The 50,800-nt window shown below is 35.9% G+C and overlaps 4 protein-coding genes and 3 non-coding genes across 13 annotated transcripts; 4 read left to right on the top strand and 3 right to left on the bottom strand.

Annotated features, from left to right (window-relative positions):
* Window positions 1-316: 316 nt before the first annotated feature.
* On the bottom strand, window positions 317-8,673 carry LOC132307402 (AUGMIN subunit 2-like). Of its 2 annotated transcripts, XM_059805142.1 has the most exons (6): window positions 8,439-8,666; window positions 5,956-6,081; window positions 4,910-5,014; window positions 2,977-3,045; window positions 1,595-1,708; window positions 317-940 (listed from the first exon to the last, which is right to left on the bottom strand). In XM_059805142.1, exons 1-6 carry the CDS (start codon window positions 8,559-8,561, stop codon window positions 587-589), a joined length of 891 nt encoding a protein of 296 aa, XP_059661125.1. In that variant the 5' UTR covers window positions 8,562-8,666; the 3' UTR covers window positions 317-586. The 2 variants fall into 2 exon arrangements, with proteins under 2 accessions (XP_059661125.1, XP_059661126.1); XM_059805143.1 differs by lacking the exon at window positions 4,910-5,014 and having other exon boundaries at window positions 8,439-8,673.
* A 1,382-nt stretch (window positions 8,674-10,055) lies between these two features.
* On the top strand, window positions 10,056-10,228 carry LOC132310924 (small nucleolar RNA Z112). The gene has a single exon (XR_009482755.1). It is a non-coding gene; the product is annotated as a small nucleolar RNA Z112 (small nucleolar RNA).
* An 83-nt stretch (window positions 10,229-10,311) lies between these two features.
* On the top strand, window positions 10,312-10,461 carry LOC132310953 (small nucleolar RNA snoR2/U65). Its single transcript, XR_009482781.1, has one exon. It is a non-coding gene; the product is annotated as a small nucleolar RNA snoR2/U65 (small nucleolar RNA).
* Window positions 10,462-10,603: 142 nt separating this feature from the next.
* On the top strand, window positions 10,604-10,689 carry LOC132310942 (small nucleolar RNA snoR77Y). The gene has a single exon (XR_009482773.1). It is a non-coding gene; the product is annotated as a small nucleolar RNA snoR77Y (small nucleolar RNA).
* Window positions 10,690-11,721: 1,032 nt separating this feature from the next.
* On the bottom strand, window positions 11,722-18,449 carry LOC132307401 (probable plastidic glucose transporter 1). 3 transcript variants are annotated; one of them, XM_059805139.1, is made up of 13 exons: window positions 18,152-18,449; window positions 17,899-18,019; window positions 17,378-17,578; window positions 16,594-16,693; window positions 15,658-15,770; window positions 14,664-14,757; window positions 14,409-14,576; window positions 14,050-14,074; window positions 13,685-13,831; window positions 13,512-13,585; window positions 12,997-13,085; window positions 12,311-12,425; window positions 11,722-12,179 (listed from the first exon to the last, which is right to left on the bottom strand). In XM_059805139.1, the coding sequence occupies exons 1-13, from the start codon at window positions 18,345-18,347 to the stop codon at window positions 11,982-11,984; spliced, it is 1,641 nt and encodes a 546-aa protein (XP_059661122.1). In that variant the 5' UTR covers window positions 18,348-18,449; the 3' UTR covers window positions 11,722-11,981. The 3 variants fall into 3 exon arrangements, with proteins under 3 accessions (XP_059661122.1, XP_059661123.1, XP_059661124.1); XM_059805140.1 differs by lacking the exon at window positions 14,050-14,074 and having other exon boundaries at window positions 14,420-14,576; XM_059805141.1 differs by lacking the exon at window positions 18,152-18,449 and having other exon boundaries at window positions 17,378-17,588; window positions 17,899-17,959.
* A 7,664-nt stretch (window positions 18,450-26,113) lies between these two features.
* Window positions 26,114-29,831, top strand: LOC132307399 (protein NRT1/ PTR FAMILY 6.4). Its single transcript, XM_059805134.1, has 5 exons — window positions 26,114-26,215; window positions 26,323-26,446; window positions 26,529-26,746; window positions 27,573-28,114; window positions 28,687-29,831. The coding sequence occupies exons 1-5, from the start codon at window positions 26,129-26,131 to the stop codon at window positions 29,567-29,569; spliced, it is 1,854 nt and encodes a 617-aa protein (XP_059661117.1). The 5' UTR covers window positions 26,114-26,128; the 3' UTR covers window positions 29,570-29,831.
* Window positions 29,832-30,220: 389 nt separating this feature from the next.
* On the bottom strand, window positions 30,221-35,337 carry LOC132307400 (uncharacterized). 4 transcript variants are annotated; one of them, XM_059805137.1, is made up of 5 exons: window positions 35,203-35,323; window positions 33,772-33,888; window positions 31,723-31,934; window positions 31,439-31,592; window positions 30,221-30,467 (listed from the first exon to the last, which is right to left on the bottom strand). In XM_059805137.1, the coding sequence occupies exons 3-4, from the start codon at window positions 31,912-31,914 to the stop codon at window positions 31,449-31,451; spliced, it is 336 nt and encodes a 111-aa protein (XP_059661120.1). In that variant the 5' UTR covers window positions 31,915-31,934; window positions 33,772-33,888; window positions 35,203-35,323; the 3' UTR covers window positions 30,221-30,467; window positions 31,439-31,448. The 4 variants fall into 4 exon arrangements, with proteins under 4 accessions (XP_059661120.1, XP_059661118.1, XP_059661119.1 ...); XM_059805135.1 differs by having other exon boundaries at window positions 33,772-33,861; XM_059805136.1 differs by lacking the exon at window positions 33,772-33,888 and having other exon boundaries at window positions 35,203-35,337.
* Window positions 35,338-50,800: the final 15,463 nt, after the last annotated feature.

The raw sequence follows: 50,800 nt of genomic DNA, 5'->3' as shown, positions 1-50,800 counted from the left end.
TCTTATCATAAGCTTCAAGAAGGTGCACAAATTGATCAAAAAAGAAGAAAAGTAATCATCATGATGTTATAAAGGAAATATTCCCCTAAACCAAGATATATGCATAAAAAATTTCACACTAATAGTTGGAATTTGTCAAAGTCACACTAATCTCACCATTGACCAGATGCCACGTCAGTCAATCTGTTAATGTCAAAGTAGTAACTTTATTTTTTTCTTTTCCTGGTGGGTAAAATATAAATGTCAGCGTAGGTTACCGTAAAATCACTTCATTGACGCATAATTCCTAAGCCATTCAAAGCTTACTGCACAGAAATTGAACAAAGAAGTGAGCCTGCTATTAACAACCCATCAAAAGGATACACTGCAGCATATAAGAATGAGATACCAAATCGTGTCGCTCCAAACATTTCAAAAAGAAAAAAATATTACTGAACAAACTGATGTGTTTGTTCAATGAAAAGATTTTCCCCAACGATTCACGACTACAAACCATTATCAGGTTACACTGAAGATATTGCATTGACATAGAATTGAAAGAAAAAGAAAGAAAACCCGAGTGACAATGGTTCGCGACTAAAAACCACTACTTTTTGAGTGGAGGAGGCCAAGACAACCTCCTGTGGGTCATATCAATCTGATGAGAGTCCCCTACTTCACTATTTACATCTTCTTCTTGCTGTTCCATTTCTTGCCTTCGGAGGTTTCTGATGGCTAAATCATCAAAACTTGATTTATTTCTCCAAGGAGGTGGAGTCATGTATTCAGAATCCCCTACCATTCTTTGAGAAGGATTCTCGGCAGGAGTTGCAGGCAAGGAGGAAGAAGAATGAGCTACTCTCAAATTTTGGAGTGTAGAAAATGATTCTCTCATTGCAGACATTGCCTCAAAAAATCGGGTACAGGAGGCTAAGGCGACAGGAATTGGACGCAGCATTTCCTACATGTAACAGATCCTCGCTCAGTTTTAAATATAAGATCATAATATAAATATACAGTCACCAAGATGGCAAGGAATCCATCCCATTCTCTTTCTCGTGGCATTCCAAATGAAATTGTTTTACAGCTTTCAAAACTTCTTGGAAATTTTATGATGTAATAACCTTTTATTTATTGAGTGAATAACAGAAACCACAAGATAGAGGAAATCTGAAAAGAAAAAAAAAAAAAAAAAAAAAAAAAACCACTGTTTTCATCCAGATATTGATGCCGCCACAAAGAAAGGTTCATTACAACAGAGGAGAAGAGTGATATTTTCAGAAACCTCACAAGGCACGAAAATATTTAACCTTCAATTTCTTTGAACAGTGTTTTAAAAAATATATATAAATATTATCTTCATAAGGTTTCCAGGTACTACCTAATTCTATATCAGAAAAAACAATTTCATACTGAGTCATAATCCTATCAGTGTGAGTTTAGTGGACACTGAGAAGTAAAACAAATTCATACTTTGTCAATTTAGTGGACACTGAACAGGGCAACAGACCTAAAAGTAAGCAGAAAAAATGCTCTAAGAGCTTTGGAGGAGAATATTATGGTATATGGATTCTAAACTTATCACAAGAAGATATCAGCATTCCTATAAACATACCCCCCACACTGAAGGCGGTTCCTTGAAGTTGACACTCCATTGAAAATCTGCAACAGAAGTTGTCAAGGCACCATAATCACTTGCAGCCTTCATCAGCAGTTCAGAAAATTGTTTCTGTATATAAACTCAAGAAGGAGAGGTCACATCTATTAGGAATGTAATATTTTCAAATGATAAAAGTATCAAAATAACAAGTAAATTTTCTGCAGCATGTCTTAACTTTCAACTAAATTCAAATATTTTGACAATTAGCTTCAATATTGAAGTTTAATCTACAATTTCGAAATTTAAAACCAACAAATTTTATGGCCTCATTTTAAGTCCAGTCTACATGTTCAGAGTGAAATTATCAACTTTAGTTCTATAACTTATTTCTTTCTTCTTCTACTTTTTTCATAGTGAAAAATTGGGAAGTGGGAAGATGTTTTATTTTCAAAAAATAGAAGTGGAAAGATGTTATTTGGTAGGTGGCAATACAGGAAGATCACACATTCATAAAAATTATTTGAAAATTAGTGACTAGTGGACAAAGCTGAAACTGTAAGATTTTGCTCAATTAAAGCCTTTACGATAGAATTCACCTTATTAAATGGAATGACATGCCATTGACATTCTGTACAATCTTCAAGAAGTTATGAAATATATACGAAACCAGGTATATGCAGGAGCAGCGGGTTCTCAAATCTGAACAACCACTGTAATAATTGGGGCAAATAAGAAAAATAAAACAAAATTTTTATTTCTACAGTTTTCCTATAGTTTTGTGAATGAATCTGAACTTAGATTCACCGAAGGGTTTTTTTTTGTTTGTTTGTGAGAAACTAGCCAAATGCATTTTTACCAAAAAAAGAAAAAATATAAACTTTTTCATGCATTGATGTAATAATAGGATAATATCATCTTTGTTATCTATAAGAGCAAACCAACCTTTACTGATGACTGATCCAGATCATGGACTGTACCTTCTATTCACGCCCTGATCATAGGATCAAACCCCATCCAAAAAAGCTAGACTACCAGTTTTTCATTATCTAGTATTTCACATTGTCTTTTATTGGGACCTAAAAATTCAATGCCAAAACCAAGATTAAAACAACACCTCAAAAAGCAGCCTAATGATATTATGTGAATGAGAACATATCTCAGGAACATTACTATTCTAATATCTGATTGAATCAAAAAATTCTACCTTAAAAGAACCTATTCTTTCCAAGAAAATAATAATAATATAATAAATGTGCCAAGCATGGATGACTCAAATGAGTTAAATTTTGGAGCTGAAACTAATATTACCACGTATATAGATTTGTATTACATAGTAAAATAATAACCAAAAAAAAAAAAAAAAAATGACAAACTATAAATTCTGTTATGTAAACAACCTGATATTCAGCTTCCACAGGAATGCAATCTAATGAATATGGTTGCTGAAGCCGAGCTATGATGCGGTCCTGTTTTCACAGATCGAACATCATGGAGTAAGTATGTTACACAGAGTGACTAAGTCATTTTAATTGTGTTACCAGAAAGAATGACGAGTAAAGAAAAAATCAAGTTAGTTCATTTAGAAGCAGGTGGAAGTTTGACATGGCAGTTAAAGAGTTCGTCTTAGAGGTTTCAACTTGCAAGAGTAGTCATGTTATAATGTTGAATCTCCCAAGGACTTGATTAACACCTTGGCTAGTTCCTTATGAATAGTCCTCAAAATTAAGTAATTCACTGTGCGCGCACGCGCGCATGGGGACTGGAGGGTTTAAGTCCTTCCTAATAGTTATTATTTGAGTTGAATAGGAGTCTTTTCTTTAAGTTGCAATCCAGCTGATAAGTGACTCATTAGCAGCTTTCCATATTGATGTAATTAAGGTCTACTTTGTTACAAGATTGAGTGGGATAGTTTTGAAGGCTTATGTGTGCCTTCAGGATTTCTAGCATCTGTAAAAGTAACCATCTCTGTAAAACAATATCAAATTCGAATAAATGGTTATATATATGTGTCTTCTATAAGTTTGGTGTGCACGTCAGACAAGCACTGTGGACTAGGCTGCCTTCCTCTCTATTTTTTTCTATCATCTTTCTAGTTTGCTGAAATAATTTTTCCTACAATGTCGCCCACAACTAGGAAAAACTGAACCAAAAGCTCCATATACAGTTTTTCACAAACCCTAACCCTATGCCAGTATGCCCCAAATTTAATGTTTCATCCACCGCTTTTTTTTCTCGTGATTTAGTCCTGAAAACTAAAGAATCTATACTGTACTGCATCAGTAGAAAATAAGAGAAAAGAAATCCTAATCTTTTCAGCGCACAAATTATTAAATTGAATTCTTAACTGACTGTTTGTATTGCAATTTGGCCAAATTTTGTTTTATAATCATGGGATTTTCCAGTAATGGTTTTTTTTCATAATTGCCACTTTTAGGCCTTTCACGGGACAAAAAATTCTATCCGTAAACTAGAGAGACGAGTTGATACTTCTAGAGTTGAGATGAGATACTTGCTTGAAGGAAATTAGTCAGCACAACTATTCAGTGAATGGTAAATCAGTTCCAAGCCTAACTGATCTACACCCTCCTGTTCTTCCTTTGAATAACTTGTTTATTAAATTAAAGAGAAAGACTTGAGTTCTGAAATGTATGCTGAACGAACCGCTAGAGGTAATTGTAATAACTCCAGCGGTTATGCTTGATCCAGTGGTTAAGACAAGGTCAGAAGTCTATTGATTGGAGAAGAGCAAAAAACTCATTATTCATCAACTCTGAAAAAACTTGTATCGCAAGATCATATGATTAGGAATTAATAATTTAAACTTCTTCGTGCTCATGATCAAAGCCAAAAAAAATTCTTGAGTAGGGTCAATCAGAATTAACATTCCTTTTTTATTATATGAAAAAAATTATAAGATCAACTTTACACAACTCTCTAGTAAGGAAATACAGAGTAATTGTAAAGGCTAGCAGAACTGTTAAAGATATTGTGCCAACATTAACTAATATAACTAATCTAGAACTGAATATGATATAATAAAGGATCCCCACAAACTCGACCAATTGACAAATCTGCATCGTGACCAAGTCTCCTAGTTAATTATTTTTTATTCTTGGATCCAAGGGGGCAAAGCAGGGTTAGTGTGCTAATGTGTCAAATGAGGTATTTTCGATGCGTGTGAATAAGAAATGAAACATAAAAATTTAAGATGAAAGCATGGAATTCCAACCTGAGTAAATGAAATTTGTCAAATCATTTTTAAAAAATGAAATTTGCTCAAGTAAAGATCAAGAATGCAGTGACGGACAAAGTCAAAACCTAATAAATTACCTTGTTTTGGATAACATCTTTCAATATAGCAGTAATTCTTGCCAAAGTCTCAATCTTCTTTTCCATTTCACTCACATGAGTCAGATGTGCTACATTTCTATCCTCCTAAAATGTCCACACATGCAAATCAGCTAAACAAGTACCATATAAAAAAAGTTCAATTGATCTAACACAATATTTGATCCTGTGAGAACTTCCAAATAAGTTTTAAAGCTCAATTGAAGAGACAAAAATAACTAATTGATATCTACATAAGGTGCATCCAACATATATCACATTGTAATTTGCTTTCAGCAGTTGTAAAATTGACTTTAAATTGGGGCAGCCTAGTGCACAAGGCTCCCGCCATTGCAAGGTCTAGGGACGGTAAGATGTATGCAGTCTTACCTCAGCACATGGAGAGGCTATTTTCTGTTTTGAACTAGTAAAGCAACCTTACCGTTGCGCTGTGACCCGGCCTCAAAATTGACTCTCAATTATACAGTAAAATTACACCATATAGCAAAGAAAGTATGAAAGACGGATAAGAGGATATTTTAGGGGAACAAAAATTAAAAGTAAGAAGCACGTATTAAAACATAATATCAACGAAAAATATCTAAGGTTCACACTGCATTGACCATAAAGATATCAAGAATGGACTACACTTGTGCAGACGGCACATAGATGGAATGAGAATGGATACGAAAGGATGGAATCCATCTTAAAGATTTTCCACATTAAAAGTTTATGTTAAACCAAATCAGGGGAATGCTCCTGAAACTGAAAACTTGACCAGCTACTTCAGCACACAAGGATATCCTCACGCACACACAACCACAAGCACATGCACATGCACATACATATGTTTGACTGTTTGTAAAAGAGATCATGGAGCATTCCAGACCTAGAAAGCATGCTATATATACTTCTCTGAAAGCATCTCCTTGCAAAAATAGTGGATCAGATTACTTCAGCAGTACACAGAAGGCAGGCAAAGGAATGAAACAGCATAGAAGTATGAATGAATTAAAAGATGCAAGAGAATTAGATCTTGATTGCTTCACCTTTCGACCTTGAAGTTCCACTTGCAAATCTGCTATTTTTCTTTGTACAGTGGTAAGTTCTCTTAACACCTTTATCAATTCATCACCCTTTTCACCAGTACTGGCAACTAAGTTTTGGAAGTCTTCCTGCACAAAAGAAATGAGCTCAACTAAAAGTTTCCAAAGGCGCACATTATAATTCACTAAAAAATAAAGCAACTGCCTCATTAACTTGAATACTTAACATATTAACCTATTAAGGGGGAAAAAAACCACAAGATTCACAGATAATGGCAAACTAAAAAATCTCAACAAAGAAAAGTGAATAAATGATTATTTCAAAGAAACTATTCAGTATTTAGACATCTTGACTATTCCAAACATAAGTAACAGTTCACACATCTCAAGTATTCATTCAATATAAATAATGATATACCCACGCACTCTGCAAAATGGTAAAGGAGCTAGGTATAAAGAAGGCCCAAGCTTCCCAGAGACAGGTTGTGAGCCATCATCTGAGATAAGATTCTCTTCCTCCAACTAGGTCACTCTTTGACACACCTATGTTGATTAATTAATTCTTCCATTAAAAAAAAAAAAAAATCCAGATAAAGTGCAAAGAAGGGTATGTGTAACTGTGTGTACATCAACATAAAATAAAAAGAAAAAAAAGAACAAAAATATACCGCAAATAGTCCATGCCTATACTCCCATCTCTTAAAAAATTTCTACAAAATAATCCAAATAAATGAAAAGAACGACTCACCGAATTCCAAAAACAAAGGGAGCTCAAAATGATTTATTCAAGCCCAGCATCAACCTTTCCTATCCTTCAAAAGGTTTGCCGATTCCGCTGTCCAAAATACATCAAAGGAGATATGAAGGTGCCACTACCTGCACCTCCCCCTCTCTCCAGCAAGGACAACCCACCATTACACCCAAGGATTAGGTAACACCAAATGATTCCCGAATAAGTAAAACAAATGGACCACAAACCCTCGCCATTACACAATGTCTCAACACTCTCAACAACCGATCCACTATTTCCTCCATGTCATATTTTCATTACACATATTCAACTCAACTAAGCCTTGTCACAGCTATTTGTAGTCCACTACATGAATCATGCTTTACCATTCCTTCTATTAAGGGTCACAATTTTAGTCAAACTAGATGTTACAATGTCTCTTCGAACACCATTTGGGAAGAAATTTTTTGTTTTGTCACACACAAATCAATAGTTATAGTCTTCTTCAATGGTGCATGCAGTCCACCCAAAAGAAAAAGAAAAAACAACCTTGAGGAGCATTTTTGTTCACGAAATAGCCATTTAAGGGAAATTAAAGGTACCTAAACCACTTTATATGGATAAAGTGCCTAACCCTAGTGAAGTTTGAGGCATTACCAATCCCTATCCTTTTGTCTTGGAAAATGAATATTATAAAATGAAAAAAAAAAAAATCCAACACCTCTAGAGTCTAGCTTATTTGATAGAATCTCACATGATAGGTGCTTCACCCACTTCAAAACCTCTCTCCAGCACCACAATAGCTAATTATGCTCTAACACACTACTTTGAATGTTCAATGTGAGAAGAAGAGAAGATAAAATTGAAAGCAAAATGAGGTAAACAGAACATAATAGAAAGTTCAAAATTTTTTAACTGTGTGGTTATATATAGCATAAGTTGTAAGCAAGGAATAAAAGATTGAGGAGTCTGGATCCTTTGCAATACAGCACAAGTGCTTTAAGCATTGGACGGTGGCTCGCACACATGAGCCGTGTAGGGATGCTTGTGCTGTACTGCATCGAATCCCACCTCAAGATTGAGATAGTGGTTATCTATATCCCCATTAACGTACTTGTACTTAATGCTGAAATATTCTACTTCTCTCTAGTCACTCCATATCATTCCATTTTGAGTTGGTAGTTTTCTTTCTATCATTACTCTGTTTACCATCACTTTAAATAGATACTATCTACAACATAATGTCGCAATTGAACATTTCAATCTTCAACTGTAACAAGCGGACAATCTAGTGACCTATCAATACATACAAGTTAAAACTGGTTGGGAAAGAAAAAAGACATTTTGCATCAACTGTTAAGACCTCGAATTTTCATCAACCTGCTTTTTGGTGCATTATAATCAAGCCAACATGACAAATTAATATTACATAGAAAAAAAGAAGTCTAATTTTCCCAATCCTGCATTTGGTTATTGTTGAGAACCACTGAATTATTATATCGAAATTTCATTTGTTGAAATAATTTTTTATTTTATTTAAAATTGAAGAACACAATCAACATGAGAATTGACAAAGAACAAGATCAAACGGACAAAAAACAGCAGCAAATTAGGGACGAGGCAAAATTTCAAAGTAATACGGAGATTCATGAAACGATGGTAGTGGGATGAAAACAAGAAAACCACACACGTTTATATATATATATATATATATAGAGAGAGAGAGAGAGAGAGAGAGAGAGAGAGAAGAGGTCACCTGGGAAGGTGGAGGGGGGACTGAAAAGCCAAGATCAGCAGCGATGGAGAGGGCATCGGACATCCCTCCCAGGCGTCTCACCGATCTCTTTCCAACCCAACTCGTATCGTTTGCCGTCGCCATTTTCTATTCTACGCTCCACCAATATTCCAGATTCATGAGACGATAGTTGTGGGACGGCAGTCTCAAATTCAAATCTCCATTTCTTTCCCTTTTTTTTTTTCTTTTTTTTTTTTTTTTTAATGTTTTAAATTTTTTTTTTATAACGAAAGAAATGCTGTGATTAAGACGTAAGGCCCTCGCAAATTCACAATGAACGGAAAACAAAAAATATTTTCTATACTACAATTATACAACAGTTCTCATAACTACTCGTTATGATAAAAAATTTAATGCGCCCATAAAACTCACTAGATCCATTCGATATAATCATATATGGAGTAATCAAAAACAATTTTTTTAAAAAAATTAATCATATATGGAGTATAAGTTAGCACTCAAATGAATGATGAATCACATACATATTTCAAATTTTTTTTTTTTTTTTTTAATCAGCTTGGGGGTATTCGGTTACTGCCCCAATTAACTTCAACGATCCAGAAAGGAGCATCCCACATCGAATCCGATAAGTTGTAAAAGCATATTTTAAAGAATGTTTTTAATCCATAAGAGTAGAACCTTTGAACTGATACTCTAGGAGAGACTATGATAAAGTAATCTTGGGACGGAACGAAACTCTTAAAATTCATATTTCACAAATTGCTATCTTTTTTCTTTAACAAGAAACACACAATTCACAGGCTCAACTCCTCTCTTTTAGAATAAATATATTATATATTATCCCATCGGGGTAGATCTATTGGACTAATGTTCAATTGGTGATAAGTTATATAATTAGTTTATGACAGTGATAACATATTATTTTCGGTAGGGAAATTTTTTTCTATTGGCTGATACTGTCCATTGTCATTGACTCATTTGCCCCTCCCTGAGTCCCATGGGCCTGACCCATGATTAGGTTGTTTCTAATTAAACCGGACCGATTCAAACAACATTGTAATTGTTCAAATTAATGATTTAGAATGGATGTTTGAACCTTTGCAGCTCCTCTCGATTGTAACGTGGTATAAAAAATTTCAGTATGCTTGAATTCAACTTCAACACATTTTTGTAAATTTCAACATTTGTTGGAATCACATATCAAATTTTTTTAAAAAAATATACAGAATAGTAAAATTTCTTTTCAACGTTTTTTTTATTTAATTTCAACGTAATTAAATTATGTTTTATGGCATCAGACAAATGAATTGAGACGCAAATTTAAATGTATTAAAAAATATTACACAGATCTAATGGGCCTATACTTCAAACGCACTGGGCTATTCATGGGTTCATTTATACAAAATCCTCTGCAATCTGCGGCCCAACTCCAAACAGCTGTTGCCGATAAGATAAGGTTGAAGGAACTAGGGTTACGATTCGACTCTCTCTATATAAAGTCGCCATGGTCAACATTCCTTTTGTCTGTCATGGTTTATTCGGGATCTAGGGTTAGGGTTTTAGTGTCAGACTTAGGTGTTTGTTTGGAATGAGTAGTTTATTTGTATGTAATTTGGGTTTTCAGAAACCTCCAAATGGATAGGAAGTGCCGTATGACACTCCAAACAGCAGAGGAGCACAGCGCTCACTTTTCCCATCCACCATCGCTCAGCCTTAGGGTTTCTTCGATTGGTCGGGAAGGTTAGTCCGGTGTTACACTGTGTGTGATTTTAAACAGGTCTCTGAGGATATGTATTTTTAGTCCAGTATATTATTGTATGCATCTATATAGTCTGTGTGTGTGTGTATATATATATATATTTATAATTCAAAAGGTTCGATGCCACGTCGCCGATAGCCGATGAGCATTGATCGGCGATGCTATGATCGGACCAAAATCAATAATTTGTTTCGCATTTTGATAGGAATCTGTGGACCGTTCAAAAACAGTTCGTCCATGGAGCCGGTTTATGTGATTACATTTTTTTTTTTTTTGTTGCTGTATGCATGTATGCTTATTTTATTTATTTATTTGATTCTCTGATTATAAGGCGCGAGTTATATTCTAATATACTGATGGTAATATGGGACAGTAAAAAAAAAAAAAAAATGGTTAATTTAGGGTGAAGCCAATGATGATTATGTTCTATAAAAGTTGGAATTACCGTCTGAATTACAGATTTGATGTCACATAGACTATCTGAGGCTTCTTAATTACATATATTATGTTTGTATTGCATAATATTCTTAATGAAATCGGGAAGAAAAATGATTGATATAAGTTATATTATTGATGGACGCTATTTATATTGGAGTCCCTATAACTTGTAGATATATACTTTATGGTCATGGACATGAGAATGGTAATTCGTTGTGGGCACGTTAAAAGGTTAAGATTTTAATTTACAAAATAAAAGTTAAAAACTGAAACTTTTCCTCCATTTAGACGGATGATTCATTCTCCTCTTTGGTCCTAATTGTTTTTTGTTCTGAAATTTTCCGAGAGCTTCCCTTGGCCCCACAATAAGTAGTTAAAGTCACCACTGACTCCGCCCCCACAATGTAACCAACTTACAATAGCTAAGGATGTTCCATACAGCAGTTGAAAGCAATTAAAGTGATCAATGATAACATCCCAATTGAGATGAGAAGATTTCAGATCCAAAGGAAAAAAAAAAAAAAAAAAAAATTTTCTAAATAAGTACCTTGACAGATTTACGACTTTGCACCACATAAGAGTGCTCACAATATGTGAACTAGAAAAATAAAAATAAAAACAAAAACGGGTCTTTGTTACATTTAAAATTTTCTAATATTTTCATACCAAAGCATTGAAGGTAGAAAAAAATAAGAACAACTTTTTGTGTTCTAATAACGGTTATTTTCCACAACATTACCGTTAAAATAAGTGAATATTTAGAGAGACTTTGTCACCTTTGTAAAGAACAACTGTTAATGATAATTTAAGACCAAGAATTTGTGACTGGATCCGAAGTACTGTTTCCTTGTCCATTACGGATTCTGTTGTTTATTTAAATTACTAAAATGACTTCATAAGTTTGACACCCAACAAATACCGACTTAACTACTAACCAACAATGACATTTTCACTCTGATCTATACCGATAGAGGGCACAAACTATAAAGTAACATTGAGGTGGCAAAAGAATTGAGACACAAGAGTTCAAGAAAACTTGTCCTTCCTCTCTTCCTAATTTTTTTTTTTAAAAAAAACACACCAATGGCAGTGGAAATGGACAAACAGAAAAGTTTAATAGTACAAAATTGATGGTATTCTAACAAAGAAAAAGAAAATTAAGGAACCAAAAAAAAAAAAAAAAACTTAATTTACAGTATTAAAGTTCTTCTAGCATAGCCATAGGAAACAAAATGGACACAATTAATCCATAACTATGCTTGAAGGTATTCATGAGTCAAAACTTTAGACAAACCACTACCCTTAAAACACATTGAGCCATCTTGTGCAAGTACCTTTTCAAGCGATCACTTATCTTTAAGTTGTAAATTGGGATTCAAGGACATCTCAATTTCTTCAAGAGACCGCCCTTTGGTTTCAACTATAAAGTAATAAGAAAATGTTGCCGCCAACAAGGATACAGCGCCAAAGCTTGCATAAACTGGAGCAACACCAAATTTCTGCACCAGTTCCAGGAAGAATAGACCCACCAAAAAATTGCAAACCTAGAATGGTTGCATCAAGAGACAAGTTTATTTACATCTTATGAGCTTATAGTATTAAAAACATTTGACAATATGCAATAATATCCTTTTTTTTTTTCTAAGTATTTAAGAGACTGGTTTGCTGTATGTACCCAATGAACTGAGAAACTGAAGCCCATGATCTTCCCGCGTGTCCTGCTGCTGCTAAGCTCTGGTATAATAAGACCAGTTACAGGACCAGCTCCAATAGCAAAGGAAAATATGTACCTATGAGAACATACATAGTGAAAGAGAGAATCCAATAATATTCCTTCATTGTGTATCCAACAATCAAATGAATGGACAAGAAGGAAGCATTAGGATATCATACCTATATAAAATCTAACATTTCATTGCTAATGCAATCCTTAAATTAATCACACAAATGCAAGCATGAAACAGAAGAATTGGAATAAATTACATTACAAATAATAAAAATTCAAATAAACCTATGAAGGCAAACAAAAATTTTCTTTGAAACGTGGCTACATTTTCACAAGGGATGGAAACCAGGACAAATGAGTGGACATACAGGGCGGGGGGAAGTGTCTCCCAAAAATATTGTCAAATCCTGAAATGGAATTTAATGGATCCATGCTATTTCCAGTATACCTAACATATGACAATGCTACAAATTAAATAATTTAATAATTATGTCTTACAAACACATCTCATTCAATAATAATCCTTGTAACTTGAGAGGGAATCTGGAAACACATGGTGCAGGAGCCAATTTAAATAACATCTTAGATGTATTAATAAGTTCAAATCTGAATGCTGTAGAGTGAAGAAAGCATACAGGAGAGTTCCCAGTACTGATAAGTTGTGGCTGAAATCTTCATTTATTGGTGAGCTGATACCATAAACAATTAAAAACATCGATACTGCCTGCACAAAGTCAGAATTTGTGGCTTAGTTCATAAGTTATGATATCAAGAAAATATATTGTCTTGATGCAGTGACGGACAGTATCAGAATGACAAAATTCATCCCACCATCTGCTTCCCTCAGATGAATTATTATTTCTTTGCATTCTTCTCAATCGTGTGTGTGCAAGGTTATATGTTTCAGTGTTTCTCCTCTCTTATACTTCTCCTTTAAAGTGAGTGTATGGTGATATATGCTATAGCATCCCTCCAATAACTTATTCTACTAAATAAGGAATTCAATCTCTCATCAACAACAGACACAGCACTTAACAAAAAAGAAAAAAAGGGGTTAAAAAAAAAAGAAAGAAAGAAAAAGAGCATCCAACTAACTCACCACTTGCACCCCCCCCCCCCCCAAAAAAAAAAAAAAAAAAAAAAGCCTCACCATTCCTACGTAACTTCCAATTAGAAGCTTCTGCCTCCCTTGCTTATCCATTAAGTACAAAGCACAAAGCGCGCCTGCAGATGACTACCAACAGATGAGAGACTGCTTCTAGGCAAGAATCATATTTCTATTCTCTTATAATACAACATATATCTTTATATCATATCCCAAACCTGCAAAGTTAGTAAGTCCAACATATAGGCTTGCAAAAGCACTTGTTGTGATTCCAACATCTTGGAATGTCAAGGATGAAAAATAAAGAACTCCATTTATCCCAGCAAACTGTTGAAGTACAAAAAGGGCACCTCCAATGAATGCAACTGCAACCATAAAAGAAACTTGTGTCTGAAACTGAGATATACATGTTGTATTGAAAAGAAAGGAAAAAAATTAGAACTCTTGGCAACTGATGAAAACAACAAAAACATATTCAACATGTTTATATAGAAGAAAAAGTGAGAAAGTGAATAACCTTATCTCCTAAGGGATGTTTAGAGTAGTCTCTTCAAAACACATAAGCACGAAGAAAATTATTAACCTGCATGTTTATGTGTAGCTTCCTCCTGCATGTAGTTTGTCTATAGATGAGAAGTTGCCACGAGCGTGTGAGAACATTTGGTAGGTTAATGTGAGTGTTAAATCACAATTGCGATAATTCATATTACCATAACTTCTCGTCAACTCATCTAAGGCCAACTGTTCTCCAACAAATTGTGGTCACTTGCGTTTCTCACCACCATCCATTATCAAAGAAATTAGGCTCGAGTTTTAAGTGGTCAACATGCAGTGGTTTTAATGAAAAAATGTTCATATAAGTGATGCCTAGAAATGTTCATAAACTATTGTTCATCATGTTCAAAAATTGTAAGGCCCAATTACACAAGACACCAAAACCACCTTTGTACAACCTCTAGAGTGTGGCTCCTCTAAGAGTTCCAACCATCTGCTGTCCAAATCACCACCATCATTCCTACTGACCATCTGAAATTCTTCAATTGCTTTGTTGACTTCAGATGGTCCCCAAAGGTTTTGAATAACTTCTTTAGCATCATTTAGTCTCCCTACCTACACAAACAACACAATGGCCGATTTGAAAAAAAATACACAAGAAGCAATTATAGATTATTCATTGAAAATGAAAAAGAGTTCTACCTTACATAGCCAGCGGGGGCTGTCTACAGCAAACTGCATACCAATTATCAGAAGAAAACCGGGGACACTTGCAATATAGAGCATCATCCTCCACCTAAAAACCAGAATACATAGATGACAAATTCCTAAAGGTGCTCTATGGCCAGAAGGATCAAGAAGAAGCCAACTGACAAGGAATAAGTAGGCAGAACATGAACTAGGCGGTATTGATCTTGACATTGTCTCATAAGTTTTATGTAACTATATATTTTCAATAAAAGATGCAAACAAGTCACAAGTATTTCACAAATTGAAATTTTTAAGCAGTCTTTTGGATAATAAAAGAAGGTAACACATGCTTAATACCCTCCTTATGTCAACATGCACTGTGATTCATTCAGTCAAAAAGATTTTAAATTACACCCATATTATTCTAAAGTCAAAGCCACTGGCTTGTTGGCTTCTCTTGCTGCCTCTGTACCTTGTAATGACACTAACATATGTTTGTCTTCACTGATATGAAGAGTTTAACATACAGACTTCAACAACAAAATGAAGAATCAGCATGTTTTTGATCAATATGATGTCTAACATGAAAATCAAATGATGCATCCCACAAAATACAAAAACATGTGTTCCAAGCTATGTTGTTATAATGTTACTACTGCCATCTATATTCGTTTTATCTATAGGAATATTAAATCATTACAATGTAGATAATGCATAATTTAAAAAGAAGGCAACAAATGCTGCATTTAGCCTTTCCATTAGCATGATCTTCCATGTGTGAGATAAATGTGTTATTGGACAGAATTATAAGGTCCCAGAAAGCTAGCAATGGAATTAAATAAATGTAAAACCTCTTGAGAATCAATTCATATATGGTGGTAAAAAAACATCAAAGAACAAATCATAACTTTAATATCCACCATGAAGAGAAGCAAATAGAAATATGTGACGCATAGAATCAAATACCCAAGCATCCACAAATAAAATGGAAGGTAAGAAGACTCACCAGTGGGGATCATTTTCAGAGGGAATTCCTATGAAGAGTGATGAAATAATTCCAATGCATGTGCCAATTTGACATAAGGTCCCCATTGAACCTCTATATTTTGTTGGAGCAACCTGCACGCAATCATTGGGGAATAGATTAATATAGAAACAAAGAATTGACATACCAGAACCTTTGCCTCCAACGTGCAATAGATGCAGCACGACATTTTGTGACTACAAGCTTCAACACCTAATTTATTACCAGAATGCAACCAACCTAGACTGCATGTTCTGTCAACCCTTCTGAAGGTAACTTCACAATCCACGAAAACTCTTCATGAGGGTGCAGCAGAAAGTATAGCTTAGTGATATAGTTGTTACGTGCAAATCCAACACACATTGTGCATTATATCAGATACTCATACTCACATACTCAGCATTTCAGTAGGCTTCTCAGAATTTTCACCAAAAAATAATTTTTTTCTTAATTGGGTATATATTATTCAACGAGAAATAGGAAGAATTACATGCTGGCTCAATATTGTGGAATTAATCTCATGAATTTAGAATGAAAATATGATTGTTCAAAAAAAATTGTTCGCATCAATTATGGTCCATGAAGGTTTTTAGGAAGTGACTTACTTTTTGGCATTTGAAGAGGCTTCTTAGCATTTTATTTCTAAAACATTATGATTAATGACTTAAATTTGGTAAATTTTCCATCCTCTCTTACCCAAACGAAGTAGGAACAAGGTACAGATAAGATTAAAGTTCCAACCATTTAAAATGTCGAGATTAATTTCCCCCGTCCTCCAAGTCTAAACCCCCACCAGAAATGTGCAATTCTGAACAAGCAACATACAAATTCCAGAATACATGTGCTGGTATAAGATAAGAACTAGAGTTCTGACCAAACCAAATTTATATATTCAGCACCATTAAGATCAGTTATTACCTCTGAAATGTAAATAGGAACAAGAACAGTGTTCACACCAATACCAAGGCCAACAAAAAACCTTCCCAAGAGTATTTCATCCAAGGAATGGGCTTGTGCACTGTAAAAATTTGAAAGGAATCAGAAAAATTTTGTATGAAAAAACTATTTTCAAATAACAGAAGCAAAAATTTTGTATGAAAAAACTATTTTCAAATAACAGAAGCAAGAATACATGGAACCATCAGTGTGTCGCATAACAACATAGATACAGCAATTAGACAGGGCAATTCCATCAAAACTAGACATTCGAACACTATCATATGTTGTTTTAGGTAAGCTTGCTTATGTGCCATTCCTTCTGGTAGTTATTGTCTATGTGCTCATCAAACCTTTAGTATCCTTTTCTCGTGTGGACAAAACCAGAGAGTTATTTTTGACAGCCAATTAAGGAACAACGGAACAGTACCTGCTATTATACATTTTACAAATTGAACATGTCGAAGTGTGCAAATAGGACTTGATACTTGACAAGAAGATTATGTGCAAACAAGTATCTAGCACATAAACCACCAACAGAAAGAAGTATCTAAATATCAGTATGAAAGGATTTAATACAGTAACCAGTATAAAATGATTCAACATAATCTTTTTTTCTTTTTTCGTTTCTTTTCTCTGACAAATTCATTTTTAAGAAAATCAATTTGCAGGGTTCTATTTTAAAATTAATGAACCAAAAGTTCACCTTTTGGCTGATACACATGTATATGTCACAATGAATATACCAATTCTTAATATAAATTACCTTAAAATTGCGCCAAGAATAAGCGGTATCGTGTCGACCTGAAGGGTGCGTCTACAACCAAGTTTATCAACCAGTGAACCAGAGCTGATGCTTCCAATGAATGCACCACCTATAAATATGCTCACAACAAGCCCCTCAAGAATCGAGTTTCCTTCAAAACCAAGCTCTCGAGCAATAGATACAATAGGACCATTCATTACTCTGCATCACACTCCGGATAAATTTCCCATATCAGTGAAGAGCACAAAACCAAACAATCAAAATACTAGCTCATTGAATTTCTCTACAATATTATGCTATAATCAAACAATTCATTCATATCACTTGAATCCGAGATCAAAATGGGGTTGAAAACCTAAACAATGTAAAATAGTTTGTATTCAAACTCGAGCATTGCGGACTTTTCACTCCTCAACTGCAATCCGTACATGTGTGCTTGTGTCTATATACATACATACGCTGTTGATTCTAACATATATTTTTGTGTTTATGTATATATATAGAGAGAGAGTTTGAGTTACCCAATGTGATATCCAAAGAGGAAATTGGCCATGGAGGCTACCAAAACATGAGGAAATGCAGGTAACCATCCCAAATCAATTCCAGCACCTCCGGTTTCTTGTAGTGATGCATCTTCGCTATCTGCAAAGTACAACTTCAAAGTTCCATAAATTTATGATCACAGATACACAGTTGACGGTGAAATTAGCAATATAATACATACGTAAATACTTAAATGTGTGTGTGTGTATATATATATATATATAAGAGGACCTGATTTGGGAGTCTGTAATTCCGGAAGCTGCTCTTTCTTGGCAGAAACTCGAAACCTTTTTGGCAGAGAATAAAGACCGAAACGAATTGGTGTCCATTTGTTAGTAGCAAATATGAGGAGTTTAGGGTTCGATCGAGCTGTGAAGATCGCCGGCGCTGGAGGAGCCAATTGATGAAATCCGGCGGTTGCCCACATCGGATCAAAGTGAAGTGGCTCGGCTCAATTTCCGACTGGAAAATACAAAACTAGAAAGTACGACAGATTCGTTCTTTTAACTTCTTTATCATAATACAAATGGAATGCCCAAGTCCATTTGATTTTAGACCCTTCTCGCCCGCCCGCGTGTCCCCCCCAACTGGACACCTGTCATGCCTCAGCATCCGCCTCGTATTGCGAGTTTTTTTTTTTTGTTTGTTTAGTTAAAGTTTCAATTTCTCGAGCTTTACCTCGTATTGCGAGTTGGGACCAATAGAATGGATAAAATTTATGGGACCCACAGAATTCAAACAAAAGTAGATGGAGCGAGGGGGCCTACCAATGCAATCTGGGCCTTTCTTCTTTTACCCATCACGTAGCATATGTTCCCGGAAACCATTAGGCCCATTAAAAAACAACATGTGATTTAATTTCAGTTTGTGAAACGAAGTCCAAACTCCCAAAGCCCAATCATTTACCCCTCTTCCATTCGGTTTTTGTAGTTCTTTTTTTTTTTTTTTTTTTTTTTTTTTTACCACTTCCGCTTTGTATTCAAAGTTCAAACATTAAAATATTTTCTATACCCTTTTTTTGTCACGACAAATGTGACATTATATGATCTGATGAGCATATGGTAGGGGAAACATTACGTTTGGTAACCTATCTTAATCTAAAGTATGAAAAAATAATAGATTTTAAAACTTTAAGAGGAGAGACATTCTATTTTTATTTATTATTGACTAAGAATCTTAGTTGAACGCTAGTGATTGAAATTGAGCAAAAATCCAACATTCATCGTAACATTATTCAAGAATTGATCTGATAAGCATATGGAATTGATGTCCCGAGGCTTTATCTAATAATATGTGGTGGTTTAAGGCCGCCTATACATGTGAAATAAAATGCAATTAAGTTAGTAAGATATAACATGTTTTATGAGTGGCCATCCATGAATGACAATTTCATGCTTAAAGTCATCATCGATGCAAATAGGTTAGTACGATGTGTTATAACATGTTTTTCATTCATCATAAATTAAAATTAAAATTAAAAAAAACATGTGTTACAACACATAAGAGTAAGTAACTTTCAATGGCTTGGCATCTCACATCTTTCAATCCGTCATATTTGCATTTGTTGGGTCAATACAGGCAGTTTTTCAAATCCTTTCGGGTACGCAATTTCCTACTTATTTCAAGGAAATTCATATTGAATTTTGTAATGCTGATTTGCTTTGGACAATTTAAAAGACTTCAAAGAACAAATGCAGCTAAATATTTTTTTAAAAAAAATTGATAAATATTACGAATTATGTTTTGTAATATTTATCTCGAATGACATGACATTTACTTTATGAAAGATTGGATGTTTCATTGCAAAGGACTGAAATTTTGTTGGGCTTTAATGTTCACGTTGGGTGACCAGTGAAGGACTTTGGTACTGTACTGCCCGTGCAAAAGCTATTCATTTCGGTTCGGGTACAGAGTGACCGACAGAGTATTTGAATAGGAGTGAAGAGGGAGGTTTTGTTGGGGAAATTTTTATTTATTTATTTATTATATTAATGTGTTCGGCTGTATAGAATTAGAAATTAGTAATTAAAATTGGTGAAATTTAAAAAATATTTTGTTTAATCTTTTTACTTATTTTTTTCAAATTCTACAAATTTCAATTATGAGGTTCTAATTCCATGCACTCAAACATACCTTAAATAATTTTAACAGTACGTGATTTGCACAATATTAATATATGATTTACACTATAAAAAAGATACAAAGTTTATAAGGGAGGAAAACCAACTTTAAAACAAATATACAATTGAACAGCAATGGTTGTGTTTGACCGCATGGAATCAAAATTAGAGAAATTTTTAGTTTAATTTTATGACTTTTTTTTTTCTAATTCCATCAATTTCAATTCCAGAAACTCTAATTCCATACATCTGAACATGGTAAATTATAAAGTAAGAATAAATTAATACACAACATATGTTATTGGTCTACATCACCAGAATAGTATACATTCTCAATGTATATATAAAGGATAATACTTATGTCTGGTGAGGATGTACACTATGTAGACCAATAATAAATGAACACATCCTCTTTTTTGATTTGATAATTAAAAAGGATGTATTTATATGTAGTCTACGGACCGGTGATAAATAAACACATTATCTTTTTTGATTTGATAATTAAAGAGGACGTGTTTATATGTTATTGGTCTACATCATCAGAATAATATACATCCTCAGTGGTGAGAACCTAAGTATTGTCCATAGATAAAAGATCAAATGAAACAAATATTATGGGACAATCAAAACAAAAAGAATGAATTATGAAAGTATACTATGGACTAAAAACCATCACTGGACCTGTCAACTGGTCGGATTCGGATCAGATCTAGCCTGATCCGATCTGATTCAATAATCCGATGGATTATTTGTAAGTGAATTCATATCCGATTTGTTAATAAACGGATATTTGATTCGATAATTCAATCTGATCATAAAAATGTGTTAATTTTTTTTTTTTTACAAAAAGGAAAAGAAAAGAAAAGAAATTTGTTAAAAAAAGAATAAAAAATAATGATTAGAAAAAGATGATCGAAAACAAAAGGTAAATAAAAGATGGAAGGGAAAAAAAAAAATTATTGGAAAGTATTAGTCTTATTAGAGATCAATGGGCAAGTCGAATTTTATGTTTCCATGTTAGACGGTCCAAACTTTATCACCGTACATAGCAAACAATTATTGTTGTTTTGTCTTGTGATGTTGAACTACTACCACCACTAGAGCGACTTGTCAATATGAGCAACATGGCTATATCTATTGACAAAAGTGACATCATATGATCTGATGAGCATATATGGTAGGGGCTCACCAATAGTTTGTGAAACATTACATTTGGTAAGCACTGAGTCTATCTTAATTCGTAGTACGAAAAAATCATTGATTTTAAAACTTTTAATAAAAGAGGCATTTCATTTTTATTTATTATTGACTAAGAATTTTAGTTGTACGCTAGTGATTGAAATTGAGCAAAAATCGTGACTGTAACATTATTCAAGAATTGATGTAATGAGCATATGGAATTGATGTCCCGAGGTTTTATCTAATAATATGTGGTGTTTCAAGGCTGTCTAGACAAGTGAAATACAATGTAATTTAGTTAGTAAGATAAAACAAGTTTTATGCGTGACCATCACAATTTCATGGTTACAATCATGATTTATGATCCATGCAAATAGGTTAGGAAGATGTGTTATAACATGTTTTTCATTCATCATACGTAAAAATTAAAAATAAAAAAATATGTGTTATATTTCCTTTATTTCAAAATAAGTGTCGTCTTTAAAAACTGTAACTCACGTAAGTTAATTTTCAAAGACGACATTTAATTTAAAACGAAAAGAATAATACATAAGAGTAAGAATAAATAATTTTCAATGGCTCGGCATCTCACATCTTTCAATCATTTCATATTTGCATTTGTTCGGTCAATACCAGCACTTTTCAAATCCTTTCAGGGACGCAATTTCCTACTTTTTTGAATGAATTTGATATTGAATTTTGTGATGCTGATTTGCTTTGGACAATTTAAAAGAAGTAAAGAACAAATGCATCTAAATATATATATTTTTAAATTGATAGTAAAAATTACGAATTATGTTTTATAATATTTATCTCGAATGACATGACATTACTTTACGGAAGATTGAATGTTTCATTGCAAAGGACTGAAATTTTGTTGGGCTTTAATGTTCACGTTGGGTGACCACTGAAGGACTTAGGCACTGTACTGCCAGTGCAAAAGCTATTCATTTCGGTTCGGGTACAGAGTGACCGACTGAGTATTTGAATAGTACTGAAGAGGGAGGTATTGTTGGGGAGATTTTCTTTTATTTATTTATTTATTACACTAATGTGTTCCGCTATTTAAAATTGAGGTCTTATAATTAAAATTGGTGAAATTTGAAAAAATTTTATTTTAATTTTTTTAATTATTTTTTTCAAATTTCACAAATTCTAATTCTGAAACTTTAATTTCATATAACCGAACACACCCTAAATAATTTTAACAATACATAATTTACACAATATTAATAATAAAAGTAATTAATTTATTAATTACTTTTATGATAACTTGGGTAGTAATATTTAATCTGATGTATATGTTTTATATTTAAATAATAAAAATATACATAGATTTGATATGTGTTATATTCTAAGTTACTTTATAATATTATAGTAACTTAAGTATTATTGGATAATCCATTAATAAATAATGGAATGTGTATAAATTTATAAATAATCTGACTTGATCTCATTCGATCCAATAATCAAACAGATTATTTATAAGTGAATTCATATCCGATTTGTTAATAAACGGATATCCGATTCGATAATCCGGTCTGATCAGATATATATATATATATATATATATATATATATATATATATATATATATATATATAAAATGTTAAAAAGAGAACAAAAAACAATGATTAGAAAAAAATAATAGAAAACAAAAGATAAATAAAATATGGAAGGAAAAAAAAATCATTTAAAAAAAATACCACACTATTATTATTATTATTATTATTTACATCTAATATAAATCTGACAGGAATATTATATATATATATATATATATATATATATATATATATATATATATATATATATAAATTTAGTTGAATTAACATAAATCTATATCTGATTGGTTAAAAAATGGAATTATCAAGTTTGGATTGTCATCGAATTTATAGATTTTTTTGTTCAATTCACATCAGAGTAATCCAGTCGAATTCAAATCAATAGATTTACGGATCAATGGGCAAGTCGAATTTTATCACCATACATTGCAAACAATGATTGTTGTTTTGTCTTGTGACGTTGAACTGCTACTACTAGAGTTACTTGTCAATATGAGTAACATGGCTATATCAAAGGGTTTATTGACTGTGGACCACCTTTGATGCCAATCTTTTCTGATTCAACCCCACCCAGAAATGCAAATGAAATGATACATATTTTCAATCACAAAAAGGTTTGTGAGCCACAGTGAGTCAATATGTGATGGTATCCAAGATCATTATCTCATTCAAAAGGAGAAAGTAGTGCAATTCTCATCCACAATTCTATTAGTGGCTTCAATAATTTGGGATGATCATTCCCATGTAATCTTGCATTATTGAAATTTAAAGTTGTATGTCAATATATATATATATATATCTATTGACACTTAATATGGAAACAAAAAAAAAGTCTCTTCAATCTGAAAAAGTTATGAGCAGTGAGTTTAACGTGTATCCAAGAACATTATCTCATTCAAGAGGAGAAAAGAGTGCAACTGTCATCCACAATTCTACTTGTGGCTTCAATAATTTAGAGTAACCATTTTCTTCTGATCTTGTATTATTGAAAATTAAAGTTCTTTATATATATATATATATATATATAGTGTGTGGGATTAGTATTCACGGGTTAACAAGGACATCATAGCAATGATAAAATTGCTTCAATGTTATCTAAATGTTATGAATTTGAAACAAAAAAAGGTATCTTCGGTTTGAAAAAAGTTGTGAGCAGCGGAGTGTATCCAAAATCATTCCCTCATTCAAAAGGAGAAAAGGAGTGCAATTGTCATCCACATTTCTATTAGTGGCTTCAACAATTTGGGATACTCATTTTCTTCTGAACTTGTATTATTGAACTTTAAAGTTGTGTACTATATATATATACATATATGTCTTGGATTGTATTGATGGGTTAATAGGACAAGCCTTAACATAATTATAAGATGCGAAATGACTTTTACACTGAATAGTTACAGTGAATGTTAGATTTACTTTTTTGATTAGTCAATTATGTAATAAGTAAAGAAGTGAAACGTTTCACTTAATTGTATTTGATATAAATAGTTGAATAAAAATTATTTGATTATACAATAGTGTTCGGTGTGAATATCACTACTCTTATAAGATTGTTTTATTCGTATTCGTGGGTCGTAATCGTGTCGTGTCGATCTAAGAGTATTTTATTAAACAACTCAACCCGAACCCGACCCGTTTAATAATCGTGTTAGGAACTTTCAACACTAACTCGACCTGTTTATTAAACAAGTTATACGTGTAGCTAATTTAATGACATGTTTAATAAAATCAAATATTTTATTATTTAAATTATTAATAATACTTGATGAAACATTAAATAATAAAAAAATATAAGTTTCAATCAAACCAAATTACTAAATAATCTCTAATTTACAAATGAATAAATTATAAGATACAAGTTTAGATAGTTATTTTGGAACTTAAATAGAAATTTGTTATGACACGTATAGTTAAACAAGTATAAATGAATTAGACGAGTTGAATTCCTTAACCCAAACACGACACGATTAATTAAATGGGTTAATCGTGTTGACCCGTTTATAATCCAAACTTGTTTAAAGTCAACACAAATTTTAACTCGCATCGTGTTCGAAGTCGTGCTGACGAGTCAAGTCAAACTTTGCCACCCCTACTTAATACTGGATAATGACTTCTGTATGCAAATACACTTAGGGTACGGTAAATTACAAAGAATAACGTCAAGTCACATAAAACATACTATATGAACTTTCAATTTGGCATTAACATCTTTGTACTGTCTTCTTTTTGCCAAATTACCCCTCAGTTTCCTAAACTATCGTTTTCTAATTTTTCTTACAACAAACCCACCTTAATTATTTTTGAGCCAAAAACCTCATTATCTTCCAAAATCGTGTAAAATGACCCCCTTCTTGGTATACGGCCATTAAGTCTCCGTTAATTTGTAATGTAAAAATGCTCCTAGTAAAAAACTGGAAAAAAATAAAACAAAAATAATATGTAACATAGCAAAAAAAATTCTCAACAAAACTGTGTCATATTGGCTATAGGTAATTGATTTAAGTCCCTATTTCTATTTTATATACTGTATTTTTTTTTTTTTACTAGGTTTAGGAATTTCCCATCACAAATTAGGCCACTTATGGCTCAAGAAAAAAATTAGGCAGTTTGTTACAAAAGAACAAAAAATTTGATAGTTTAGGCTAGTTTTAAAATATTTGTCCTCCTTTTATTTTTTTTTCTTTCACATGTATGAGTGATGTGAACTGTTGGATGCAGTACAAATATTCGAAACTAGGGCACTTTAGTAATTTCCCATCTCAAATTAGGCCACCTTGGCTCAAGAAGAATTTAGGTAGCATTAGGCGAGTATATTCGTCTTTTTTAATGCGTGAGTGATGTGAATTGATAGATGTGGTAACAGGGTAAATTATATTAATTTTTATGAAATTTGAACAAATTACACATATAAAATGTTCAAAGGTTTATTACTTGCACTTTCCCTAAACCTGTTTGCGGAGGATTAAAAGGTGATTTTGAGTGTGAAAAGTTAATAATGCCCTCATTTATGCAAAATAAGGATAAAATTTTTATACAAAGAAAAGGATAAAATTATCATGTTAAAAGGATCCCACCTCTTGCCGCCCGGCATGTGTGATCACGGGTCACTAGATTCGAAAATTGACGTTATGAAATGAAGCTTTATAATGGGACCATCAAAGTAAAGAATGGGCATAAAGATGAAAGATTTGGAATGATGAAAGTCACTTTCCAGTTTATTTGGAATTTAGTCTGTAAACACCGTGACCACACGATCATAATTCTCAATCACTCAAATCCAATCTTCCTTCTTTCTACCCGAACATGTGACCAAGAACTGGCCAACTCTATCTATTATTCCCTTTATGCCCTTTTCAATTATTCTTTCGCATTGTCGCTCTATATTAACCCCCCCACCCTCTCTCTCTCTCTCTATCTCTCTCTCAACAATGGTAATTAACCCCAAACAATTACAGCACTAATCAAACTTGGCTCATGTTGTCAATTGTTGGTCCTTTTCTTTCTCTCATTTTCAAATTTTGATTCACTTTTTGAACAGGTTTTGGTTGATGATACCCATGTTGACAAAGGTGGTGAAAATGATGGAAATGTAGTAGATTACAGAGGGAATCCGGCCGATAAGTCGCGGACCGGTGGATGGCTTGCCGCAGGCCTCATCCTAGGTGCATTTCAGTAGCATGAACACATGTTTTAAGTACATCTTTATGCTGTGGCTTCAGTCTGAAAAGAATTCTTTTGTTGCAGGAACCGAATTATCCGAGAGGATATGTGTTATGGGGATATCGATGAATTTGGTGACATACCTAGTAGGAGATTTGCATATTTCCTCGTCCAAATCTGCAAACATCGTCACCAATTTCATGGGCACTCTCAATCTTCTTGGCCTCCTTGGGGGTTTCTTAGCAGACGCTAAACTCGGCCGTTACTTGACCGTTGCAATCTCTGCAGCCATTACAGCCTCGGTAAAATTTTCTTATTGTATTATTAGAGAATTTTTAAAATTTAAGAACAAGAAGAAAATAAGTTTGTTGGTTTAAATGCCTTTCATTACAAGTAAAGATATAGCATAGGTTAGTTAAAAAATCTTTTCATATATTGTCTTTTGCTAAACTGACATGACACCAGAGCTATAAATTTTTGACTAGTTCAACAGATGAAGTATATGACGAAGTTTACACATTCCCAACACTAGTCTTTCATTGTCGTTCCTTTCTTAGAACCCAAGTGAAAATAAAATAAAAATAATTAGCTTAAGGCACGAGACTCTCACCACTCCTGCTATGTTACCACGACATGAACATGTTGCTATTGCGGTGTTTAGGGAAGTTTAGATGTCAGTAATGTTACCACGACATGAACATGATGCATTTACTACGTAAGAAAGTTACAAAGGCAGGCTTTAGTGCCTCCTACTAACGAGTTATAAATTTTTTTCACTCTTTTAAAATTGCTCTGTATGATTTTCTCCTACTGACCTTATTTTCTTCATGTTAGCTTTCTTGATATTCATACATGTAAATGGTTTTCTATAAATGTTGTTTATGAATTGAATTGAGAATATATCATCTTGTTTACTGTTCTCTAAAATTAAATAAAAAAAATATACAAACAGTACTGCAAGTTCCCAAGCATATGGTAGAAAAAATCATCTACTGGTTGTCTTAACGTCAAAAATCACAAATGGTGTGACGATCGATCACATGTCCATAAAGCTAATCTTATATATAGAAAAATGTGACAAAGTGTAAATAGAAAAAGGAATTGGTGTTGATATTTGTGTTGCAACAGGGAGTGACATTGTTGACATTGGCCACAACCATTTCTTCCTTGAAACCCCCTCCCTGCAGGGACTCAAGTAAAGAGGCGTGTGTCCAGGCCAACGGCCGGCTACTAGGTTTGCTCTATGCTGCTCTCTACACCATAGCCCTGGGTGGGGGCGGGATAAAGTCGAACGTCTCAGGTTTTGGATCTGACCAATTTGAAACCACAAATCCCAAGGAACAGAAGGCCATGGTATACTTCTTCAACAGGTTTTATTTCTGCATTAGCCTGGGTTCTTTATTTTCTGTAACAGTACTGGTGTACATCCAAGATAATGTGGGAAGAGGATGGGGATACGGGTTATCAGCAGCGACGATGATAATAGCAGTTTCTATATTGATCTGTGGGACGCGTTTGTACCGATTCAGGAAGCCTAGGGGAAGCCCTTTGACTGTGATATGGAGGGTGTTGCTCTTGGCTTGGAGGAAGAGGAATCAGACTTATCCTTCTCATCCCAGTTTGTTGAATGAGTACCACAATGCCAAAGTCTCACATACGCAGAGATACAGGTAAATATGACTTGGAAACAAATAAACAGTATAATAGTGTGCTTTGCATCCGTTGATTTGTGCAGTTGAAGCTACTGCGTTTTGAACCTAGATCCACTCCTGTGCCACTTCATCCTGTGCTGTGTCATGTCCCTATTACATCGCTTACGCAACTACTACATTGCATCGCTTACGCAACAACTACTACTTTTTTATGTATCTGTTGCCACTAAGATGTAGTGTGTTGCATTAATAATCTGCATGGGGATCCGGAATCCTAGTTTTTTCCTATTCATGTAAGCAAGCTGCAACCAGTAATCAGTTATTTGGTGGGAATTCAGCATGGAGAGTAACATTTCACCTGAAATGTCTTCCATTGACCTCTTTCCATTCATTTGGATTCCTGCTAGAGTTCTAACCTTCAGCTAGAGATTCATTCCCCCATGGCTTAGGAAGAAACATGACATCAACAACTTGCCATGCTGACACTAACAAGCATGACAAGCCTTTGTTTCTTAGAAACTAACATATCAGTATGAATAATAGACTAGGTATTAACAAGCTCCTTTCTATATGTGGATGTGGTAGAGTAGGTGTCTTGACAAGGCTGCAATCCTGGATGATGATAGAGCTGACAACAGTGGGAAGAAAAACGACCCTTGGATGGTTTCAACTGTTACCGAAGTTGAAGAGGTGAAAATGGTAATAAAGCTAATCCCCATATGGTCCACGTGTATCCTCTTCTGGACAAGCTACTCTCAGATGACAACCTTCACCATTGAGCAAGCTACCTTCATGAACCGACACATTGGCTCATTTGTTGTCCCTTCAGGCTCTCTCTCCTTCTTCCTCTTCATTACCATTCTTCTATTCACTTCCCTAAATGAACGTCTCTTTGTTCCCTTTGCTCGAAAAATCACCCACAATGCCCAAGGACTCACAAGCCTTCAGAGGATTGGAATTGGACTTATTTTCGCAATAATTGGTATGGCAGCCTCTGCTATTGTTGAGAAGCAAAGGAGGGACACAGCTGTTCAACAGAATATCATTAGTGCTTTCTGGCTAGTCCCTCAGTTCTTCCTAGTGGGTGCAGGGGAAGCTTTTGCTTATGTTGGTCAGCTCGAGTTTTTCATCAGAGAGGCACCAGAGAGGATGAAATCCATGAGCACAGGGTTTTTCCTAACCACCCTCTCAATGGGGTACTTTGTGAGTAGTTTGCTGGTGACTTTGGTGGATAAAGTGACGAACAAGAGCTGGCTTAAGAGCAATTTGAATTACGGGAGGCTGGATAACTTTTATTGGATGCTTGCAGTGTTAGAAGTGTTGAATTTCTCGGTTTTTCTTTTCTTCTCAATGAGACATCAATACAAGGTTCAGCGCTGTGATGATAAGGAGAAGGAGCTCGAGAGTTGGACTGACAAGCCAATTGAAGATATGGATAAGAAAGGAACTGCTGATTTAAAGGAAGGGCCCTAAAACACACGCCTTCAGTTATTTGCTACTATTATTTTAGTCACAAATATGTTTAAGTTCTATATTATTTTTACTGTCTTGAAAGAAAAGAGTTATAAAGGTCCACATGCTCTCAGAAGATAAATATATTCCTACTTTTTTGTAAAATATTAGAATGTAGAATAATTTTCAGACCACTGGCATTTATGGAGAATCATTGCAGCATCTTGTACCACAAGATTCGATTCAATATTTATAAAAAGTAATCAAGGTGTTAAAATTTCAATTTGGGATTGAGTTGTTTATCCAAACAACCAGATGCTTTATACAGGGGCATTTGGCTGCAGTGTTATTTATCATTCAATGAACAAAACCTATCATAGGTTTCCCAGGTCATGAATGCACACATTATTCATGCGTGGGCTTGGCACTAATGAATTGAGCTTCGTCATGTTCTATCGCGTTTAAACTAATGCTAAAAACTGTATGCATAAGTAATTCTGCCCACGGAAGCTACATACTAAGGTCATTGAACTGCTTCTGCTCAACTTCTATAGCTTTAAAAAGTTCAAAATCTTAGATAGACATAAAGTATATGATCAACTACTTTAATAGTTCAAAATCTTAGATAGACAAGATGCACATGATCAACTACTTTAATAGGATGACTAGGACTGCCAAAACTAGAAAGTTTTAATAATATTTTATGTAATTCTAGAAACAGCTGATTCGTCCTTCACTTTATGCAAAAATAGAAAAGCATTCCACTGCAAATAACATGATAACCATGAACATATCTATCTAATGGAATTGTTCAGCTCAGAAAGGATTGGGATAACCTCCAGCTACAGTTTAACTGCTGCTACAGTTTAACTGCATCAGCTCTAGATACATTTCTTCTCATGCTCAGATATTTAAACTCCTAAAAGAAGAGAGGAAAAAAGAAAGAAAGATAAAGGTTCATCAATGACGGCAATCATGCATGTGTGCGTGTGTGTGTGTGTAAATGTCAAGCATATGACAACAAATTAAATGTTCAATGTTCATATTTTTAGTAAAATATGTCAGTGCTCAGTTTTAAAGATAATTATACTAGCATTAACCCAAAAGCAGCTACTTTTTCTAAGCATCAAATGCCAAATTGAGATGGTTCATGGATGATGGAACCATAAGCAAGATCGAAAATAGATGACATTAGTTGGAAAATGAACAGCTTAGTATGACCTGTAACCTATGATCTTTGAATTGGATGACTAAATCAAAGCCTCAAAGGTAATTATGGAAATGCTCAATATTCATATTTTTAATTTTTTTGTAAAATATGAAAATGCTCATTTTTAAAGGTAATTATAAAAACACAAATCCAAAAGCTACTCGTTTTTCTAAACATCAAATGCCAAACTGAAATTGTCCATGGAATTTCAGTGAGGACAGAAATAGATGTCATCAATTATAAAACAAACAGCTTAGCACCTTTGACCTATAATTTTTAAATGGATGAGTGAACCAAGTTTGTGCTACAGATGTTTTCCCTTACTTCTTAATGCTTCATTTCCTCAGAATACAACTCAATTGCAAAGACATGAAAGTGGAATGCAACTTCTAACCATAGAGTGGATTTCTGAGATAATCAGAAAGAACATATTGACCATGATTGATTTTTCATTGAATAAAAGAAAGGAAAAAAAATTATAAGGTACATTCCACTAACAGTACTAACTTATCACATTTAAAGAGGAAAAAGAGAGATGGAGAAATAACCAGTGCTGTTTAATCATAACCAGTCATCACACACAAAAGATGGATACTCCAGCCAAAAATAAATAAATCATAGACAATGCATGAGCAACAAAGGTGCATGATTTCAGTTCACTCTACCGGTTTGGAGCTAACCTCAGAAAAATTACGTAGGTTGCTGCGAAGAATCACTTGCTGGGAAAGGGGTGTGGTTCACCACCAATGCAGGACGTACAGCTCGGTGGTCTGCATGCTTTTGTTTACGGGCTTGATACATCTCTTCAGTCTCAATCACAATCAATCTCTTAACCTAAGGGAACATCGGAAAGTAAAAATGTAGTAACCAAAATCAGGCAATTTTTTGTGCCAAGAATAATTTTTTTCAATAAGTTATTTAACAGGCAATTGATTCATACGCTCACTTATTGCAAGCTTATTACCTGTTGAAGCATTCCTCTGATACTAGGAGTGTTCCCTTGCATGACAGTTCGATTGCACTTGCGAAGCCGTAATGCGTCTAAGGTACGCCTGTGAAGTCTCCTGGTTCCTGGAATTCCCCTCACCAAGGTTATGTAAAGTTTGGGACTCCAAGCAATTGGGACGCATGCTTTGTAAGCCTTAAATGCATTCATGTCTTCTCTTTATTTAGCACCTACACTCCCAATAAAACATCAAAGAAATAAGCTTATCGTGTGCATAAAGTTACAGTAATTGCACCAAAAACACACACATATAGGAACGATACCGTCAAACGCTGAAATGAAATCACAAGGATGAATTAATTTAGTTACAATAGGTACATAAAGATCAATTTATTCCTTGAGAGTAATAATGATTGAAGATTATTAAAATGTATATCATATGTTCATTTATCATAAATACATATAACAAAATGTTTAATTATTGTAAATAATCAACTCATCAATAAAATTACTGTAGTCTGTAAATAATCAATTACATGATCAAGAATAACCAAATTTCTCCTTGTGATTCAAAATAAAAAATAAAAAAAACAATTTGGTAACTTTAATCAAAGAATGTTAAATGTGTGTGTGTGTTGATTTATCAAATTTTCAAATTCAGGACTCTAGAGCTTAAACTTTTATTTATTTATTGATAAGTCACTCTTGAGCTTAAATTGTTCAGGCTACTTTACCAATTTTTTCCTTTTTCAGCTCAAATAGCTTTTAATGTCTGAAGAATTAAAACAACAAATGATTCAATGCAAGAAATTTTAATCAATGTGCATTTACCATAAGGTAATACTGAGACTTCAATTAAAATTCTCCCAGTCAAAATTGAATTTAAAAAAGGAACATGAAGGAAGATTTTGAGGGGAACAAAACAACGAATTTTAAAAATGTGTGTGTGTGTGTGTGTGTGTGTGAGAGAGAGAGAGAGAGAGAGAGAGAGAGAGCAGAGGCTGCAATGCAGTTTGTTTCTTTTATATGCTTTATAAGGGCTCCAAAGTTGACTCATAAAAACAACAGGTACAGGCTTTTTTGTGAACCCAACACTGCTTCTGATAATCTGATTCGTCTTGCACACTAAAGCAACGAATAATCCATTTATAAACAATGTGTTTCAACTCAATGGAGCTTAATTCTAAATTTCTAGGTTCAATACATGAATTCTTTTTTGCCATCCAACTCTAATTCCAGGTCTTGAAGAAAAAATAAAAGCTTATAGCATTTTTTTATTTACAGAAACAGTTAAGTCAATATAAAAACAGAAAACAAAAAGGATATCAGAAGAGATTATCAAAGTCCAGTTTCTTTCATCTTGAGCACTTATAACCATTTCCACAATATATTGTTCACATATGATTCCAAACACCATTTCCGCAATATATTGTTCACATGCGATTTCCAAACACCATTTCCTCCCTTAATTTCACAGGACAAGTCACACTGAAGCTCCATTTCGTATTACGAGTAACATTGAAACTGTGTCTCCACACTTTATTGGATTTGATATTGAATTTTACTTCTACTGAATTTGGAAACCTAGATTTTGTGTGATGCAATTCCTATGCACAACATAGTTCATATGCTGTGACAATGGCAAATAGGCTATGAAGCACGGATGTGAACACGGCTCACACGGGAGAAAGCGTAAGACACACTATCGGGAAACGGCAAATCACAAATATATATATATATACACACACAACGATACGCAATTTATATATAAAAAAATGATTTTTGCTCATTTATCCACAAACTATGAATGTAATCACTAATTTGTTCATAAATTAAAAATGCAATTACATGACAAGTAATTCATTTTATCATACCACCTTACAAACTAACAAAGACAAATAGTTTAAGGTAAACGGTGGCAGCTGAGAATAGTGGTGGTGGTAAGGGTGACGTGGTGGTTGGGTGGGTGGTGGTGGTGGATTGTGCATGAAGTAAGAGAAAGTGGGAGAGATCAGAAATGGCTGAAGGAGAGGAAAGACTAAAAGAGAAATGAGAGAAAGAAAAAACCTGGAGGAGAGAGAAAGTGGTGGAGGAACTTCTCTTCTCGCCGGTGGAGGAGATCGCAGTGGGCAGTTGAGCAAAGCCTCAGGGCCGGCCCTGAGATTTCAAATATTTTGAGATGCCCTAGGTGAACTTTCAAATGTGAGGCTCTTAAGTTTCACACGCGCAAAAAAAATTATAAGAGTGCGGAATTTTCACACGATGTCTTCAAATTCTATCGCTAATATAATTGTGCGCTTGTGCATTGTGCATAAGACAACTAAAAATAACTATAAATTTATTACCACCAACAAATAATTGTGCGCCTGTACAGTGTGCATAAGACAACTAATTAATAACTATAAATCTATCACCACCAATAAATAATTATGCGCCTGTGCAGTGTGCTTAAGACAAATAACTAATAACTATAAATTTTTATCATCACCAATAAATAGTTGTGCACCTGTGCAGTTTGCATAAGACAACTAACTAATAACTATAAATCTATGGCACAAAACATTTATAAGAATGCAGAATTTTCATTAATATGAGATGATAAGAACATAAAATATATTAATGTTGAAAACACACAAAAGAAAATCCGGTCTTGGTGCTTTAAAAAGAGCATGATCCAATTTACATCAAAAAATTAAAAGGAAATATTCAACACAACCTGGTCACAAAAATCAAAATTCAACTTTATATCAAAGTAAATGTTCTGCTAGCATGTGAAAGAATATCACAATTAACATAAAACGGATGGAGAATCAAACGGAAACAATTATAACTAAGCATTGCCGTTCATACAATAAATATAATATAAAAATAAAAAATAAAAATAAAAAAAATCTAAAATCAAGCAGTTAGGTCGAATGATCTCCTGGCTGGAGTTTTAACTGGAGCTTTGTGTGTGTTTTTATTGGGAGCCAATTACCCCTTTCTTGATTTCAGGATGAGGAATCAACTTTAGTAGCAGTGATTGATTGATCATTGCTACAGAAGACCTGTGCAAATTGATAGAAAAAACCATTAACTTTTGTTTTGTTAAAGCCTGCTCTTGATTTCCATGTGTTTGTACATTCTGATTGCAAGTGCTTTGAGCCTGTAACAGTATTATTAACTGAAATTCTAGCTGAGCCAACTTCAAATAACATCAATAATGGTGGTATGTATCTTCTTATAAAATAAAATAAATAAATAAATAAAAACCATTAATTTGGCACATTTAAGTATGATCATAATTTAGAGATCGAAAAAGTTAATTATTACCTCAGGTCCTCAACCCACTAGAAGGGATCCTTAATTTTCGTAGGATTGAATGCGAAAATGCAAAAAATTACGAGAAAAAGGGGTGTGGTTGCTGCTGTTGTGAGACTGGAGTGGACTTAGGGTGAGGAAACAAAAAAGATCGATTCATGCAAAAGGATAGAGAAGAGAGAGAGAGAATGAACACACCTTGTCACGGTGTCACCTGAGCCTGAGGAGATAGCGGAGGGCTGCGTCCTGCGGAGTGTCGAAGTAGACTGTGTCGTCTCAAAAACTTGCCCTAACTTAAATTTTGAGCCCTATAGAATTTGAGGCCCAAGGCGACGGCCAAGACTTGCCCTAAATTATTTATTTATTTTTTGTTTTTTCCATCCCCTATGGGCCTCAACCCTCTAAAATTTGAGGCCCAAGGCTACGGCCTTGGTCGCCTTGGGCCAGGGCCGGCCCTGCAAAGCCTGAGTCTAGGGTGGCTGTGGAGCAACGATGGTGTTTTGGGAAAGCAGAAAGCGTGATTTGGGCCTCGGGCTTGGTTGAGAAAAAACAGTGTTTAAAACTTTATGTTATTTCCTTATCGGCTCATAATATATTTTAAAATTACATTTAGTACTCCATTTAGTACTACTTTGTGTCATGTGCAGTAAATTTACTACTACTCACATGGTCCCGCCTCGTCCTCCCAAAAATGGTACACCTAGCTATCTTTTATTGAACAAAAATGATGACATTCATTCTTTTTTGATCGACTTTTAGAAAGTATTATGATGATTCAAAAAGAAGGGTTTCAATTTTCTCAAATCACCAAGCAGATGCACCATTTTCAACAGCATCATTTTGATAAGTTGGTTCGCTCTATTACTCTTTTCTTGTGCGGATTTAGCTTTAGGGGTTCAAGTTCACAGATATATTTATGTTATTATTGTCCTCGTGCTAGTCGTCATCATCATTATTTTAATCCCATATAAATATGGAGTTGATCACATAAATTTTCTCTCGGATTGATTAAAAATTCATCTTAAAGATTTGACATATATTTCATAATTGATTATCATTCTATAATATTATTCTTATTTTAATCTCATATAAAAATGCTCTTTTAAATTTTCAAGTTGTTGAATGAATCATTTCGTTTTTCATTAACAATATAATAAAGTGAAAGAAATTGACAGTTCTAATTGAAACCATGAAATTTTTATCAAATAATACACATGAAAATGATGGGCGTGGGGGTTCTTATGCTCGAGGGGGAAAAAAAATTGCATAAGGTTAATAGTGACGTTGGCACACTTCGAATCAATTTTAAGGTACTATTTGGTGTGTAGCACTACCTTTTATATATATATATATACACATACCACTTATAAAAGTTTAAACATTTTTTAATTATTTTATACATTGTTTAATATATTTTTAAATCAAAATTTGATTGACCTTTTCAATTACTATTTTATTTAAGAACTTGAATACCCGTCAACAACAATACAAGTTTATTAAGGTCTTTGTGATCCAGTAATATTTCTTTTATCTCTTAAAATGGACGGTGATGAGTGGCGTGTCAGTGTATGTGTGTGTGAGTTTTTTGCCAATGACAAAAAAATAAAAATAAAGTTTGATACTCCACTAAAAAAAATATGGTATTAAAAAATTCTAGAGATGTACCCAAGCTCCAATAATGTTGTATGAATAATGATAGGGAGACCGATGAATTAACCCCGAATAAGTATAGAATCTGACGAATTTTTGTCCACCTCATCTACTTAAACAGCTTCTAAAAATAATTGCTTAACACATAATAAGAATGGTCAACCACGTCAAATTTATTCGGTGATTCCTTTTCGGTTCCCCTATCATTATTCATGTTGTATACATATCAAAAGAAATAATCTTGTTTATAAATTATTAATTTATTTTTATTTTTGTCAAAAAAAAACTCAAACACTCATATAATGTAACCTTATGAGAAATTGAAACGAAGAGGAGGGAGTGCTACTTTGCTGTAGTCCTTGGTGTCCTATTTGTGAATAGAATGCTTGAATGATGCAAACTGAAGCAAAGCAAATTTGATTTTGTTAGAAAATCCTAATATTCAGTTTACGGACTCAAGCAACATGATTTCATTTGATTTGGTGAAGGAGCAATATCATGATGGGAGTCGCTCTCTCCAATTCTCATCCTTACTTTAAACAACCAACAACTTGCTACGATCGATTCCTTGTCCACCATTAATGTGGAATATGCATCTTTTTTAGATCACATCGGTGTGCCACTCTCTCCCTCCACTTTATTCTTCCTTTGTGCATAAATCAGATCCATCCATTTTGCTTTAACGATATTGAAGAATCTATCATTATTGGGATGCTTTTAAGTTAGGGGTGATATTTGGGCGGGTTTGGAATGGGTCATGAACGGTCTGATCAGTAATCGGTTATTAACTCGTTAGTGACTTACTTGGACGGATGGAGTATTAATCGGGCAAGTTAACTTGATTTTTACAAAAAAAAAAAAAAAATTAAGAAAGCAAGGAAATGTTATGTGATTCGACCACTGTTTCTGAATATATATACTCTCACTGTCTCAAAAAAAAAAATGTCATGTTTGGAGAACCGTGACTCACAATCCAAACAGGATATCTAATTGTGAGTTACGGTTCTCCAAATAGGACATCTAATTTGAAACGAAGGTAACATATAATTAATACATTTTTTATTATTTTTATCATCTTCGTTGCATTGAAATTATGTAGTTGTAAGTATTGTCCGCCATTTATATAAATGATCAATTATAGGGAACCACATACGGAATTGATAATTAAAAAAATGTTGGACATACTTACAAGTTACAACTATATAAAATACACACGCATGCACAAGCTCCCGCATTAATTAATTGAGTCATGTGATAGAAAAACCTTTTTTTCAGTAACTTTCTTCTGCCTCTCTGCATAAACCTAAAAGAGATATAGAATTGTAAACCAAATGTTACATCTCAATCGCATCCAAACGGTCAGCACGACATTTTTTTATTCATTCATTCCTAAATTACAAAAGGAAAATTATGGTCCGATTTGCTCGTATTCACACACACACAAAAAAAACTACAAGAAGAGAGCGAAAGAGGGAGGTGTGGGATGAACAGTGAACTTGAAAATTACGTGGACAGAGAGAGCAAATGTTTTAGAGAGAAAAATTGCAAGTTTATGTTTTGGTGACTTAATTTTTGTTTAGACCCGACTCTCAACTCATTAATTATACCATTTCTTGCCAACTGATTTGGCTATGACCTGCTTACTTAAATCACTCTAAAATTTGGATGGATCGGTGGGTTTGGGCATAAATTGTCAGCCTTACTTATAAGTAATTGGGTCAAATATGAGTGTAGGTGCAAAATTTCACTCAACCAATAATGATTGAGAAAAATAGAACAACACACTCAAAAAACAATAAGAATAAATAAGAACAGTGTATAGAGAAGCATAGAATTGCTTGATCCCTTTATTGGAGTTCTTAGCCTCTATTTATATACAAAAGATTGTAAAATTATGGTAGGACTCGCGTTGCTTGCCCTCAAATTCCTCAAATTCTTTCTATATAAACATTCTTTACTAATAGAGTTCTTTCCATTATCTAATTTTCCATACATAGAACTTGCCTTGTACAGAACTTCCTATCTCAGAATTTTCCTTCTACGGTAAATCCTTCAACTGGTAGGACTTGTGCATTCTTGAATAACTGGGCTGAACATATTTTGATCCTGCTGGGCTTGAGTAATGGACCGGATGTTAAATATTAACAAGTTCGGCTGATGACCTCTTGATTCGGCCTTGATGCAGGTTGGAGGACAAATAACAATGGTCTTGGGCTGTAAATACCCTCAATTTGGGCTTGAGCATGATGGGCTTTATATGTCCTTGGAATGTAGATATGTGTAGTGGTGACGTGTGCGCTTTTTATTGGAGGGAGTTTTTTTCTCTCCACACTTTGCCCCAAATTTCATTTTTAATTGAGTGACGGCTCCTATTAAAGAGGGAATTGAAACCGGTTTTTTACTTTGCTTCAGAAACGGTTCGAGGTCTTTCATTATTACTCCGTCATACAAGATTTTGCAAGAGTTACATTCGCCCTTGCTGCATTTCTGCGTTCTTCATTCCATCGCTTTGTCAGGTTAGTTTCGCATCTTTCTATTCAATCTTTCATTATGAGTACTCCATCTACTCCCGAACGTATAGACATTGGGGATTCTGAATCCACACCTTCATCTTCCCCCGTTCGCATTAGGGCTCCCCCTCCTAGGGTTTCTACAGATCGTCTTTCGTTGAATCCATTAGGCACTTCCCCCCTTCCAGCCGAGACATCCATCTCAGGCTCTGATTATGTTCTCACTCATGAAGAGAGGAAAGCAATCATCTCTATTCGCCGCATCAAGTTCTCTATTGCTTCGGTAATGGAATAATTTGATATTCCTGAGGGAGTAGAAATTGCAGAATATCCCGAGGGTGCCGATTTTACCTCCGGCGAGGGAATTGAGGAGAATGAATTGCTTCTTTCGGTAGGGCATCTTAACGCCCTCTGATTCCCTCTTCATCCCTTCTATCATTTAGTTTTCAACAAGTTAGGTCTTGCCCCCCTTCAGGTAAATCCTAATTTATTTCGCATCCTTTCGGCACTGTTGGTGCGCAGGAAATTAGAGGCTCTGGATTTGACCCTTGCCGACCTTCTGCTTACTTACAATATATCTAAGTATGGGACCGAGCCTGGTCGCTTCTTTTTTACCTCTCCCCTTCATCAGAGGATATGCACGAACCTTCCTTCATCCGAAAAGAAGTGGAAAGAAAGGATGGTTATAGTTAAAGGAAAATGGTTCGTGCCCCAATCAATTACGCTCCCCATCCCGCGCAAGTTCGGGAAATTAGGTATAGAATACTTAACCTCCCTTCATACCAAGTGTTCTGACTGTTTTCCTTGCCAAGTCTTAATGTTTTGCCGTACTTATGAGTTTCTTGGTGTTTTTTTAGCTACATTCCCATCCTCCGCAGCAAGGAACAGACTTTCTTTTCTTGAGGAACGAGTCTGGAGTGACCCCTCGCCTATCGAGGACCTGCTAACTTCTTCAAACCTCAAGAACATTGCCTCCAGTGCTGTTGCTGCAGACCTCATGGATCTGTCTCTACCATCCTTTGACAGTTTCCCCATGACTGAGGAGGAGACACGGAGGGCTGAGGCGTTAAAAAAGAAAGCCGAAGATGCCCAACCCTTGGTCGTTATTAGATCTACTGAGGATGAGGTGGAGGCTGAGGAACCACCAATGAAGAAATCTCGCCTCAACCCCCCATCCTCTGGCAAGGGCAAGGTCCCTTCTAAAAGCAGAGAGAAAAAAGCTGGAGAGGCCGAACCTGAAGATGAAGTCAGGGCCTTTGTTCTGGCTGAGACTGAGGCTCCTTGGACTCCTTCCTTCACCAGGGCTGACAAGTCAGTCCTGCACTTAGGGGATTCTGTGATTACAGACCCTTCAGCTGCACTGGCAGTGGCTCGAGGGATGTGGCTCCTAAAGGACGAGGAATCCATCAGCCAAATGGGGTTGGAACAACTACTCCCCTCTGCCCCGGTCCGGGCCATAGAGGTTCGCATTATTCTTTCAGAATTATGTTACTCTTGCTTGCTTATGTTTCCATTTATGCTCATATTTGTTCCTCTGTTATACAGAGTCTATACCACACCATGGCCCTCTGCACCACTGCTGAAGCCCAATCCCTCTCCATCAAGAAGCTGGAAAAGAATCTTGACAATGCAGAGAAGAGAGTCACCATTGCCTCTACCAATCTGAAGATAGCTTCTGAAGCCAAGGATGCGTATAAGAGGCAGTTGGCAACCTCTGAGGCTAAGGTGGATTCTCTTCAGGCCGAAGTTCAACGCCTGACCGAGGCTCTTACTATTTGCTTCAAGGTGGGGAAGCAAATGCAGGGGCGCTACTCCTGTCTGGCACACCTGGCTAGTGCTAAAGCGTTCCGGTCTGGCTATAATCAGGGCTCAGGCCCTAGGACGATGGATCCGGACGCTTTTGACAAGCAGGTGGGGGTGCACTTCCCATATGATGAAGGGCCAGAGGCTTTGGAAGCTGAAATCCGCTTTGCCGAGATGGTGAAGGCGTACCTGAAGGGTACTCCTAGCTCTTCTGCCCCTGTGGCTTCAATTCCTCCTACCCCAAGTCCTACTGTAGTGGATGCTTTTGAATCTACTCCCTTCGATTCGAAGAGGAAGTAGAACCATGTATTTTGTTTTTATGGACAGCATGTTTGGGATAATGAATATAATTTTTTGTTTTAGGCTTTCAATACCTGACTTGTTTTTGCTATATGCTTTTAATATTGTTCATATTTTTCTGACTGGTAATGTGTTTAAACACATTGTCTTTATGCTTCGGATTTATGCTATCTGAGAAAAAGCAGGGATGGTGGGAAAAAGGAGATCCTTTTAACAGTTTAGTTGATATCTCAGGATGATTCATATGGACAATGATTTAACTGTTAAGTGAACTCTCCTTGCCTTTGACTTGCCTGCAGTAGACGTATACATACTCTTTCCTTCTCGTGTGTTCCTGATGTGGGGTGGATCATGATGAACTTATGATATATCCACATCCACAGGGTATTAAACACTTGGAGTCCGGAGGAAAGATTTCTGATCCGGGCACCAGAGGTCTGAAACGAATTATTCCTCGGCACTGAGTGTGGAGGAATATTGCTGAATAAGACACTTAGGGTCCGAAGCTGTCTCGGACACTTAGGATTCGAGGAGAATTGTCCCTCGGCACTGAGTCGTGGAGGAATAGTGCTGAATAGGACACTTAGGGTCCGAAGCTGCCTCGGACACTTAGGGTCCGAGGCGAATTAAACACTCCCCGGCGCGGAGCCGGAGGGGAGGTTTTGCCGAGCCGGACACTTAGGGTCCGAGGCGAGATTTTTGCTGAGCCGAACACTTAGGGTCCGAGGCGAGAATTTTGCCGAGCCGAACACTTAGGGTCCGAGGCGAGAATTTTGCTGAGCCGAACACTTAGGGTCTGAGGCGAGATTTTTGCCGAGCCGAACACTTAGGGTTCGAGGCGAGATTTTTGCGGAGCCAGACACCTAGGGTCCGAGGCGAATGACCTACTCCCCGGCGCTGAGCCTGAGGGAGGTTTAAAATGAATTACTCCCCGGCGCTGAGCCAGAGGGGAGGTTTTGCCGAGCGAGACACTTAGGGAGGCGAATTAAACACTCCCTGGCGCGGAGCCGGAGGGGAGGTTTTGCCGAGCCGGACACTTAGGGTCCGAGACAAGATTTTTGCCGAGCCGAACACTTAGGGTCCGAGGCGAGATTTTTGCCGAGCCGAACACTTAGGGTCCGAGGCGAATGAACTACTCCACGGCGCTGAGCCTGAGGGGAAGTTTGTTTATATTTTTCCTCAAACAACTTATCATGAGGCCGAGAATTCAAAAATGATAAGAGGCCAAGAAAGCGAGTAACAGTGGCTGTGAAGTTTCCCATTTGTTGACTTTGGAGACCTTCCTCCTCCACTGATACTCCCTTCAACCAAATGTTGTGGATCACGCATATATGAACCGCATTTCTTTTCTATTTCTATCCGATGTGGGATATAGACTAAATTTTGTCAAAAAGGTCGGTGTAAGGAATGCCTCTGGTATCGAGCTTGACAGCCTTAAATACTAGTGGGCCCTCCTTACACCGTAATTAACTATTTGAATATTCCCACATATAACAGAATGTAGCACATACTTTTTTGTCGATGTGGGATAGAAAGTTTTAAGCATAGGCTATAACTCATGTTTGTTTTTTTCTTAAAAATCATTGTGACGAATGCTTTTTAGCAGCTTGCTTCTAATTGCATAAAAATTGCATAGTGCGACTTGGCATGCATAAAAATTGCCTAATGCGACGCATGCATAAAGGTTGAATAATCATAGAGTAGTATGGCCCCCATTTTTATAGAAAGAAATAAATAGAGTAGAGTTGTACTGAATATAGAAGCAAAATAAAGAGAAGTTTGGCTGACTGTGGACATACTCAGCCTTATTTATGAAGAATTTGCAGCAAAATTGACAAACTTAACTAATGGAAATACCTTTTAAGGTGTATTGCGTTCCAAGGACGCGCAATGGGACGTCCGCGAGTTTCGGCCAAACGATATGCTCCTTTCCCCACTACTTCGGTAACCCTGTAGGGTCCGGTCCAATTAGGTTCCAGTTTCTTTACATGAGCTGTCTCCTGCTTCAAAACCCAATCGCCTACCACAAAGCTCCTGAATCTGACGCGTTTGTTATAACTGTTACACACCTGCTGTTGGTATGCCGCGAGCCAAATTGCTGCTGCATCTCTCCTTTCGTCCACAAAATCAAGGCTATGTTCGAGTTGTTGCTTATTGTTCCCTTCCAGTACCAAGGATGTCCGAAGGGTTGGGATTATGGACTCAGTAGGAATGACAGCTTCGGATCTATATGCCATAGCAAATGGGCTTTCTCCCGTGGGTCGTCTTGGAGTGGTTCGATATGCCCAGAGCACTTGAGGGAGATTCTCGTACCATTTTGTCTTCAATTTCTCCAATTTTTTCTTTAAGCACCCAAATATCGTGCGATTAGTTATTTCAGCTTGCCCATTGCCTTGTGGATGACTAACTGCAGCCAATTTTTGCAGGATTCCATGTTCGCTAAAGAACTTTCTTGTACTTCTATTATCGAGGTTCTTACCATTGTCCATTACGATGACCTTTGGTACCCCAAACCGGCAAATAATGTTGCTCCAAATGAAATGTTTTACTTCTTCGTGGGTGACACTAGAGAAGGCTTCAGCTTCCACCCACTTGGTGAAGTAATCCGTAGCTAGAAGCACATGCTCCTTTTTTTTCCATGGTTTTGGGTAACGGTCCTACTACATCAATCCCCCATTGGGCGAACGGCCATGGATTAGCCATGGCGTGCAAATCTTCGGCAGGTTGATGCTTTATTGGACCATGGCGCTGACACTTGTCACATCTTCTTGAGTTTCTTCGGCATTCCGAGCCAAGTATGGCCAAAAATAACCTTGGGTTAGAATTTTGTGTGCAAGGGATCTTCCTCCCAAGTGATTTCCACAATCTCCTTCATGAATTTGTTTTAGAATTGTGAGAGCCTCAGTGGGGGTTAAACACTTGAGATAAGGACCGGAGAATGACCTTCGGTACAACTGGTTATTGATGATTGAGTACTTAGCCGCAGTAAGCCTAAGCTTCTGTGATACCCCCTAATTTCGGAACACGGGTTGATCAAGTCCGCGCACAAAATTAGGGAATATCAAACCAATTATAGTATTTAAACAAGCACGGATTACAAACTGAAATAGAGAATAAAATAAAACGCTGAAGAAATCCAATTAATAGTAAATCCATTAATAACTTCCAAATGGTTACAATTCGGGAATCCCGTAACTCAAGGACCCCTTAACCAAAAATTACTATTTAGAATTTCAACCAAATAAATACTAATATCAACTAAAACAAAACTAATATCCTACTTTTAAGCAAATAGAAGGAATGGATAAGTCCTCCAGCTGCGGATCCTCAACCTTGAGACTTGACCTTCTAACAACCTGAAAAATAAATCGCGGGTTAAACCCTACGAGCAAGTTCTCTCTACTAAGCCTCTGAAAACCAATAAACAGATCATCTTTACCAAAACCATCCCTAATTAAGCTTTAACTTTAATATACGATGCTACCAATATATATAAATACTTATATATATAGTACAAGAATCCTATCTGTTAATAGGGCATTAAATTGTCAAAACCACTAACCAATAATTAATTATTAGTCATACCCAGACCAAGCCCCCCCTTTTATAATTTTATCATAAAGTAAACACCACTCACCTTAACTCCATCCTAAACAGTAATTTAGTCATCTACACATATAGCAATTTAAATATGCACCGGCAAATCAACCATGCCATTTATAATTATATTTATTTATATACTAGCAATTCAACCATGCTTCCTTCAATATATGTACTTTTACAATTAATTAGCAATTCAACCATGCTTCTCATATATGAAATTTATTCATAACCAATAAGGCAGTATATCAAAGCCTTTGGCAACTCATCCATGCCTACAATTCAACCATGTACTAACTTTAAACTTAACTCTAGGTATAATTATACATAGACTTCACATGCATATAATAAGCATGTCCTTAATTTAATAACCGTGTATCTATTACGATTTTAAATCAACCATACCATACACGAATCAAGTCATACCAAACAAGATTTATAATATTTAATAATCTTAAATAATATATATATACACATATATTTTATAATATATATATGTGTGTGTATCATACATTCCATATCAATCGTTGACTATTTAAAATCATATCTACATATATATACATGCGTACACCTTCTTTCATGGCAAAAATATTTAATTAATTGTATTTATACAAATTACTTGCTACTAAGTATCTTAGTAATACTTTGAGGCTCTCAGAATACCAAGAACACACCCTTAACTGATTAATTTTAACCCTAACAAGCTTAAGATAAATACTGAAAATTCACCGGACTCCCACGCAACTTTCCAGGACATCACACGCATCCCCACGCGCCTCCACGCGCCGCCACATACTCCTAGACTACTCACACGCGCCTGCACGCGCTTCCCCTTACCGGCAGGCGCGTCCACGCGCCCTCACGCGCCTGAGCCACTCTCGGCGCGTGTTGGCAGCTTCCCATTGGCTGTCCCTCCGTTTCTTGGTGAGCTCGCCCACACCGTGTCATCTCCCAGCATTTAATGTACATCCAATGGCCAGATCTTGAAGGCACACCAACTCCCCTTAGATCGCGCCACACCAGATCATCATCCACCATCATCATCACTACCAACAACCCAGATAAGTGAGTGCACCATTCTCCTATGTATACACACACACTGGAACATTCCTATTTCATCATGACCATCTAATTGTCTTAATTTGAGGCGCACCATAGCTCTGTGTACATCGCGGCACCGAATCACCACCCCTTAAATGATGCGCCGATTACACACACCTTCAGTACATATATATATATATATATAAACAATACATATATAAATATATATATATACAGAATATATAAAATAACTTCTAAAATCATAAAATAATTCCAGAAAATTTCCATAAAATCCCAGAAAATTCTAGAAAAATCCCCCAAGCTTGATTTAATTATTTTGAGCCTAACTGAACATATATAATTAAATTAAGATCTATTTAATTCAATTCATCATGTTACACCAGGCTAAAGTAATCTATAAAAATTTCTCAAAATAAAGTTTAATTAAACTAACCTCACATACAATATTTTAAATTATCAGAACATTGCATATATATATTCACATGTTTAAATCTAAAATTTTGTAAAGAATAAACATGCTCTTCTAATCCGATTAATAATTTATTTTTAATTAACAAAATAAAATATTTTTAATTAACAAAATAAAAGTATAATTTTGATACTCAAGGTGATAAGTTTATGAGTTCTAAGAGGAGAAGTAGAGAAGAACTCGTCTTTTCTTTTCCAAATTTGGTCTCCTCTTACGTTCTTTGATCCGGCCTCCTCTTCGTTAGCCCTTCTTCTTCTCTCTCTAATTCTCTTATTTTTCTAACGTGGAAAAACTCCTAACCCTAAAGTCTTATGTGTCTATTTATACACATCCAAAAACCTAAATCCTTTTCCCATTAGGATTATTATCATATAAAATAAATAATATTTATCTTTTAAATAATATATATACATACATATATTTTAATGTAAATATATATATATATTACCTTCCATATATAACCATTAGTTAAATAAATTATATATACCTATATATATCAATATATAATTATATTAACATAAATACCCCTCCACATGATTTAATAATGAATTAATATACACATGTAATTATATAGGTATAATTATGCAAAGATAATTATTAAATATCCTCACAACCACGGGCCTTTACCAATTAACCCAACAAGGCTTCCTTCAAGCCCAATACCACATCCGTTGGTCCAACTTCCTTTAATCCCAATCCAAATAACTTAAATACCTAAAATAATGAAATTAAATAAAGTTACACCAACATAAAATCACGCAAATCAAATAAACAATTCACTAACTAGCATTCCACAAATCAAACACCGTATAAATTTAACAAATAAAATTACAAAATATAATTTAATTAAAACAATACAATTTACCTACGCACTTAATTAAATAAAACAAATCACAACTATCAAGCACCTAATTAAATAAAACAAATCATTTAAAAATAATAATAATAATACTATAATATAAATTAATTTAATTAATAAATCCTTTTTAATCCTTTTTAAAATATCGGGGTATTACAGCTTCCTTGCCTCAGCTTTTTGATTTGGGAGAACTCCCTCCTTGAGGTAGGCCTCGATTGGATCAATCTAGCATGGCTCGCGTAGAACTTCCGGGATTACCATCACCTCTTGCCGGGGATTAATGCTGGGTTCTTCGAGAACGTCGATTGGAACAAGCCGAATCAACTCTTCGTCTGAAGATGATGCGGCTGCGGCCAATCGATCTGCTTCGGCATTTTCATCTCGTGGTACCTGATGGAATTCGATTTGATCGAACTCCCGGATAGCACTCTCTACAGCATCTTTGTATGACTTCATACATTTCTCCTTGGGAGAATAGTGCCCTGTCACTTGATTGATCACAAGCTGTGAGTCACTAAAAACTTTTAAACACCGTACCTGTAGCTGTTTAGCTAGCCGAAGTCTGGCAAGCAATGCCTCATACTTGGCCTCGTTATTAGTAGCTGGGAAATCTAGCAAAATTGACTGCTGCAGCTTGGTACCCTCGGGTGTTGTGATGTCAATCCCGGCCCCTGCCTTTTTCTGGTTGGAAGAGCCATCAACCCGTAACTCCCAGTACGGCTCTTGAAGTGTCGGTTCCTCAGGTTGATCTTCATACTCTAGTAGGAAATCCGCTACTGACTGCCCCTTGTGAGATACCTTCGGTGCATAGGTGATGTCAAAAGAGCTAAGTACAATAGCCCATTTTGTAATTCGACCAGACAAGTCTGGTTTAGCTAGGATAACCCGTATAGGGTGATTTGTAAGTACCATTATGCTGTGAGATTCGAAGTAATGTCGAAGTTTCCGCTTGGCATAAATTAAGGCCAGGATTACCTTTTCCGTCTTGCTGTACCGTGTCTCGGCATCCATCATCGTTTTGCTTGTGTAAAAGATTGGGTGCTGAACCTTGCCTCCTTCTTTGATCAACACTGCGCTTGTTGCTACAGCTGATACTGCCAAGTACAGGATGAGAGTGTCTCCGGGCGCTGGAGCAGAAAGGATTGGGGGTATTGTCATGTAGCTTTTCAATTGATTGAGAGCTTCCTGCTGCTGAGGTCCCCACATGTCTTTGTTTTTGGATCGAATAGCATCAAAGAAAAGTTTATACTTATCAGATAATCGGGATATGAACCGGCTGAGAGCCGCAATTCGGCCTGTTAGAACTTGCATTTCCCTGCGGGTTTTTGGCTCTTTGTTCTGTATGAGTGCCTTTGCCTGAGCTGGGCTTACTTCTATTCCTCTTTTATTTACAATGTGCCCGAGGAACTATCCTAACGAGACGGAGAATGAGCATTTGGTGGGGTTCAGCTTCATATTGTACCTCTTGAGAGTATCAAAGACCTCTTGGAGGTGCTTCGGGTGGTCCTCTTTTCGTATACTTTTGACCACCATATCGTCGATATAAGTTTCAACTGTATTCCCCAGTAGATTATTGAAAATTTTATGGACAAGTCGCTGGTAGGTGGCTCCGGCATTCTTTAGACCGAAGGGCATCACCCTGTAGCAGTAAGTGCCCGTCTCTGTGATGAAAGCGGTTTTCTCCTCATCTTCAGGATTCATGGGAATCTGATTATAGCCGGAGTATGCATCGAGGAATGTGAGCCTCTCATAACCTGTCGTAGCATCCACCATTTGATCAATCTTGGGCAGAGGGAAGCTATCTTTTGGGCAAGCTTTGTTAAGGTTGGTATAATCTACGCATACCCTCCATTTCCCATTCTTCTTTTGAACGACTACTACATTTGAGAGCCATCGTGGGTATTGCACCTCTCAAATGAATCCTGCTTGTAATAGTTTATTTACTTCCTCGGCTATTATGCGATTCCGTTCAGGTGCGAACCGTCGGTGCCTCTGCTTGACTGGCCTGAATTCTGGGCTAACCCTCAAACTATGCCATGAGACCATAGGATCGATCCCCACCATGTCCGAGTGATCCCAGGCAAAGACATCCGAATTGCACCGAATAACCCTGATCAATGCTTCCTTCTCTTCGGCTGTGCAAGATGAGCCAATGTAGGTGACCTTCTGAGGGTCTCCGAGGACTACCTCTATAGCTTCGAGGGACTCCTCGGTAGGTGCTTCAGCCTTGGCTTCTTCCTCTGCCTTGAGATACTCGGGCAGAGGATACTGTAACTGCTATTTGATTGCGCCTTTGGGATTCGCCTCTAACTGAGGTGATTTTGACGCCTTCTTTGCTTCATGTAGCGTTAGCATGTAACATTCTTTTGCAGCCACCTGGTCTCCCCAGAGGTCGATGACTTCCCTGCCATCTGGGGATAAACACCTCATTACTTGATGAAGGGTAGAGGGGACTCCGTTCATACGATGGATCCAACCTCTCCCCATAATAAGGTTATAAGATGGATGAATCTCCGTCACGACAAAGTTCTCCTTCAGAGTCCTCTTTGCTGCAGTAACGGATAGATCGATCACCCCAAGCGGATTCACCTTAGTACCATCAAATCCCATTAGGGGGCTGGAAGTTGGCCTGATGGACGATGGTGAAACCCCCAACTGATCAAAAGCTGTTTTTGTAATGATGTTGGCGCTACTTCCCGGATCTATCAGCACCCTCCTAATCATATAATTCGCTACCAGGAGGCTAATGACCAAGGGGTCCTCATGCGGGCGCTGGACTCTAGACAGATCATTGTTACCGAATCCAATGTTGATGCTGCCTGGTGCAACCGTGTTTACCGAAGACAATCTTCGTAACTTATGAGCCTCTCTTAGCCTGGATCTGTACAACTCTTCAGACTCTTCATCATCCTCTGACCTTCCGTGTATAGCATGGATAACCTTTACCTGACCGCCCTCTACCCGTCGAGGGTTAACCTCCCGAGGTTTTACGTACTCCTTCGTGGCGAGATACTCCACCAACTCTCCTCTCGCTATCATGCTTTCTACCTGTCGCTGAAGGGACCTGCGGTCATTGGTGGTATGCCCATAGTCTCTATGGTAGGCACAATGTTTGCTTTTGTCCCTCTGCTCCAAGGGTTGTTTCATGGGCTGAAAAGTTGCGAACCTCGTCTTATTCTCTTGGAATAGGCGCGCTAAGGTAGTACGGAGAGGGGTAAGCCTGTCCTCTGTCCTTCGCCTCTTCTCAGGCGCTTGGGTAACTTGTGTGGCGGTATGAGGAACCTTCTGCATTCTTGTGCTCGCAGCTTTCTCTCGAGACTTGTTTTCCACTGTGACAAGGGTAGCGTGCTGTGCACGGTGGGCTACGTTTTCCTCCAATCGAATATAGATTTGTGCTCTAGCGTTCAAAGTTTGCATATCCAGGGGGGAATATTTGACCAAGGATGTGTAAAACTTGGTTCCCTGGATCATTGCCAACTTAAATGTTTCGATTGCCGTGGCAGGGTGGCAATCTGCTATCTTCGAGGCCTCCATGTTAAACCT

The sequence above is a fragment of the Cornus florida genome, unplaced genomic scaffold, assembly GCF_030987335.1.
Source record: "Cornus florida cultivar Cherokee Brave unplaced genomic scaffold, ASM3098733v1 CherokeeBrave_3.0.0_Hap2_Chr05, whole genome shotgun sequence".
NCBI lineage: Eukaryota > Viridiplantae > Streptophyta > Magnoliopsida > Cornales > Cornaceae > Cornus > Cornus florida.
The sequence above is the reverse complement of the archived record's forward strand: the minus strand, read 5'-3'. Positions and strand labels throughout refer to the sequence as shown.

Coding starts and splice junctions, on each gene's coding strand:
- LOC132307401 (XM_059805139.1), bottom strand. CDS start 18,347: ATGTGGGCAACCGCCGGATTTCATCAATTGGCTCCTCCAGCGCCGGCG. Junction 16,694..17,377: donor ATTCTTGGCGCAATTTTAAG/GTAATTTATATT, acceptor AAATTTTTACAG/TGCACAAGCCCATTCCTTGG. Junction 14,075..14,408: donor ACTCTAGAGGTTGTACAAAG/GTGGTTTTGGTG, acceptor AACTACATGCAG/GAGGAAGCTACACATAAACA.
- LOC132307402 (XM_059805142.1), bottom strand. CDS start 8,561: ATGGCGACGGCAAACGATACGAGTTGGGTTGGAAAGAGATCGGTGAGA. Junction 3,046..4,909: donor AAGATGTTATCCAAAACAAG/GTAATTTATTAG, acceptor CTGTGAAAACAG/GACCGCATCATAGCTCGGCT. Junction 941..1,594: donor AACCGCCTTCAGTGTGGGGG/GTATGTTTATAG, acceptor TGTTACATGTAG/GAAATGCTGCGTCCAATTCC.
- LOC132307399 (XM_059805134.1), top strand. CDS start 26,129: ATGCCCTTTTCAATTATTCTTTCGCATTGTCGCTCTATATTAACCCCC. Junction 26,216..26,322: donor CTATCTCTCTCTCAACAATG/GTAATTAACCCC, acceptor CTTTTTGAACAG/GTTTTGGTTGATGATACCCA. Junction 28,115..28,686: donor TCACATACGCAGAGATACAG/GTAAATATGACT, acceptor GTGGTAGAGTAG/GTGTCTTGACAAGGCTGCAA.
- LOC132307400 (XM_059805136.1), bottom strand. CDS start 31,914: ATGAATGCATTTAAGGCTTACAAAGCATGCGTCCCAATTGCTTGGAGT. Junction 31,593..31,722: donor TCAGAGGAATGCTTCAACAG/GTAATAAGCTTG, acceptor ATGTTCCCTTAG/GTTAAGAGATTGATTGTGAT.